Source organism: Cupressus sempervirens, chromosome 8 (genome assembly GCF_028749045.1).
Source record: "Cupressus sempervirens isolate cs-2001-9-10 chromosome 8, ASM2874904v1, whole genome shotgun sequence".
NCBI lineage: Eukaryota > Viridiplantae > Streptophyta > Pinopsida > Cupressales > Cupressaceae > Cupressus > Cupressus sempervirens.
The window spans coordinates 547,466,079-547,538,167 of NC_143125.1; the positions used below are offsets into that span (position 1 = coordinate 547,466,079).

The 72,089-nt window shown below is 33.3% G+C and overlaps 2 pseudogenes; both read left to right on the forward strand.

The window, feature by feature from the left end:
- Positions 1-3,347: 3,347 nt before the first annotated feature.
- On the forward strand, positions 3,348-38,739 carry LOC149543621 (E3 ubiquitin-protein ligase listerin-like; annotated as a pseudogene).
- Positions 38,740-56,661: 17,922 nt separating this feature from the next.
- Positions 56,662-58,227, forward strand: LOC149543622 (large ribosomal subunit protein uL30y-like; annotated as a pseudogene).
- The last annotated feature ends 13,862 nt before the right edge of the window (positions 58,228-72,089 follow it).

Sequence of the window (72,089 nt, forward strand, 5' to 3'; positions counted from 1 at the left end):
CAAAAATGGTAATTAGTGACTAGTAAATTTATGAGATAAAAATGCCTCAAACCAGTGAGTCACATGAACTTGTTGGTAGTGGAAACATTAATTAGCACACGCAATGCAGGAAGAGGCATTGATCCACAATCTTGTGCATTGAAAGAACAATAATCATTTATGCCCATGTCAACACTAATGTACTATTGGTTAATAACTAGCTCCACACTACAGAGTATCCAATAGCATAATCAAGGTCACAAACACCCATTTAAGGCAAGGTCATCATTTATTTGCATCTTTCTTCCTAATTTCTTCCCTTTTTCCCCCCCTCCTAGGTGGAATTGGGGCAAAACCTAATAGAACCTCTTTAAAAATCCTATTTTCATGGAGTTAAGCTTGATGTAGGATCTATCCTTCTAGGTCCCCCTTCCCTTCATATAACCACTCAAAATCTACTCTCTGCACTAAAATGACTCTATCTTAGACCTCGTGCCTAATTTCTAGGATTTGGGACCTATTTTAGGATCCCAGAGGGATCCTAGAGCTTCTGGGTCCTAATTGATTGGGACATGGTGTTCCCTTGACCAACCAGGGATGCAATGCACCCCTAATTGGGTCCTATTTTGGGTCCTTTGTTCGGGTCTTGTGTCTAGATGGCTTTGGTCAGGGTGGTAATTCCTAGGTAGGTCAACCTATGAGAGTTAGTAAATTCTAAGCCCTTTATAAATCCCTCCATTTGCTCCATTTCTCATCCACAATTCATCAAGCTCATGTTCAAGAAATCGCACTCAAGCTCTCAAGTTCTCAAGCATTCTTCAAGCATTCAAGGCACTCAAGTAATCTCTTCGTTGAAGATCAAGGATTCATGCATTCAAGCTATTGAAGGAGTTTATGCAAGATCTATAATATTCAACATTCAAGATATCCCTTTATATGTTCAAGATCCTTTGTTGCATCTTCTACACTCATCCTCTGAAGGTTTACATTCATCTATATTCACTCATAAGGTAGCTTTCAAATGCTTTTATTCATGAAGGTTTTTGTTTCACTTTGATTTCCTTTCTAGGGCTTTTGAAGTTGTGTCAAAGCTATTACATCAACATCCTTGAGTACATTCCAAATTCAAGAGCATATTTATATTTTACATTGTTTTATGTTAGATCTATCACTACTACTTTCTAGAATTCTATCATTATTTTATTTCAAGGTTAATTCCTAAACAAGGGTTTGACTAAGGAAACACACCTCCCCCCAATAGAAAAAATCCTTTATTTTGTAGGTTTTAGATATCGGATTGGAAAATAAGTTGTAGATTTGGATACACTATTTGAATTTCTTTGGAACTGCAAAATCAGAATCAACGTTGCATGTATTCTATTAGGGTTGATCGGGTCGACCCTGATGATCAAGTTTGACCCTAACAAATTGTCAAATAATTTCTTGGTTGTCTATCTTGCAATTTTCAATCTGATGGAGGGTGCTCCCCTTAATACCACAAACACATAATAGAAACAAAGAAACAACATGTGAGAACAAAATATGGACTTCTTATTATCACCACAATTGTGAAATTACAAAATTCACAAGTACAATATGCTAACCCACATGGGCACCTTCATTACAATAATCTACCACCCAGAGCTGTTCTAGACAATGTTTCAGCCTTTCTTAAATAGACAATTTTATGCCACCTAGGAAGGTTCTAGAAATTGAAACTTAATACCTAGGGCCGACAGACCCTAACAATATATATATATATATATATATATATATATATATATATATATATATATATATATATATATATATATATATATATATATATATATATATATATATATATATCGAAAGGCCATAACTCTCGAACCATTGCTCTGAATGGCTATTATAGCCACTTTTCAGAAATGTCAGCTCTTGATCTACATGTATGTGATTGTGCAAGCTCCCTTTCGTCAAGTTTTCAGATCTCATCCGGGCACTCTAAGGCCTCCAATGGTGAGCTTGATGATTTTTCTACAAATTTTTCCACCGAAAATCTGCAATAACTTCTTTGATACTTAAGGTGGAGCAATGAGATTTTAATGGTAGGCTTATAATTCTGAAATGAACCTTCATGTAGAAAATGAGAACATTTCAAGCTCTTATGAAAAACTTACTAAAAATAGAAAGTTCCCAAAAATAGTAACCACCCTATCTACTAGTCCTTATTAAAATAGAAAAGACCAAAAATAATTTTTTTTTGGGTGATGCAAGATTTCTCTTACATCCAGGATGCTCCTGCATCAGACACTCGGAGTAATTTGAGAATTGACTCCGTCATGTCTTAGGTGTTCAGAGGAAAACCAAGATGGTTAACCTTCTCCCTTGCTAGCCATGATGAATCCTCTATTGGCCTTGCTTTCCATTTGACCAGATATTCCTTAGAAGTTCTATTCCTTGTACTTTTTCCAACACAATTATCTAGTATCTTCTCAATCTCCTTTGTAGCTAAACTAGCTGCTGGAATAATCCACTGCATTTCTGCAACTTCATCTCCATCACCTCCTTCATAATACTTTGTCAAATTTGAAATATTAAATATTGGTGAAATATTCAATTGAGCAGGCAACTCCACTTCATAAGCATTTCCAAAATCATGCCTTTTCACTATCTTGCATAGTCCAAACTTTTTCATCTTTAGCTTACTATATGTACCCACTAAAAAATGCTCATTTCTCAAATGAACCATGACTTCATCTCCAATCTTTAATTCCTTATGCCTTCTTTTCACATATATTTTAGCCTTGTACTGTGTATTCATCTTTATGATGTGCTTCCTCACCTCCTCATGGATGTTCTTCAAATGGTCAACAAATTCTTCTACTTCAGCACTACTTATCTCTCATTTATCCAATTGCCTCAATGCATAAGCATTTTTGGTACTACTCCCATATACAATCTAAAATGGTGATTTACCAATACTCTAGTTGACAGAATTATTATATGCAAATTTTGCCTATGTTAAAAATCAGATCCCATCCTTTTAGTTTGTCTCCAACCAAACATCTCAGTACATTTCCCAAACTCCTATTCACCACTTATGTTTTTCCATCAGCCTGTGGATGATGTGATAAAATAAAATTAAATTCCATCTTCAATTTTACCAAACAAATTTGGTATCTCAATCTAAAACTATACTCTTTGGTAGACCATGTAGTCTCACCACTTCTCTGAAAAACAACTTTGCCACATGCACAACATCACTAGTCTTCTTGCAAGGAATTTAATGTTCCATCTTTGAAGACTGTCAAACATCACAAAAATAGAATCACGTCCATGTTGCATGCTTGGTAATCCAAGAACAAAATCCATGATGGCATCCTTCCATGGCTTCTCTGGTACAGGTAATGGCTGATACAACCCTGTATTCTGGTTCACTCCTTTCGCCATCTGACATACTCTACAACTCTGTACAAACTTCTTCACATCTTGCTACAACTGTGGCCAATGATAATTCTCAGCAACCAAAGCTATGGTTTTATCTCTACCAAAATATATAGCCAATCCTCCACTATGCTTCTCCTTGATGAGATTCTCTCTCATTGAACTTCTGGGAATGCACAACTGGCTTCCTTTGAACAACATACTATGTTGGATCATGAAATACAACCACTTTGTCTTGTCAAGTGTAATAGGTTATGTACAAGCCTTCCATGCTTCACCAAAATTAGGATCATTCGGATACAAAGTACTAAGTTCCTAGAACCCAACCACCTCTATCTACATTTCTATCAATAAAAATTATCTTCTACTAAGAGCATCTGTAACTCTATTAGACTTTCCACTCTTATGTTTCAAAAAAAATGTATAACTTTGCAAAAACTCAACCCACTTCAAATGTCTTTGGTTCCTTGACTATTCAAATATTGTAAATCTTGATAACCAGTATACAAAAAAAACTCCTTAGGAAGAAGATAATGTCTCCACTTCTTCAATGCTTGAACTATAGCATAAAATCCCTGATCATAAACGAAATATTTTATTTTTGCATCGTTCAACTTCTTCTAGTAAAATAAGCAACATGTCCACCTTCTTGGCTCAAAACATCTCCTATTGCAATACCACTAGCATCACAGTCTACTTGAAACACCTTGTTAAAATCAGGAAGTGCTAAAATAGGCTGCTCGGTAACTTTTTGTTTCAAAAGATTAAAACTCTTATCTGCTCGTATAGTCCACCTAAATTATTTCCTATCCCCTCTCATTTTTTTAGTCAGGGGTCCACAAATATTACTAAAACCTCTTATGAACTTTCTGTAAAAACCAGCTAATCCATGAAAAAATCTTACCTCTATCGCACTTCTTGGAGTAGGCCATTCAAGGATAGCCTACACTTTCTCTGGGCCTATTTTTAAACCTTCTATTGAGACTACAAATCCCAGGTACACCAACTCCTTTACAAAATTGTACTTCTTCAAGTTTATCAATAAAATTTCTTCCCTCAACTTATCAAACACCTTGCTAATATGGATCAAATGCTCTTCTAATGTATTACTAAAGATAAAAATATTATCTAGGTAAAAAATGACAAACTTACCTAGAAACTCCTTTAGTACCTCATTCATGAGCCACATGAAAGTGCTTGGTGCACTGGTTAGCCCATAAAACATGACTAACCACTCGTACAGTCCTTCTTTTTTCTTTAAAGAAGACTTCCACTCATCACCTTCTTTGATATGAATCTAATGGTACCTACTCTTCACATCTATCCTTGTGAAATACTCAACTCCACTCAAACAGTCCATAATATCATCCATCCTTGGCAACGAAAATTTGTACTTGATTGTGATCTTTTTGATAATGTGAGAATCTATGAACGTCCTCCATTCTCCATTCTTCTTTGGTGCTAATATGGCTGGTACAACACATGGACTTAGACTCTCTTGAATTAACCCCTTTTGCAACAAGTCATGAACTTGCCTATTCAACTCTTCACTTTCTGCTGGTGTCATTATGTGCACTGCCTTATTTGGCAATTTGGCTCCTAGAACCAAATCCATCTAGTGATTGATCTTTCTCATTGGGGGAAATCCATCAGGTAAATTATTTGATACAATATAAAAAAAATCTCCCAACATATCTACAACTTCTACAAGTACCTCCTCTACTTCTTCTTTATTGCCTTTTGGAATTATAGCAAAACACATATTCTCATGCTTCATACCTTTGAGAAATTCTTTTCCATCAACAAAACATATGTTGGTAGTAGTACATACCTTTTCTTCCTTATCCTTCAATGACTTCAACTTATGCTTCACTCCATCCTTGGTTAGAGTGTAGGTATTTGCTCGCCCATCGTGTACAACATGCCTGTCAAATTGCCATGACCTAGCCAACAACATATGATATATGTCCATAGGTATGATATCACATAGTATCTCATCCTAGTAGCTTCCAATCTTGAACTTCACTGAGCACCGCTCATTTTCCATGACCTTGTGGTCATCTTGCACCCAAGAAATATGGTATGGACATGGGTGTTTCTGTCTCTTCAGCTTCAACTTTGTGACCATTGTTTCTAACACCAGATTTTTAGTACTTCCACCATCAATGATCACATCACAATGCTTATCTTCACATATGCATCTAGTGTGAAACAAGCTCCTTCTTTGATCAGGGTCATTTTCACCACTCAACATGACTCTTTTGTTAACTAGGACTTCTCTTTCAACATCTTTAGAATGTGAGGATCTAGCATCTTCATCAACATGCGAAACTCTAGCCTAGTCTTATGTTCTTCGATCTATCCTTCCTTGACACTAAGAACATTCAAATTCTCTATACCCTTCTTCTTTGTAGTGAAAACATTTCCCATGGAAGCCTCCTCTTTCAGACCCTTGTCCTCTACCTCTTCCTCTCTAATCTCTATTGTTCTAATCATGGAAATGATTGGAATTGTTTCCCCTTTGGTTCTAACTACTACTTCTAGCCTCATCCTTGTTCTTTTGATCATCATTACAACCTCCATAAGATCGTCTACCAAATTTTCCACCATGACCTCTTCCACTATTCTTGTTGTCAAACTTCTTGCTCAATTTCTCCTCAACTCTTAGGGTGAACTGGTATGCCTCCTCAATACTATTCATTTGAACCAGAATCGAATCATCCTAAATACTTGGCCTTAACCCATTAAGATAACATACCACTTTCTCCTTATCAACTTTTGCATGGTCAGTTCTAATGAGAACTTGGTAGAACTCTTTAGTATACTCTTGAACAAATTTTCTTGCTTTCATCAACCCTTGCATTTTCTTTAACAGAACAAGCTAATAATCCACGAGAATGAATTTTCACTTCAATTTAGCTATCGTCTGATCCTATCTAGTGATTTTTTCTTTTCCCTTTCTATTTCACTCCAACTGGACCTCCTGCCACTAGATTTGTGCATGTCCCTTCTGTTTTGCCTTCACAAACTTGACCATATCAAGATCCTTAATATCTTCATGCTCAAAGTACTCCTCCAGTTCATTGATCCAATCAATCAGCTCCTTTAGGTTAAGATTTTCCAAAAATGTGGGAACCTCAAACTTAGGTCTTTTTCCAATCTTGGAGATGGCCTTAAAAAGCCTCTCTTCCTCTAAGTTTAGACTACCTCTGGTTCAACATTTTCTTCTTCTTTGTCCTCGTCCTTGCTTCCATCTCTTATGAAAAGATTTATTCCTTTGTGCATTTGTTCTTCCTCTAAAACCCTTAGGTGTAACACCTACAACTCTTCTACCACACTCTCTTTGTGGAGGCATTTTGAAATTTCACTTAAACCCTAGTGCAAATTGCCTCGCAATCGACGATATATCTACACACTCAAGTCAAACCATAGTCCTAGTATGAATTACCTCATAGTCGATCATTTGTCCACACACTCAAGAACTCTAGCTCTGATACCACTTGATGGAGGGTGCTCCCCTTAATACCATAAACCCATAACAAAAACAAAGTAACAACAACAAATGCAAGAACAAAATATGGACTTCTTATTATCACTGCAATTGTAGAAGTACAATATGTTAACCCACATGGGTGCCTTCATTACAGTAATCTACCACATAGAGCTTTTTTAGATAGTGTTCAGGCCTTTCTTAAATAGGCAATTTTATGTCACCCAGGAAGGTTCTAGACATTGAAACTTAATACCAAGGGCCGATAGACCCTAACAATATATATAGAGTCGACCAAATACATCTTTGACAATTATTTTAGAAATTTTAGGTATCCCAATTTTGGAAGGCCATAACTCTTCAACAGTTGCTCTGATTGGCTATTATAACCACTTTTAAAAAAAGCTAGCTCATGATCTATAGGCCCAAAATTGCATAAGTGCCCTTTCATTGAGTTTTCAAACCTCATCTGGGTACTCTAAGGCCTCCAATGGTGAGCCTAAAGATTTTTTAGCAAATTTTCCTCTGAAAATACACAATAACTTCTCTGATACTTAAGTTAGAGAAATGAGATTTTTATGGTAGGCTTATAATTCTGAACTAAACCTTTATGATTTTGGGTGATGCAAGATTTCTCTTACATCTAGGATGCTCCTACATCACAATCAAGGGAGCAAGAATCAACCCCTTTGAAGGTCATTTGACAACTCATTTTCAGGTTTATATTTTGTAAGGTTTTGTATTGATACTTCATTTTGTGTCAATCAAACCTAGTGTAACCTAATCCTTGATAACATGATGAACCTAATGAAAAGGTTGGAATACTTGTATAATGCATCTGGTGCAAAAATTGTCTTAGACTTATATTGCATTGTTGATATGGGAAGATAACCATCCATAGTGGATTAACTAAATTGGTCATTAGTGGGGTGGACAAAATGGAACGGTCAAATATCTAGGGATCTTGAAATCTCTCTCATTTCTTACCCCATATATATCAATGACTATTTACAAAGATCGAGAGGAATTTGAACAATTAGAACAAGAACTTATCTTTTTGTATTGGACTATAAGTTTGTCAAAGATTATTTCTTCATACACTATTTATTTTTCTAATTTTTTTTTTGCATCATATCAAAGTAATAAAGTGGTGAAGATGATTATACATTTCTTTTGTGATTGTAAAATGAAAAAAAATTAAGCATGCAATGAAGTGGGACTAGTGTTTTCTTACTAAAAAAGACTAGGTATTTTGTTTAAAAGATATAAAATTGTTGGTAGTAGTTATTTCTACTAACTACATTATCAAGGCTATTAGCAATAATGAAATTTAGGGTTGATTGGGACTTCTTTTCCCTTTCACAGTTGGTCTGTCTTTATTCTTTCTTCCTTGGCTATTGTTCGTCGATTGGTAGTGGTCTACTGGACATTTATTTGTTTACTTGGTGAAGAGATCCATGTTGGTGGGTTTCTAGATCCCTTTTAAAATCTATTTTTATGGGGTTTTAGGTCCCCTCAAAACTTGAGTTTACCCTAAATTGAAAACATTAATGAACCTTAGAAGATTTTAATCAGGGCCAATCTTCTGATGGTAGTACCAAATAAATCTAAACCTCAAAATAACTTGGACACTTTCATGAAATTTTATTTGTGAATTTAAGTATTTTCTATCAATATCTAAAATATTTTAAAGAATTTGGAGGGCCTTGGAGTTATGTAAAAGAAAATTCGAGGAGATCCTACACTAAAGGATGAAAACTGTGGTTGTTGGGTTCAAATTCCATTTCTGGAATTGATATAAGAATAAACCTTGGACTATATTGGAAGTGTGTCTATCCAAGAGTTGGAATTGTATTAAGAATTGGTAACAAATGAAAAATGGTCTTAATCTAGTTGATAAGAATAAAAGAACTTTTTCCACTATTTTGAAAGCATTCAATGTGACAAAGTAGCACTTCAAGTTGCAATTTGTATAAAATTGAACCCTAGTATTTGTGTCTTAAGCCATCTTAATTAAGTTTCTAGAATGTTAAATTTGATAACAAAGTGTGGTCCAAAGCTTTAATGAACTACTAGTCTGATAAAATTGAGCCAAAAAAATATGTTTTAGATGGTGGATAATGTTACAAAATCTTTTCATTAATGTTAACTAGTTCCTTGTCCTTTATGTGGTCTTCCTAAAGATATTGCTCACTTTTTTCTTATTGTAGCTTTGTTGTTTATATTTAAAACTTTATGTTATGTAAGACAACTAATTGGAATGTTGATTATAGTAGATTTTGGTTTGATTTCCTATTTAGTAATATCAAGAGTCTTAACAAGAATGAAAACTCATTTTGGTTTATTATTTCTATTGAGGTTTTATATTTTTTGTGGAGATGAGAAATGAAAATACTACCAAGGAAAAGAGAGAAACCTTAATCATTGTATAGACCGACTCAGACCTTAATTATTAAATATGTTGCACTCTAATAGTTAACATCCTAGTAGAAATATTTGGGAAATTATTAAATATGTTTCATCACCAATATTTAAAGAGGACATTAAAAATGTATATTACTAGCCATAGGATTTGAAGAGGGACCAATGGATTACTCCTAGTTTTGTTTTATTTCAATAGTGGACACTAATTTTATGGAATCTTTAAAAGATGAAGCTACCCTAATAAAGTTAATCAAGGATTTAACATAAATATAATTGATAATAAATAATAATTAGAGATAACTGATTTCCAAAATCCATTATAATTATAGATTTCTAGATTCAACTGTGTATGGATTTTTTAGCATCAACATTTTAGATCACATTTTTTAATCCATCATCAGAATGAAAGAGGGCAAGATATGTACAAAAAATGATGATGGATCACAAAGTTTGATTTGAAACATCGATGTTGAAAATACATCCATGATCAAATTCGTAAGTCTATAATGTAATAAATAATAATACAAAAATGAAATAATAATATAACGATATGTAATAAATAATAATAAAATTAATAAATTATATAATGATAATAATAACTAATAATATATAATAAAAATATATTATTCACCATATCATATTAGTAATATTTTTCTCCATAATAAGATTATTTTATTGAAAGTAAAGTAAAGATTAGGATTCAAAAATAAAATGCTAGTTAAGTACAGTTCAGGCTAGTGGCCATCCACCATTGTGGCAGCCCAAAACTACCATTTGAGGACCATTAATAGTCACAAATAATAGTTGAAGCAATGGTGTGCTTGAAAAAATCTAAATAGACAAAATTTGGCATTCTCCATGCCCTCCCAAAAGCACATACGAACATTCCCAACCCATCTACATGAGAAGACCACCATAGAAACAAAGGCAAATGTACCCAAAAAAAAACCCAAAACTAGAAGAAGAAAAATAAGACTAGTTAGGGTATCATTTGAAGAGCTTCCACCTACTTACAATGTTGACCCTATGCCATATCACTTGTAATTTACTCACGTAGCTAGACGTTAAGTTTTGTTCATGAGAAACCCTCACCACCATCATTTTCTCCCTTCATTTTTTGGAGTCGCTCTTGAACTTTTTCTTCATTCTCTTCAGTCCAACTAGATTCCCATTTCTTTCTTTAAATGTCTTCATCAAGAAAATGAATCATGACCACCATCTTTGATGCAACCCAGTCTTTCTGGGCTTTCCTAAACATTGTGTTCCTAAAGCTTTCATCAAGATGCCACACAAATGATGTGTATTTTTTTCCCTCAATCTTGTCATGATTGATATTCTTGTCCCCTAAATTTATTCATAATCCTAAGATTGATTTTGTCAAGATTTCATCAATTCCTCTCAATGCCTTCCTTGGGACATTTATTTCCATTATCAACCTTATGATAGTTTTATCTTCACCTAGCTACAATTAAAAACAAAATTGCTCTAATACTATATTGAAAAACAAAACAAGTTGAGGAGAAATCAATTGGGATGAGAAACCCAAAAATGGGCTCTGATGAATTCAAGCCCAATTTTTTATATTTATAGAGAAATACATATTAAATGCTTAGTATACTGTAGCAAAAAGTTAGTGGTAATATTTATGCTAAGTAGTTGAAATGGATGGTAGAAGGTAGTTGGTTGTTTTTTGTTGGGCAGTGCTTGGATGTACTTGATCTGTGCCAACATATGGATGGTAGTAATTAATTTACCTTTCCCACATCCCCCATAAATTACTTATCAAATTCTTGTAGATATGCCCTCATAATATAGAAAGTATAAGTCCTGGCCTAAAGCCTTGTTAGGTACCCATTTACAAATACTTACAAATACTCTCATTTATATTGTTCCCCTCATCACGATCACTTTGGGTTTTTTTTGTTTACCCCTAACCAATTCTAGCTCATGATGAACTCAACAAAAAATTACACAAGTGGTTTTGGCTCATCAAAAACCCCAATCAAACATGGTTTCAAGATCACCATAAACTTTGCACTATAGCATTTTGGATTACCACACACCAAGACACACTCTAGTTCCAATGACCACAAAACATCAATATGGGGAAACTACCATCACTATGGGCCTTTATTCTTATGTACTTGAATCAAAACTGATTATTGAGTCCATATAAAAATAAATCCATCTACCAAGATACATGGATACATACCTAGCCACTATACTCACTAGTTGTATAGGAATCATTTTCAGATACATGGTTCATCAATACATTAAATAAAAAAAAATTGGGGTGTCAGGCACAACTGATATTGCACCCCATACATTCACTTAGCCCATTAACAAATAGTCACTAATTCAATCTCATCACTTTGTTTGGGGGATATCAATCCAATAATATTCTATTACATGAACACTTTTGATACCAAAAAAAACTTCACAATTAGATAGACACACTCTCTTAGTGCCAACCCATACATTTTACATCCTAAATTAGAACACACATTTTAGACTCCATCTCACCTTCAAATCTATGCTAATTCCCACACTTTTTTTCTCATAAGAAATGTGTATGCACACTCTGGCACTCCCACTTGCATAGAGGTGCTCAACAAGCCACTAACAAGCAATGACAACCAACACTTCAAATCAACATTCCTCTAGACTCTTCTTGCTCTCTAGGTTTTTTAACACTTTTATGATCTTTATTCAAATCAGCAATGAAACACTTCTCTCCTTTGGCTACAAAAAATAATGTTGGGCATACTCTCCAACAAACACAAACTCCAAGAAAAAATATTGACTCCAAAATAGAAATCTTGGCTCATATAGATAGATCTTTAACATATATGACCATGCAACACTTTAATACACTAACCACAACAATCTTTTCATAGACAATTCTTGTCTTTAGAACCAACAATTTTTTAACACTTCATCAGTTTCCTAAACTTGCAAGCTTCCTCATATATGTCTTGCAACAATATTCTCCATGATAAACAATTATTGTATGCATCTACTACATATGCCTTTCAATGACTATGGAGGCTTAGATTACATAACTCCAAGCTTTGCTAATTCAAACAACCAAAAATATCCAACATGTTTAGAAGTTTATTCAAACACCAATAATATTGTCTCCTCTGACTTTATTCACCTTTAGCAGCTCCAACATATCCCACAACTTGGAATGCTCTCAAATAGTTCAATCTCCCTTATTAGCACTTATGTGCAAACAATAATGCCTCTGATACTAAGTTAAAAATACCAAAGCTTTGATACCAAGTTAAAAAAACAACTGATTTGATACCATGCTGAAAAAAAACTAGTAGAGGAGAAATCAATTGAGATGAGAAACCCAAAAATGGGCTTTGATGAATTCAAGCTTAGTTTATTGCATTTATAGGGAAATGTATATTAAATGCTAAGTATACTATAGCAAGAAGTTAGTTGTAATATTTATGCTGATTAGTTGAAATAGATAGTAAAAGTTAGTTGGTTGTTTTTTTTGGGCGGTGATTGGATGTACTTGGTCTATCCTAACATATGGATGGTAGTAATTTTAATTTATCTTTCTCATGGCTACAATGCCCAAGTCAGAATCATCGAGTAAATTTTTTTGTTGGTTCTATGTTTGTTCACCTAGTTGCAACACCCTAATCATGGAGTAACTAAATTTGTTGGTTCTATGTTTGTTCTCAAATTGGTATAACATCTCACCCAATAGAATAAAGACACTCTTTGTGAGCTTGTTATCTGCAAAATTTAACATTTTATCTATCATTTTCCTTTTTTATACTCATGAAATAGATTCTTATGCTTAGTGAAAGTGGAAGTGGAGGAGTTTTCAATCTCTTCAAGTTGTAGACAACTTCACGATTCATAAATAAATGACTAAATTAACTTACACCAAATTTGTATAGGTACAAAAAAAATCACTCCCTATCTTAATCCTTCTTATCACTGTTGATTACTTGGCATTCATAGTATTACTCATAGTATTCTCACATTACATCTTCGTCATCACTAGTATGTTGCATTAATTTTTGTTGTTATCTATGGCCAAAATAGAGATGAAATTATTATGAAGGATTTCTCACATTTATCTTTAAATCTTGGAAATATTCCTATACAATTTCGTGCAAGTTGAGAGTCAAGGCCCAATTTGATATATTTTTAGCCTCCTTATTATCTTTCCTTCTTACATGTGTTAATTTGAAATCTTCTAAAGAAGCTAATTTTGAAACAATTTGATTAATCTAGTTCTATAAGTACTAGGTATCTATGTCTCCATTAATAATTATTGCATTGGCAATGATTTGTGAATCACCTTCCACATATAGCTTCTTGACACCTAACTTCTTAGTTGTGTGTAGTGCCAATAAAGCTTCTTCTAGTTCAAGAAAATTGTCAGTTCTATCAAATAAACATTTACCCCCACATGCAATAAGGTCTCTCTTTGAGTCTCAAATAATAAATCATGCACCTGAAAGTCTCAAGTTACCCTTCAAAACACCATAAAAATTATAAATCCACCATCCTTCAATTAGTTTCTCCCAAACAACATCAACAAGCACACTAACATGTGTATTCACCCATCCCAACTCATTCACTAACAAGAGCTTTAGGAGAGCTTGAGTCCCTCCCTTGTGCAAGGGTTAGAAGATAGGTTAGATAAGTGGCATTGTTATTTAGTAATGAAAAGGCTATTTTTGGGTATAATAGGTTCCAATATAGATTCTGCTTCAATAGACAAAAAAATTGTTTGGAAAAATGTCAATTGTATTTAAAAAATTACACCAATAAAGATATTTAGTCCATAAATTTTTAAATCTATGATTTTAAAATTATTTTGTCTAAGAATTATTTTTTAATTATACTAAGCTAACTTTGGCATTCTAATTTTATAGTAGAACAATTTAATTTTATAGTTAAATTATTTTATAAGATTATTAGATTATGCAAAGAAATGTTGAATTTATATGTATGTTATTAAACACAATCAAAACAAAGAAACTAAAATATCTCAATCTCTAATTAATTAACACACGCACATGAAGTAGAAATAAGGGATTGAAATATATCCAATGTAAAGTTAACTTCAATAATAAATATTTAATTTAGTTTAACTTAAAACCTTAAAAACAAAACCTTGTAAATAATAAATATTATGAACTATATTAATGCTTACAAACTAATGTTTTAATTATTATCAAAATATATTTATAAATTTAACTAAGAAAGAAGAAAAAATTGAATCTATTTTAATTAAAATAATTAAAATTTAAACTACAAAACTTCACAAAATTTTAGAACTAATAGTACTTGTTTAAATAATAATTTTATTTTCTTAAATAAATTATAAATTTTAAGATAACTTTATGATAAATAATAATGTTCACATTTTCCATCATAAGTATAATAAACATATTAATTACACCATTTATATTGTCAAAGTAAAACTTGTGTATCAAATTGCTTCCAAACCCTTTTGCCTCTCTGCCACAATACATCATCAAAAGAATATTACAATTCATAGTTACAGTCCTTGGATTATCTAACTTAAATCATTTAAGAAACAAATTATAAAGCTGAAAAGACAAATAAAGGTTGCAAATATTACCACAGTAAAAGCATGTGAAGCTTCTATTGCTTTAGATTTTTACATGATTAAATAGATGTTGTGTATTCGAATTGCGTCTATAAATTTTTCAATCTAATTTTTTGGGTGGTTGTTTTTTCAAGGGAAGAATACTTCCAACTAAAATGTCAAAATAACATAGTCAATTGAATGACTAATATTTTTGTTGACAGGAAGGCATAACATTTCTTCCAAATAAATTACCGTATGCTTGACTTAAACTTTTCCAACTATCATCAATCCATCTCAACTCAATGAAGGGGAAAATTTCTTAACCCAAAATTTTGGCATTCATTGATATTTTTTTGGCAATATGAACACCAATCTAATATAATCTTCTTTTGAAACCCATTTTATTGTTGGGGAAAGACCCATGTGACTCCATTAGAGACAACATAAAAGATGATCCCTATATTGATTTGTGAACATTACTAGAAGTTGTCTCAATCTTAGGTCTCATTACAACTAGATTTCATTCATATGATCCAAAGCACCTGAAATAATTATCATTTAACAAAGGAGAAATTTTGTAGGATTTGTAATGTCCTCAATTTTTTAATTGGGTTAATTATTTAAATGCTCCTAAAAAATAAATTATATCACAAGGACTTATTTAATTAATTGATTTAATTAATAAAGGGGCCCAATTTTTATTGATTATCCATAGGTGTTTTCTATGTTGGTATCCTTTGTAAACCTTTGGGAGTTATCTTCAAAGGGGTATTTATGTGTGGCATGTAGGAAGTTAATAATGTGTGATTTTGGATTATTTTATTGTACTATGAATTCATGTTGGAGTTTAGTATTGTTTTCCATTTTGGAAGTGGAAGATCTTCCCTACTTGGCTAGTTTAGTTTTGGTGGGATTCAACCCTCACCCTATTTTGATTCTCTATATTACTTTTCTTTAGATCTGGCACATATAGAGCATCATCTTTTTCTGCTAATATAAATTCCATGTTTGGTGACAATTTGCATACACTTATTTTCCTTAGTGAATATCTTTTTTGGTGAATATATTGTTTATATTGGACATCCAATTAATAGTGCCCATATGTTTTGAGCATCTCAATCTACATTTCTTGGACCTACACCTATGCTCATTTCTAGATCACCTTCAGATGGAGATCCCCTTCGGATCAAGATTGCCTTTAGATAGAGATAGCCTTTGCCTTCGGTCTGAGATCCCCTTCAGACTTGTTGGTAAATAGATTTGTCACTATGATGGTTACTTTTGAAATTGACCCTATTTACCCTATGAACAGTGACAACTATGCCAATAATTGGAGAGATTGAAACTAATTATTACTAAATTACAATCTTTCTCTGTGTTTGAGAGGGGTAGCTCCCTCATAAGATAATTTTTTTAGTTTTCAAATAAAGACAATTACAACTTAGAATATAGAAAGGAAACTATTGATGATGAATGCACCACATGACTTCAATGTTTTCATAAAATTGATGTAGATAGCTAATGAAAACAAACAAGAACTATGCTTGAGAGCTATCATCAACACAATGCTAATTCAGTAAATCGTGAATATTTACACCATACCATGAAAATATTCAAACTAATGAATCAACACTTCAACAATTTAGATTCAATAGAAAAGAGAATGTGAAATCTACTTTCTTTTATTTCTTGGCACAAGAACATAAGAAGTGACTGATTACAAGAACAACAATTGTACACACTTTCCAAAAATTGCCTTGTTATCAAAACATTAGTGTTCCCTATCTCCATGTCCAAAAAGTCCCCTATTACATTGAGATTCATGAATTTATAGCTATTCTAGAATAACCAACCTTTTGGGTTTGTAACTACCTAAAAAGTTAGGATTTGGACATTGGGAATGCATTTCACAACCAATTCAAAAACTTTGGTTACAATAAGTGACACATGTCACTTTCCACCACAATGAAAGACTAAAATGCTGACCTCCTTGAGTTAGCTTTCCATCTTCATCTTCTTTTTTTTATCATCACTTCACCACCATAGCACATGCTTTCTTTTTTAATAACAATTTTGGATTCTTTTGACAATTATATGTGATCTTACCAATTCTATTGACCTATGCCTTTATCACTTCCATATATCATGAGGCTTCATCCATATACTTTGTGTCTTTGATCAAAGGTTTTGAAAACTACACATGTTTTACACATAGCAGAGGCATTTTCCCAAACATGTCATTGTCATTATTTGTGCATCAAGGTTTGAATATGGGAATTGCATCAAATAGCTCACTACATTGCCTTTCTCAATGCTTATCCTCTTATCACTATAGTTACTTTAATATATTAGCGACATCCCCATTTATGGCATGAAAATATGATCAATAACTCAATATTTACTTTTGAGTCTCTCATATTTGAGTTCAATACTATGTTCCATATTGAGTTGTATAGATTTTGAGGAATGGTATGCAAGTTTGATGCCTTTCACATACTCATGCTTTAGCTATGTCCCACTCCTTTCTTGAAATGATATTTTATTCATCCCTACAACCACTCTCTTCTACACATTGTAACTAAGGTATTTGGTCAATATCTTGATGTGCATCTCCACTGATTATTGGAAAATGATTTGGCATAGGTTCTACATTGTACACGCATGTCCATTTGAATGAAACTATAGTCTCACCTTGGGAATTTAGTCAAATAGTTAATGTGCATGGTTCATGGTCAAGCTGAGAATAGAAAACTTAGATCAAATAGCTCTTGTGAAGGCTACAGATGGGTGAGGAGTAGTAGGCACTCAGTCAAGTAGATCACATGCCTGTAGATATACATATTTTTATCGTGCACTATTACCTACAACTGCTTCTTCATGATTTGTATGGTCTATTCATAACAACCTATGATGCATATCAACTAGTTGATGATCTCATATTGGTGGCCTAAGTTGTCACTTGACAACCATCTATGGTTTCAAGTGATCATTCACTTTGAATATGGCTTGTACGCTCTTGAATATTCCTTACACGCATACAACCATTATGAAACACAAGTATCATTGAATTATCTCTTTGTTGCTTGGAATCTTATCTCCCATGACATGGCACACCATGGGTTAGAGATTAAAAATTCTATCAAATAGTTAATGTGTCTTATCATTTTTTCTATATGAATACCATGGGCTGCAGATAGGGCTAGAGTCATTGCTTGTGCCACCCGAGATTTCAAACTCATTCACTGAAGGCTTTGAAACTTTCATCTATGCATGACGAGGCTAGAGGGAAGATGTTAGCATTCTATCAAATACTAAATGCTTTGTTTCTTGTTGAAAAATCTACAGACTTCAATGCTGATAGAAAAGACTTCCATCAAAGTAAAGGAGATGACTATTGTAATGTTGAATGGTCAAGGTCTAAGTTAAAAGTTGTGATTCCCTTTCTTTCATCAAAAATCAAAATCCTCTTTATGAAGTATCATGCACATGTGAATTTCTATCAAAAAAAATTATGTACCTTTGTAATTGACATGTCCATACCTTTTTATTTGGCACTGATTATAGTTTGGGCCAGGGCTTCATTAGACCCCCTCATATGCCTTCCTTACTTCTAAATTCTCTATATATGGCTGGAATGTCTAACAATCTTCTCCCTCCTTTTATTACTTTGATGGATATCTATGCTCTGATTGAACCTTCTCATTTTGATGCAGGTGGGGAGAGTATTTGGGATGTAATTTCCAAGTAATGGTATTGTCTGATGCATCGAGTAATCTTCATGCTTTATATCAGTACCAAACCCAAGTCTATAGGAGAATTCCATCAAACAATTAATGTGCTTCTTCTATGCTCCCATGCCATACATGCAGGTATATTTATGGGTATCTCCATGTTAGGAAAAGATGTGGAGTTAATTTTATGGGAGCTATATGCATTTGTCACTCTTTTCAAACTTTGAAGGCTCTCTATCAAATAATTATTAATCCCTTGCACATTGAATGTCATTTCATTTTCTTGGAAATAAGAGTTTGGGTATCTCCAAGTTAAGATTAGGGCAAAAAGTTTGAGTATGTAGAGAGAGAGTATGTTTAGTACCAAGAGAGAGAAGATTTTAGTATGGGGAGAGAGAAAGGTTTTAGTACATAGAGAGAGGTAGTACATATTGAGAGATGATTTTGAATATTTGGGAATTAACCCCCCCCCCCCCCCCCCTCTCTCTCTCTCTCCAAAATTAATTTTAGCTAACTCTCGAAGTAAAATATCTAGGTAATAGGACTGAGATTGCCTTTGGACTGACACCCCCTTCAAATGGAGATTGCATTCATATCGAGATACCCTTTGGCCAAGATAACTTTCAGATGAAGATCCCCTTCATATTGAGTTTTCCTTCAGACCAAAATAGCCTTCACCTTCAGACTGAGATCCCCTTCAAATTGAGATTTTCTTTGGACTGACATCCCCTTTGGATTGAGATTCCCTTCAACCCGAGATACCCTTTGACAAAGATACCCTTCAAACAAAGATTCCCTTTGGATTGAGATTGCCTATGGACTGAGATAGCCTTTGGACCAAAATCCCCTAAAGACAAAGATAGCCTTTGGTCAAGATTGTCTTTGATCAAAATTTCCTTCAAGTCGAGATCACCTTCAAATAGAGATTGTCTTTAGGACATTACAGTCCTTTAGACAAAGTTTTCCCTTAGGCCGAGATCATCTTCAAAACATTATAGTGGTATCAAAGCTAGTGATTATGCCAGCCTATTAGGACAATTGAGAGTTTGGACTCACTAGTACAAAAACAATAATATATTACTAAATAAACTACTAAAAATCATAGATATATGACCAATTTTGATCACATGGCCATTGCTAGTTTATTGCTAGTCATTAATATCTCAACTAAATTTATGACTAAACTATTTTAATCATAAATTTGGTCATTGATTATTATTAAATAGTACCTTATTTGGTTTTTTATTCGGTGGTTTATTTGGTAATTTATTTGGTAATTGAGTGTTATTAAGTAGTAGTTTATTTGGTAGTATATTTGATAGTATATTTGGTAGCTGATTTGGTAGTATATTTGGTAGTTTATTTGGTAATTTATTTGGTAGTTGATTTGGTAGTTAATTTGGTAGGTTATATAGTAGTTTATTTGGTGGTTTATTTAGTCATATTAGGACATGGTGGGATTGAACCACCATCCTCCTACTCATAAAGTAGGTGCTCTTCCATTGAGCTAGTACCCTTCAAAGAATAATGAATTTTTTTTATCAATGTTGCATAGATATGGTTGTTTCTAACCCCTTTATTTATGTTTCCACACAAAAATTAAGTGTCTTCATTGTAAATTAGCTAGTTAATCCTTTTGAAAATATTTTTCTAAACATATATTATGTTGACAAATAATGGCTTTTAAAATGATTACAATAATAGTATAATGTATAATGTCCAACATACCATCTATGCAATAATAATGTAATATCCCTTTTTAGTTTAAGCCCCCAAAAATATTTTTCACTGTGCTCTTGATTACAAACCTTTCAATTACATAGGGAACACAATTATATATAGATATCTATACAACGTAATAAATTTAATTAGTTTATTATTTATGAACTTAAATACAAACCATTTCCAAAGTCCAAATTTTTTTTGAAGTGAATTGAGATGTCCTAATGTTGTCCCATAAAGTGATCAATGACTATACATTATAGCTGATTGAACAATTTTCCTATGCAATAGTTGGTTAGATGGTTTTTAACAAGGGCTACAATATATGATATTTGAATGTTATTTTTCAGCTTAGATTCTATTGCTACAAGAAATATTTGCTAGTTTAGATCTTCGGTATTGATAAAATTGATATTTTATGAAAACCAAATGCATTCCTAAATTCAAAATGATTTTGAACTCTTTTAAATTAAATAAAGGATAACTAAAGGAAATAATTACACATAAGTGTGCACTATACTACATAGTTGAATGCGCTCCTTCTTGTCAAATAAAACTAATATGCAATAGTCAATTCTCTTATACACATATACGTTACCCATAATAGTCACTACAATATTTGAATTCAAACTCTTGACCCGTCTATAGTAAATAGAAATCAAAATGAAATCAGATTTACAAGTGCATCAAAAGAGAACATTTGATAGTAGAAATTTATGAAGAACTTGACATAACTACTATTACTTTATGTACTATTCTTAAGACTTTCCATGGGTTTTTCATTTGCAAATAGACATGGCCACTATTTGATTTACCCTTATTTGTGTGTGTTAGGGTTTTGTCTAAAAATCCTTATAACAACTATGCAAGAAAGTTGTGATCATGCATTAAAATAGAGGACAACTATTAATATTTTATGTTGAGGCCATGACTAAATTTTGCAGTAAAGATGAAACTCACTAAAGAAAGTTTGACTGTAGGATAGAAAATTACAAAAATTTCCAAACAATATAAGTTTATACTTAGAGAATCCAAAATGCAAGTATAGCCAACTATAAAATGTTAGCCAAGTAGATCTAAACCTGGGCTAGATAAATTATTTCAAAAATTTAATCTAAATCTCACCTGGATAAAAAAAAATTTATGCTTTCATTTTAATCATTTTGGATGCTTCCACATATAGGTGTGAAATTAGAATGCACTCTTATAGAACCATCTTCCTCAGTCATACATCCTCAGTAATATAAAAGAAACAATTACCTATGTTTGGCTACGACATAGCCAAATGATGATTGAAATGAAGTACTTTTTATTCTTCTAAAAGTTTATTTCTCAGATAACCAAATGGTTTCCTCTATTGACAATATGGACTGACTAGCTAAGCCCCATTATTTCTTATGTTTAACATAATATTGAAACATTCCTTAAATTGTGATTTTGAGAAAAGGTGAACATAGCATATCAATTCGAATTGACAAAAAATATGTAATATGTTGGCACTCCATGCTAGCACACAACGCCCAACATGCTGCCTTCAACAACTTGTACCATTGACACACAACTTTTTGTATTTTTGTTTGTTGAAGGTTCAACTTTCACCTAGCCTTCTTGATTAAGAACCTTCTTTATTTTAGACACTTACAATTTCTATGATTCAATACAATACACACTCTTAAACTTCCTCTTATCATGGAAATGAAAGAAAGAGTAAGATGAGTTGGACTTTACAAATTTTTTAGAAAATATTTTGAGCATAGACTAAAGACTGATGGTGTTTATTGACTTCAAGATAAAATGTTATTGCCTACATAAAGAAGAAGTATTAGTGTCATCTAGCAGATAGGATCATGTGACAAGTATTTTTTTTCTCCTCCTTGCATTAGACACCCATGATAGAAGAATCTTTAAATAGTATTCATAAATAACATTTAGTAAAGTCAAAATTAGGATGACGTGTTGGAATAGTTATAGGACATGACTATAAATCATGAGGGATTTTCTTGCGCAGGTTCAAATCTTGCCATCTAGTTTGAATTTTATTTTTTTTGGATCAAAAATTTCAAATTAAATTATCCTAGTAAGAAATTCAATGAATGCAACCTAAAGGTTGTAATAGAATTTTAGATCATTTTCTTGAGTGCACATTGATTAGCACTAAGGTCCATTTTGGAAATATTGATTTAAAAATCATGTGTAGAAAGATCTCATGCAAATTAGTCATTTGAGACAAATTTCTAGTTTATCTGCATAGTTTTGCACTTTCCTAAAATGACAATGGAGAGCTGAATTGATTGAAATTCAACATAAGCTAATATAGTGTCTTTACTTGATTCTTGGAATGACAACTATATGTATGAGCTTGAGGTATTTTCACAAAGTCCTATTATCATAAAAAGTTGGTTTTATTATAAACTCACTTGAACATGTTACTAGTTCCATTCTACATAGGTACTGAAAAGTAAACTTTATATATGGTTAAGAATTCAAAGATACCACACAACTTGATACATGTAGAAAAATAATATATGTTTAGAATTTGAGCGAAAAGGAATAGATATTTTTCCAAATATCTAAAATCCATGGCAAAGATGAAAAAATAGCCTCACAGTCTTTTAGATAAATGATAGAAGCTACATGTACCTAAAAGTCAGGCATGCTGTGTGAATAAAATTAATATATAAAAGCGATTCATGAATAAATTTCTTACTGAAGGTACTTGTTGTTTTCTATGAACTAATTAATGTTGGCTACCCATTCTCACAAAATGACTTTAATGATCTACCAAACTATACTATTCTCTTGATCTAGTTTCCCATGAGGATTTTATTGATATTTCTAGAGAGTAGAAGTTGTCCCAACTTCAAACCTTACTAGTTACAATTGTAGATGCAGTTATGCTTTGCTACAATTATAAAAATGATCTACTAATTGAATCAAAGATAGATATCTTAAATGGATCTATCCAAGCAATGTTGAGAGACACTAATCTCAAGTTATATTATTTACTTAAGAGTGATTTAGTTTAAATTTATTTACTACATACATGCATAGATACGTTAGTTTTAATTTTTGTTTAAGATTTATTCTATTTGATTTAATATTGTTTACTTATTTTAATTTTGGTCGTAATGATATTTTAATTTCAGTTTTGAAAAATCCATTTTCATGACATCATATGCTTTTCCCATGTTTCCATTATAGATTACAACTCTTCACATAGTAATTGTTGTTGTTTTTTTGTTTTGCTAAATCTGAAGTCTAAACTAGATGGTTTTCAATTAGGCTTGAATAGGGAGATATTTTACTAATAACACAAGTAGGTTTGTCTCTCTATTATTGATCAAATTTTTATTTCCTTCCTTATCTATCATCTACTTTTTTCAAGACCCTCTAAGGAATTACAATCTACAACTTTTTTTAGGGAATACTTGATTAGTTTGTGTACCATTAGATGAGCAAGAAAGGATGCTTCTAGCGGTATACATTTTTTTGTGGGAAAAGAATACATGCTTCCATTTCATTCCAAAAATATGTGTTTTTCTTGTAACCATTAATTGATGATAAGCTCTAATGATAATATTCTACTTGGTGCACATATGCGATTGGTTTTTCATCATTGGAATAATCTTTTTTTCCATAGGGGTCCATGAAAGATGTTATAGCTTTAGTAGCTCTATGGTTAACTTGCATGGAAATAGTATTACTTTCTTTAATGATCAACTTAGGTGGTTTAGTTGAAATTTATTTAGCATAAGTTTATTAGTGTCTTGTAAAACATTTTCTATCTATTGAGGAGTTATCTACTAAATAAAGCACAATTTTAGATTTGCAAATTGTAGAACTAGATGATTGTTGCTACTTCTCAGTTTTAGTTTAGATCATCTAATAATAGATTTTGTGAACATTATTGTAGAAAGCTTTGCATACAAGGTTTATAATTTTCGTAGAGAGAATTGCTTCCATTGTTAGTAAAGATAAATTGTTTATTGGTTTGTTGACAAAATCCTCTTAGGTCATAGTGGCGCACATGAGAAATCAGATTTGTAACAAAAAACCTTCTTGTAGAACTTGGTTAGCATTAGAGGTCGTGTACACTTGGAGGTGGCCTGGAGGTAGTGCCACATAATTTCTTTTTTCATTCTTATGTGAATGTGCTAAAAGGAGTCTTGAATATCTTGTATGGATGATGGTGAATTCTATGACTAATGTTTTGTTTTTAGGTGCATTGAAATACAATATTTCAAGTATATTCTACCCACCAAATGTTTGGGTTTCTTGTGAAGATCAAGCAGATAAAATTAAGGAGCCATTCTTGTGTGCTTTAATAATGTTGTTAATAGTGTTTTTCAAGGATTGTAGCATCTAGAATAGTGGATATGCTTCAATAATACTACAACATCATATCTTGAAGGAGGAGTTCTTGATCATATATACAAATACTTATTTAAAATTTTACCTCATATTTTAAATATCCTTGCTCCAATAGTGTGGAAGAGAACTATGGAGTTGGAGGATTGCAAAAAAGTCTTTCCCATGCTGGAAAAGATGAAAGAAACATCGAAAAAGGTTGTATGCAAATGGTTAGAGAGAGCTATTTCTAGACCACCTCTCATTTTATGCCAGAAGGGTTAGTTGGGTAAATAGAAACATCTCCATATAAATAAACTATGATTTTTTGTGGTTCCATTTATGAAATCAGGGCATGTCAATGATTTTTGATAGCTATACCTATAACTAGTTTGTATAATGGTACCAATCTTCTATTTTCTATCAACTTAACTACCAATATGTTTGTCTTGTAGATGTGGAAGATTGGGTAAATATGGTAGTGTCTTGTTTTCCACTCCATTATGTGGGAGGAGTGTGTGTACTAACCACAACATCTTTAGCTAACATAAGTAATGAGAAAATAAAATTGAATTTTTGGTTTGTTCTAGAAGTAAGCTTAGAAAGCTATATCTAAATATCATGCATGTGCAGTTGAGTATTGAGCTTCATTATAAAAATCACTAGATGCATTTACTTACTGGGAACCAACCACTTAATTGTGCCTGAATAAATTAATGGAAATTGCTATTGTATATTATTGGTAAGAATTTAGAGATGATGATTGGGCATTTGTGCTTGCTCAACTGTAAAAGTGGCTAGATGTAGTTATTAGCTTGATGGAAGATTTAGCAAAGGGTGTTAACAATGTCATGAAGATAAAAAATCCTCATACAAGTTTAGAAATTGATGGTACACTAAAAAGTATAGAAAATGTGATTCAAAGTTCAAAGATTAGTTTTGTGGAACTTACTGAAATATTTATCTTCATTTTCTCTCTGCTTCGTGGACTTCACAATTTAGATGAAGAAGGATTAAACTCCTCAAAGCTTGTGAATTGGAGAAAAGAAGAAGCACAAGAATTTGAAAATATACTTCAGCTTTTCTTTGCAATAGACATAGATGAGTCAATTTCATCAAGTTCTTATGCAGGAAAGAAAGTTGGAGCCATTGTAGCACTATTACATCACTGTAATACTTATTTTTTGGAATGTGTAGCTAATCTTGTGGTTGATGCTCCATCTGGAGTGAAGGAAGTAGTAGTGCATGCAATTGATTTGTGGGGGCTAAGTAAAGGAGAAAAAAGTGCTTTATATGAGATTCTTTTTTTAGTTGATCCTATTCTAGTTTTGCAATTGGAAGCATATCATTTTATTTGAAGTGATTCAATTCAATTGCTTACAGTGACAAAAGGAGTTCGTAGTGCCTAGTTAGGGAAAAGCATCATTGAAAATGAAGAGGCTGGTCAAACTACACACATGAATTCATCATTAGATGAATCACTTGCCATTAGGGAGGAAATTTCTTGTGTCCTCCAGACATCTTTGATTGATCTTCTTGGTAGTAATTTTACTAGGCTTATTCGGGTAATATGGCACACTATTTTTGCACCAAATTCTTAAACTTCAACTACAAGGATGGTTTTATCAAAATTAAGACTCCTACTTTGATTTTTTAATGGAATTAGAGTTGTAGTCCATGTATCTTATGTTGGATACAACTATCCAATTGTGTGTTGTCTTTGATGTTACACAAATTTCATACAAGTCATCTGTTAGCACTTACCAAGCTCAATTGGTTTGCAAGTAGTTTTATAGTGTTTACCAAGCATTCTCAAACTTTACCTTGTGTAGATAGTTGTTACCAAGATTTTAAGGTTAGCAAAGGAAATTTAGCATCTATCGAGCTCACTCAGTCATCAAAAGAAAATGTGGCAGAAAATAGTTCTTACCGAGCTCTCATGGTCAACAAAGGAAATTCAGTTCTTACCAAGCTCACATGGTCAGTAAAGGAAATTTAGTTCTTACCAAGCTCACATGGTCAGCAAAGGAAATTTAGTTCTTATCGAGCTCACATGGTCAGTGAAGGAAATTCAGTTCTTACCAAGCTCACATGGTCAACTTAGGAAATTATTTTTGAAGTAGTGTTTACCGAGCAGAGTCAGCCAGGAAAGGAATTTGTTAATTTATGATTTAATGCTTAATTGTTTTAAGTATTATTTCTAGCTGACTATGGTAATGATTATAGGTGATTGTAACTTATAATTGAGTTGAATTGATAATCTAAATGGTATATATGAGAGGTCAAGTTGTGAATTTTAAGTGTGATGAATTTGATGTGATATGAATGTGGAGGTGGACTGATTATTGCAAGAGTGAATTTTGAAGGATGATCAGAGATCATTAAGGAGCAATAGAACTATATCTGATCAAGGAGGATCTAATGGTGTAGAATAGAGATCTGTAATCAAAAAATTCAGTTGCATCTTATTTAGATCATTTCATTGTTACTTTCTAACCATTGTAACAATAATTCCTAAATCTCTTAAAATATTTGGTCTAATAACCATTTGGTAAATCCTCTAACAAGGTGGATAGTTCCATTGAATTGTTCTAAAGAGCTCTAACAAGGCCACTCCTAGTAGGGTGAATAAATCCTCTAACAGGGTCACACCTAATAGTGTGTTTTGTAACCTTTAATAGGGTTGGCTCCTAATAGGGCTCACTTTAGAAGAGTGAAAATTGGTAGCTAGTTACTTGGTGGTTTTTCCCATATTGGGTTTCCACATTAAATCTAGTGTCTCTTATGTTCATGTTATTTACTTTTGCATGCATGTTAATAATTATGAATGCTTAAAGATTAGTAACAAGTTAATCTACCGAGTTATAGCATTTTTGTGAATATTTACCAAGTGACAGCAGTAAGTAACTTGTTTGACATCTAAGGGATTTGTGGATTTGTTTTTTTTTGGTAACTGATTCACCCTCGCCCCCCTCTCAGTTACTCCATCTAGATTTCCAACAATTAGTATTAGAGCTTTTGGTGCTTACAGGAAAAGATTTCAAAGACCTAAGCTAAATATTAGGATGTCTTACAAGAGAGAAATTCTAAGACTTAATAGGGAAAACTTCTCAGCATGGTAGGGATTGATGAGACTTCATCTAGCTTCTATTGGTGATACAAGGTTGAAGTACCTTGATGCAAAATATGTACAACCTATTGGCACATTATCTATCAATGATATTGCTGAAAAGAAGACTCACAACAACATGATGATAGATATTGCATTTTCCTTAAGTTATGAAGAATTTGATGATATCAAGGATTTCAAAACTACTTTTGAAATGTGAAACAAGTTGAAAGAAATGTATGGAGGTGATGATAATGTGAGAAGAGCCAAAGAAAAATATTTGAGAGGTCAATTTGATCAAATGAGGATGAGAGAGGATGAAAATATTTCAAAATATGTTGAAAGAGTCAAAGCAAGTGTTAGTGCAATCAAAGCTTCTGGAGGAGATATCAAAGAGGAAATAGTTATAAGTAAAGTTCTTAGAACACTACTTCCCATTCATGCAATCAAAGTTTCTGCAATTCAAGAAAGAAGATGTGAAGCAAATCATAAGATAAATTTAGAAGCCATAGTTGGAAGATTGACTGCATTCGAGCTAGATAACTATGATAATTATGTTCCAACTACCAAGAACATTGAATTAGCATTTGAAGCCAAGCTTTCACTCAAGGAGAAAGGCAAGAAGATAAAGGATTCTCAGTTAGATAGTGAAGAAGAATTAGAACAAAGTTTAGACAATGATTTTGAGGTGGTTGAAGCTTTGCTAGCAAGGAAATATTCAAGAGGCAAAGGGAAATACAAAGGTAAGGTTCCTCTAATCTATTTTTCTTGTGAAGAAATTGGACATATTGCTACTAGGTGCCCAAATAAGCAGAACAAGGATGAGAAGAAAGGTCACAAGTGCAATGGCAAGAAAGACTTCAAATCATTCAAGGAAAAAGGTAGGAAAACATGTTTCATGGCTAAGGACTCTAATGATTTTGATGATAAAGAAGAAGATCAAATTGTTTACATTGCTATAAAAGATGAGTCTAATAATGATGAGTAAATGTCACTTATTTCTGATGTGAGCAAAAATGATTCATGGATCATAGATAGTGGTTGTTCTCATCACATGACTGGTGATAAAACTAAGTTTGAACATTTTGAAGACTATGATGGTGGCAGTGTGAGATTTGGTAATAATGAACATTGTTGCATAAAAGGAAAAGGAAGAATCTCACTAACAAAGAACTTGTATGTGATAATGCATATTGGGTAGAAGGACTAAAACACAATCTATTGAGTGTGGTACAACTACTCAATAATGAATTCAAAGTGGAATTCATGCATGGAAAAGAAAGAATGCTAGATGGCAAAGGAAAGCTGATTGGATCAAGCACTTAAACAAAAGGTAACTTGTTTTATCTTGAACTTGGTGAATGTTCATGCTTTATTGCTCAAGTTAAAGAAAGTTGGTTATGAGATAGGAGGTTGAGTCATGTAAACTTTGATGACTTGGTGAAAATAAGTAAATTCAAGAAAGTAAGAGGCATTCCTAACATAAAGAAAATTGAGGTTGGTCTATGCAAGAATTGTCAAATTGGCAAGATGGGAAAGACTAGTTTTAAAAGTATGAACTATCAGTCTGAAGAAGTTTTAATAATTGTGCATACTAATTTGTGTGGACCTATTGGAATTGAAAGCTATACTGGTGAAAAATTATTCATTCTTTTTGTTGATGATTACTCAAGAATGATGACTGTCATGTATGTAAGAGAGAAATTAGAAGCATTTGAGAAGTTTAAATGGTATTTGGCTAGAGTAGAGAAGGAAATAGGCAAATGACTAAAATGCTTGAGGTCAGATAGAAGTGGTGAATTCATTTCACATTAATTCAATAAATTTTGTATTGAAAAGGAATCAAAAGATAGGTTTCAGCACCTAGAAGTCTTGAGCAAAATGGAATAGTTGAAAGAAGGAACAAATCTATCATGGACTATGCAAGAATCTTAATGACTAAAAAGAGAATTGCTATCAAATACTAGAAGGAATCTATCAGCACCACCATTCATACCTTGAACCGAGTATAACTAAAGAAGGACTCATTCAAAACCTCCTATGATTTATTGTAGTGCCTAACCTTGTTCACATCTTTTCTAGACATTGTTTCTATCATTATCAGACTATGTTAGACTAGCTTACGCTGATGGATTAGTGGTATTGTTTTGAGACTATCAGACATTATGTTATGGATTCAGTTGGTACATGATGAGATCATTTAGACTTTACATTTCATGTATGCATGATGATCATTATATTGCTTTTAGTTATTGTTGATGATTAGTTAGATGGCTTAGCATTATATATATTGTATGTACATGCATGGTTTTTCCACAGGTTGCAGGTACCAGGTATTGACTTCCTTGAATTGCCAGGATGAGCGTACCCTATTATACTATCTCAATGATAAGAGAAGGGAGATAAATTCTCAAGTCCAAATCCAAAACCCTTAAACCATTTTTTCTAATGAGGTAGGACAAGTATCTGGATATTTTACCCATCGAATGTGTCGGATGACATATTTCGTGATTTTTAACCCTTTAGACTGATTTTGTGTGAATTTCTCTATGATGAGTTTTCATATTTTATCTTGGAGGTCTATGGTGAATTTTATATTAATTAAGTCTTAATAAATATATTTAATTAATTATTTGAGAAAATTAATATAAAATATCATGATCTTTGATATTTTGATTATATTTAATTAAATGAGGATTAATTGAGAATTAAATAAAAGAAAATTAGAAATTAAAATTAATAATAATTATAAATAATAATAAAAGTAATAAATAAATAATAATAAAAGTTATAAAAATTAAAATGAAAGTTATAAAAATTTAAATAGAAATTATATAAAAAGTAAATTGGAGTTATAAGCTTGCCTAGGAGTTAACGCACCTTTCAATTTCTCATATGACAACAACATGAGGGTTAGTGCATCAATTAAGCACATGGTGTCTACAACCTTATGACTCATCTAGAAGGTTGGAAAAGACACATGCTTAGTTGGTGACACCTTCTAGCTATTTCTAGAGACATTCCAGGTGTTTCTTGAGAGCTCTTTATATTTAGGCATTCCTAGAAGCTTAGACATAGCATTTGGAGAGCATTTTGGAGCATTGGAGGACTTGGGAACTCTGAAGAAGGGAGGAGCTTGCTCTGCGGGTTTTCTGAGGAAGAGCAAATTAGCATCAGAATCTGGGTAGATTCTTGTGATTTTATGCTATTTCCACATCTTGCATTCCCTATCTTCTTCATGTCTTCCATATGTCTTTTGAAGATTTTTCCTACTTTGGTTGTATATATTCTCAACACGGGGCTAGGGTTTAATTATAGCCAAATCCATTGGATGATTTATTGAATAAATTTTGAGATCAAAAGTTTATAGGAAAATTCTGAAAATTGGAATCTTTAAATAGATTGTGTATATGCTCATTGTAAAATGTACATGCTTATATTTTCGTATTTGCATGCATGCATACATACATACATACATACATACATACATACATACATACATACATATATATATATATATATATATATATATATATATATATATATATATGCTGTGATACTTAATTAAATTCTACAAATATATATATATAAATACACACACACACACACACACACACACACACACACACACACACACACACACACATATATGCATATATATATATTGAATAATCGTATTTTATAAACCGCAGTGATGAAACTTTATTTCAATTTCAAATTGCAAATCACATCAATGGGGAAATGTTTTATTAAAACGTTATTTAAAAATTTATATACACTACGAATTGGGTACGCAGTACCATACCCCATGGGTCGCAGAAGCCTGCTGTCATAGGACTACGATGATAGGGGTACACTGTACCCGCTATCAGCATAGTACCTGTAGCCGCAGGTACTGCATACCACGGCGGGGGAGATTATTGTTATATATGTTTGTGTAATATGGGATGGCAATCGATATTGTTAATTCAATTTCTTTTATATTTCATTTTTATAAAATGTTATTATTATATAATATAATATATGTATATTTGTATATATATATATATATATGTATATATATATATATGTAAATATGTATATATATATATGTATATATATATATGTAAATATGTATATATATATATATATGTATATATATATATATGTATATATATATATATATATATATATATATATATATATATATATATATATATATATATATATATATATATATATATATATATATATATATATATATATATACATATATATATATATATATATATATATATAAGTATATGTATATTAGTTATTAATAATTATTGTATTTAAAAAGATTTGTATAGATGGATCATTCTGTAAAAGATAAATGATTCAAAATATGAATAATAATTTATCAATTAAAATGTAGAGATATTAATAATTAACTTAATTAAATTTAGTTTAATTAAGGTTAATTATTAGGATGTGTTATAAGTTAAAGTTTTGAAATATGCAAATGGTTCATTCATTGGGAATGTCATTTTCAATAAAGTTTATATAAACAAAATATTAGATCATTGAGTCTAATGGTTTTGGGAGAGAAACTTTTATCTATCAAACAAATACATGGGTTAGGTAAAACGTGAAATTTCTCCACTTGATATCTAAAATTGGAAAACGTAAACTGAAAACTTTCACATTTAATTCAAGTATGTAAATTTAGCAAAACCAAAACATGTGTTTGCATTGTGTATTCTTTATGCTATTGTTTTGGGTTTTGGGTTGACTAGTATTGACCAGTTATAGGACGTCTACCAAAGGCTTGGGGGTTATGTGATTATGATGTCATGATGTTTTAATCTTGATCTTTATAAACCAAACCATGGTTATGTGATGAAATTCTCTATGTATTGGTTGTAATTACTGATTGTTATAGTTGAGATTCTTATGTATGAGACACTTGACTTAACCATTTTTGGTCATCGATCAGTTATCCTTGGTTATTTTCTAGTCACCATGATGCGACTGAAATGTGGATTTATTCTTGATGATGTCATGTTGTGACATGTTTTTGACTCAACCATTTTGGAGTCTTCGATCAGTATGATTGAGATATATTTTGGTTATTGAGAACCAATGGATATTTTTGATTATTAGTGATACTTCAGTTGCCAATAGAGAGCTGTTGTGATCATGATTTTCTATGGATGCTTGCTCATGGAGATTTGATGCTTTTATGCATATTTGATGATTTTATTATGGATTATCTTTTGTGATTTTGAGATTTATGATTCCATGAGCTTAGGGTAGGATATCTGCATGTAGTGTCAAGAAGTGGCTTGCAATGGGGGCTGGGGCCCTAAGAGGCTACCAGGGTAACTCATTGTAAGTTGGATTAATAAGTGAAAATATTCACACCTAATACTAACTGAATGAACCTAAAAAGATAAGTGTTTTTTTCTCGCCCATGCCTTGAGTGCTTGTATAGACTAGGATGGGAGTAGAGAGAATGCATGGTTGCGACCTTGCATTCCATATTATGCCTTGTTAGTATGAGAGGATACTAGTGGCCGCATGAGATCAGTATGGACCCGTGGAGTTTAGCTAACTTCTAGGGTAACTTGTACATGATAAATGCGATGACACTTTCCCGCTTGCATAGTAGGTTTCTACATGTCATTGTGTACCTCTGGGATTAGATGTCGATTTTTGTGTTTGGAACCTTTGAGTTAGTATACTTTTAGGATTCCTGGACTTATAGAGATTTGTGCTATGTGTTTTGGATAGCCTATTTGGGACTTGAGATTATCTCCTTAGCATGGTGGGAGTGGACCACTTAGGTACCATGCAGTCGGATGGTAGTGTTTTTCCACTCTTACATTTGAGATTTATTGAGACATCGTGGCTGATGCATCCTTCATGATGGTGGATATGTATCCTTTCATTGATGATTAGCATATGTTAGATGATGTTATCTTATGCTTTTATTTTCATGTTAGATTACTTTCTGCATATGATATAGTATATGTTAGGAGTGACATTCCTACTATGTTAATATCGATGATCTCTTCGGTGATTTGGAATGTTATGCATGGAGGGATGGCTAGGATCCACGATGGTCTAATGATGCTATTAATAGTTGGAAGGAACTGTGTACTTAGTTTATTATGTTTGATCTTTATGCTGGATGTATATGACTTCTATGATGATGTATCATGTGTATCATGTGATTATCTTTACTTTGATGTATCATGGATTAGAATAGGATGATGTACCTTATTCTACATATGTATATTCTTTTGAACTTATCATACCCTATGGCATGTACAGTGGATGATTGAGCAATTGAAATGTAATGTATAAACATTGGACTTATCATTATTATTTCATGTGGTTGTTGTACTAGATGGATTCATGTATGTTAGTTGATTTAGATGTAATTTAACATTAAGGGATCCTTAAAGAATGTAACCAGTTGTGTATGTCATGTTTACTTTTAGATGGACATTGATATTGCTTCTGTTATGGTGCATAAGTTATATGTGGTATTTACTTTCATGTTTTAAAAAAAAATGTTACCAAACTTAGGGAAATTCTAGGTTAATTCTTTGGATCCCTTGGTAGGGCATTACATTTATGGTATAGCTACAAGAAAATGTTACATTTTGAAAGAATCTAGAAAAGGTAAGTTTGATGCGAAGGGTGATGAAGGAATATTTTTGGGATATTCTTGCAAGAGTAAAGCATATAGATGTTTGAATTTGTCTACTCACAAAGTCATAGAAAGTGCAATGTGAAAGTTGATGAGTTTGCAGAAAGAACTGAAGAAGAAAGTAAGAAAGAGCTTGAAGATTATAGAAGATTTATTTTTATTGACACATTACCAAATACATTTGTCAACAAAAGGATAGTACCTACCGAGCCCAACATAACTATCGAGTTGTAGGAAGCTTAAATCAAACTATAGGAACCTGAGTCACATTTTGATGCTACCGAGCCAATGTCTACTAATTTTGAAGGACTCAAGCAGTAGATAGAATAGTCAAAACTTGAAGCTGAAGTGCAAGAGGATGAAAATGAAAAGTGTTTAATAAGAAAAGAACCTATATTAGCTAAGTATGTCAAGAGGCATCATGCACCAGATCAGATCATTGGAGATAAATTTAAAGGAACTATGACAAGAAGTAAGTTGAAAGGTACTTTTTTACTTGCTGATTTTGAACCTAGAAGTGTAAAAGATCCATTAGAAAATGAAAGTTTGATTGAGGCTATGGATGAAGAGATAGAGCAGATAGAGAAAAACAAAACATGGACTTTTGTAACTAGGCCTAAAGACAAAAATGTGATTGGAACTAAGTGGGCATTCAAAAACAAGTTAATTGAAGATGGTAAGGTGTCAAGAAACAAAGCTACACTGGCATGCAAAGGATACTCTCAAGAAGAAGGAATAGACTATGGAGAAATTGTTGCTCCCGTTGCAATATTGGAAGGTGTTAGGACCCTACTTGCATATGCAACATAAAAAGGATTCAAATTTTATTAGATGGATGTCAAGTCAGCATTTCTCAATGGTATACTAGATGAAGAGGTGTACATTGAACAGCCTGAAGGTTTTTTTGATCCAGACAAGAAGGACATGGTCTACAAATTACATAAAGCATTGTATGGTCTGAAACAAGCCCCTAGAGCATGGTATGAGAGATTGCATAACTATCTTATTCAGATTGGTTTTCAAAGAACTAATGATAATAGTAGCTTGTATATCAAGGAAGGACTAAATAATAAGATTGTTTTGGTAGAAATATTTGTAGATGATACTTTATTTACAAGAAATGATGATCAATGTAAAGAATTCTTAGAGAAAATGAACAAGAAATTTGAAATGTCAATGTTTGGTGAGATAAAATTCTTTGTTGGTCTTCCAATTCAATAGAATAAGAATGGTATCTACATCACTCAATCAAAATACATCAAGGAGATACTAAAAAAGTATGGTATGGAAGACTGCAAACTAGTTGGGACTCCTAAATGTACTAGATTGAAACTTACCAAGGATGATGAATCAAAGGAAGTAGATTAGACATTGTATAGATCTATGATTGGAATGTTGTAGTATGTAGTGCATACAAGACCTGATATTGCCCTTGCCATTGGTATTGTAGCAAGATTTTCAGAAAAACCAAGAGAAAATCACATGATGGCAATCAAAAGGATCATTAGATATTTGAAAGGCACTAAAGTTTATGGATTATGGTATAAACTTGGAGGAAATATGGATTTAAAAGTGTTTACTGATGCAAATTGGGCAGGAAACATTGATGACAGAAAGAGTACAAGTGGAGGAACTTTCTTTCTTGGAAAGAGGTTGGTTTCTTGGACAAGTAAAAAGAAAAATTGTACATCCCAGTCCACAACAGAGGCAAAATATGTTGTAGTAGTAGTAAATTGTTCTAATATTGTTTGGTTCAAATAATTATTGGAAGGCATGAAGGTAGAGATTAAAGAACTAGTTGTCATGTTTTGTGATAATACAAGTGCAATAAACATTTCAAAGAATCTAGTGATGCATTCCAAAACCAAGCATATTGCTATAAATTATCACTTTGTTAGAGAATTGGTGTAGGATAAGGAGATCAGATTGGAATATGTCCATAAAAAGGAACAAATTGCTAACATATTCATGAAGCCACTACCTAAGGATGCATTCTTGTATCTAAGAGGTAAGTTAGGGGTCATTCCCCTATTTGAAGCTCACTAAAATATAGTTTTAGTGATGCATCAATAGGAAAAGAGTTGAAGATCTATCAATTGATGCAACAAAGTAATGAAGACATTGCATATGAATCAGTACTTAAGGTACATTGAAATTCATTTGAGATGTTTTTTCTTTGGCATGTGTTGTCAAAGAGGGAGAGTTTACCATCATACCTTTCTAAAATTTGGAAGAAAGTGAGTTTATGCAAGAGGGAGAGATTACTATGAAAGAGGGAGAGTTTTTTTGCATATAACTAAAGTTTGAGGTGTAAAATTCTAGAGGGAGAAAACCTTCTACTAGAGAAAGTCTTGTTCTCAAATTTCATTATGCTATGACATGTTGTGTTGCCATCAATGCCAAAAAGGGAGATTGTTGGATACAATTATCCAATTGTGTGTTGTCTTTGATGTTACACAGATGTCATACAAGTCATCTATTAGCACTTATCGAGCTTAATTGGTTTGCAAGAAGATTTATAGTGTCTACCAAGCATTCTCAAACTTTACCTTATGCAGATAGTTGTTATCAAGCTTTCAAGATTAGCAAAAGAAATTAGTGTCTACTATGCTCACTCGGTCATCAAAAGAAAATGTGGTAGAACATAGTTCTTATCGAGCTCTCATGGTCAGCGAAGGAAATTTATTTCTTATTGAGCTCACATGGTTAGCAAAGGAAATTGAGTTCTTACTGAGCTCACATGGTCAGCAAAGGAAAGTTAGTTCTTACCGAGCTCACTCAGAAGCCAAAGGATTTCGCAAAATTTGCAATGTTAACTGAGTTGAGATGGTTAACTTAGGAAATTGTTTTTGAAGTAGTGTTTACCTAGTAGAGTTAGCCAGGAAACAATTTTTTTAATTTATGATTTAATGCTTAATTATTTTAAGTATTATTTCCAATTGACTATGGTAATGATTATAGGTGATTGTAACTTGTAGTTGAGTTGACTTGATAATCTGAATGATATATATGAGAGGTCAAGTTGCAAATTTTAAGTGTGATGAATCTGATGTGATATGAATATGGAGGTGGACTGATTATTGCGAGAGTGAATTTTGACGGATGATCAGAGATCATTGAGGAGCAGCAAAACTATATCTAATTAAGGAGGATCTAATGGTGTAGAATAGAGATCTGTAATTAGCAAAATTAGTTGCATCTTATTTAGGTCATTTCATTATTACTTTCTAACCATTGTAATAGTAATTCCTAAATCTCTTAATAGAGTTGGTCTAACAACCATTTGGTAAATCCTCTAACAAGGTGGATAGTTCCATTAAATTGTTCTAAAGAGCTCTCACAAGGCCACTCCTAGTAGGGTGAATAAATCCTCTAATAGGGTCACACCTAACAGTGTGTTTTGTAACCTTTAACAGGGTTGGCTCCTAATAGGGCTCACTTCAAAAGAGTGAAAATTGGTAGCTAGTTACTTGGTGGTTTTTCCCATATTGGGTTTCCATGTTAAATTTGGTGTCTCTTGTGTTCATGTTATTTACTTTTGCATGCATGTTAATAATTGTGAATGCTTAAAGATCAGTAACAAGTTAATCTACCGAGTTACAACATTTTTTTGAATGCTTACCAAGTGATAGTAGTAACTTGTTTGACATCTAAGGGATTTGTGGATTTGTTCTTTTGTGGTAATTGATTTACCCTCCCTCTTAGTTACTCCATCTACATTTCCAACATCTTATGTGTATTATATTTATTTAGGTACAATACCTATTGGCATAGTCATTATTCCCGACTCATCTTCAAGTTGTCCCTTTGTTATCAATAGCAAGAGAATGTATGGTACAATATGCACAAGATTTAGGAAGTACTTCAACATTATTAGATTGCCTATTTTAGCACATACCAATTAAGAAAAGCTCACCATCTAGCTCAAATAAATATAATACAACAAAAATTGAGGAAAATGGCCTTGCATCTATAGAAACACATTTTATTGCTACAAGTTCTTTATATTTTTCTATGGAGGCATTATGGCTAATTGATATAGATAAGATGTCTACTCTTTTTGATGTAGTTTATGGATTGATGCTTTGTGTTCTATCTACATATGCTCATGATTAGATTAATTTACAAGATTGCCTCATAGCAAGTTTTATATAAGGTTTCACTATAAAATGGTGTAGTCATAAACTACTTGATGATGAGTTTTTTAAAGTGTGCATATTTACTTGGATAGTTAAATAATCTAGATGGAATATGTAGAGGCATCTAAATTCCAAATTTGAGTATTTTTGTCTAGACAAGTAATGATCTGGGAGCCTTAAATTTTGATCTTGGATTGAGTTAATATGGATTTGAAGAGCTTAGTTAGGTCATATTACAAGTTTCAAATATTGAGAAGCTCCAAGCTTTTGTACTCATGCATATGAAATCAAAAAAATTGAAAATGATTGTAACATAGGGTGAAGTTAGAATCTTTGTAACATGGACTTGGTTTAATGTCACTAAAGTTGTTCTAGAAACTTTGGAAAAGAACTTGTTCATAAATTTCCTATGAATGTTTATGATTAGGCTCTTAGTGGTTGTGTAAATGCTTGAGAATATAGACTAATATATTTTAACTACTTTGGGTTTGTTAGCAAATACTAACTAATCTATTATTAACTAGCTATTGCAAATAAATAGTCATAACCAATTCCAATTGGTTCTTCAAATGATATTTATAAATGCTATCAAGAATGAAGTATGGTTATAGAAATTGATAAATATTCCATGCTACCGTATTGTAGACTAATACTATTTGACATTGAAGATTGAAGTTGTTACATATTGCAGATTAAATATAATATATATTCTAGATCAAATATCTTAATAGAGAACTATCCTACATTAACATGGTATTAGAGAAAAATCTGGGAGGGATAAAAGTTATAGTAGAATATTGACTCATATGTAGTGGTAGAAAAGGGGACTTCCTAGACAATTCAAACTATGATGGAGAACAATAATAAATATTACATATTCTGTTACACTATGGAAAGAGAATGGAAAAAGGCATGGAAAGAATGGAAGAGCCGGTCATATAATCTAGTGATAAGATGATGAAATACAAGTATTACATAGTGGAAAACACATTTAATTCCATTAGATTTGAGTAAAAAAGTGGAAGCATATCCACGAATATTATTGCTTTTCACCCATCAAGCCATGAGGTTCTCCTAGAGGATGTTTCTATTTGCATATATATATATATATATATATATATATATATATATATATATATATATATATATATATATATAAATAAAGATGTCAAATAGTCAAGCTAGATAGGTACATGTAGCTTATGTAGCTTGACTGTGTTACCTGTGAATTGAAACATAAGTTGGAGATGTGTTGACTGTGATCTAATGTCGCATGGAGGATTAGATTATTAGAGTGATTGGAGATGAATCATTGATACTCAAAAAGAGTTCCAATAATATGCACATAACCTGAACCGTGGTAAAAAGATGCAATTTTGATGGAGGATTTAAGCCTCATATATGTCATTGTCATATTGATAGTGGATTTATGATAAATACACACTTTGGGGGAAGACTCATTATAGATTCCACATGATATTTCAAGAAGACTATACAAGTAGTATTATTGCAGCTGGTGACCAAAACATGATTCTTCTACCCACATTTACTTACTAACCTTGATAGAAACAAAACAAAACAAACTTAAATTTCAAGTCTCTTTTAGAATCAAACTTATAATCAACTTTTAACACATATCTCCATCTTGAATAATATGTATATCAGAAATCTACCAAAATAATAAGAAAATATTTTTATATATGTAGTGATGAGAGAAAGCAAAACACAAGACAATATAAGGAAAGTAGTGATGAGAGAAAGAAAAACCTTTTCAATAAATCCAATCATATATTTTTTGTGTTTTCTCAAGCAATTCAAGTTAATTGTATATATTTCAATATTTTGTATGCATGTCTACCATGAAAGATGCAACTCTAACTTTTGATAATAATACTCTATCTATTATGCTCTGATGGATGTCGATACCCTACCCCAAAGCTCCCAATTTTGTATAGGCTAGGTGTCATTGGCAATAAATTCAAATTTAATACCTTAAGTCTCTAGTCTTACGAACACTTATTATACTCTACAAAAGAGACAATGCAATATGCAACCCTATTTTCTAAAAAAAAATTATGCTTCCCTTTTACCTATTAATGATTATATTTCCAAGCAGATTGTCATATAGTTTCTAGACTTTCTCAAGTTCTAAATTAATCAATATTTTTTTGAATTAAATCATGTTTATATTGCAATGGACCAGCTTCAACATTTATAAATAACAAAAAAATAAATTAGCACAAATTTTGAATTCACTTAAGTTATACATTTAAATTTACAAAGTAGACATAGAAAAGAAAAGAGTTTGCAATTTAATCTCTAACCTATTTGAGCATCAACCTAACAATTGTTAGCTCCCATTTTGGGAGCAACAAGAAAGGATTATATCAAAGGCTATGGATTCTGGCTTTACACCAACTAGTTGCAATTGCCTTAAATTCTTCAAGTCCTACTTAACAAGGTCATTTTGTACATATCCTATAGCCATTATAGTTTGTATTTCTAACAAAGGCCCTTGACTGCATCATGCACATTGACCTAATAGAATTCCAAGTAGAGGATATCAATGCAATGATTATGTGAGGATGCACACACACATAGCAAGGTTTTAATCCAATGTTCTATTGTGTAAATTAACCTGATAATGATAATGACTAGTGATGCCATGGCTGAATGTGGATCTATGTCAAGCAAGGTCTAATCCTAAGTATTTATGTCATTGGGTTGGCTTTTACCATAGGTAATAAAGTACACAAGATCAAGAGTCTACAACATCTTCTTTTAATAATCATATTCATTGATATAAGTCTAGTTTTTACTTCTTTAATCTAGATTCTATTGTAGATCTGCCAGATCTGATCCAGATCCAATCTAGAGAAATTTTTGGGATGGATTGAATGTACCTAATCTAGTCTAGGCCTGCAATATATTTAGAAATAATAAAACAATATTTATGCTAACATTAAAAAGGTTAGTAATAAGAAATTTGAAGGGGAAAACATACATCAAAATGACAACACATGTTATTCCATAGACTTTGTGATTAGGGGACATATGGTAGATTCATTAGGTAATACCCAAAATATTACTACTTTGATTATTGATGAAGTAAATTTACATATTCAATGCTAACTAATTATTAATGTTTGAATTTTTGGAGTGGCATTCAGGTTGAGGAAGATTGTATTGTATTAATGGAAACAAAATTGAATTCCTCACAGAGGTCTAGATGGTGGATTGGTGACATTTGGTAGGTGAAACTATTATGAATTGGGTTTCTTCCTTTTCATCTCAACCAACCTCCACTGTAAGTCTGATAAACATGGGCTATCTACCATCTATAAAAGAGAGATTTCTATTTTTCTAATCTGAACCCACTCTTCATCATTCATTCTTGTTTTATGTTTTCCAAGCATCATAAACACAAATTATAGTCTACTTCATGCTATTCACAAATTTCTATCTCAGTGATGGTCACATTACCATCTCATTGATGAGGACTTGGATTAAAATTTAATTCCCAATGTACATAATAAAACATTACCAAGAAAAGAAGAATTATCGAAAGGAAGGTATGATGGTCTAAATTGTCTATAAAAAAGTGTTTAATTACATTCTACATAAAAGACTGCATTCCATCACACATAGCATATATTATTAGGTAAAGGCACATTTTGGCTTAAAAATATTACCTCAAAAAACATATTAAAATACACTAGAACATTTCAAAAATATCCTAATCTAGTTCACTCAAAACTTTAATCCTCGTTGTCCTAGTCGTACTAATAATGGACTTACAGGTGGACTCTAGTGGCATAGTATGATAATTTCTAAGCCTACTTGATCTTTTCAATTTTGAAATATGTTTATCGTTGAGCATGGCTATTGTCTCGTGCCCATGCTTAAAAATTCCATCCTAAACTCCATCTACCTTTTTAAGGTACCATGTAACCAAGGGGGATTTGACAGTGAAATCAAAAGTGTTACCCTTAGAAGAAGTGAGAAGAACAATCATGGGAGTATGTACACTTTGCACATTGTCGTTATCAATAGCACCAACATAATTTATAGGGAAAGTTTTGTGTGGGTGAGAAACATTTTCAATATGACATACATCACACTTGTGTTTCAAATACCTTCCTATAGTAGTCTAGGTTAGAGATACAATTTCAAACATTAATTTATTTTTTGTTGCTAGTATTTGTACTATACAAAAGTGCAATAGTTATATCTATACTAAATATATATTTTTTAATATGTTAAAAGGATAGAAGAATAGAAATAAATGAAATATACTCCTAGTAGAAGTGATTTCTTACTATAAAACTTTGAGTGAAAATGAGTGAAAAGAGAGAAAACATGTGAATACAAATGCAACCTATTGAAAAGGTAAGTTAGAAAGATTTTTAAAAAATTAAGTTCGAGAATATGTAGAGATATCTAGTCTTTATTGTGTTTAATAAAATATTTGTGATCATTTTCATGGTTTCTATGTTTCAACAAGGGTTATTATTTCTAACTTTATAGGTTGTTTAAAGTAGGTGTGCAAATAGCTAGATTAAAGCTAGATTGCATTTTTTGTTTTCATTATGTCATAAAATAATTTCTTCTAACATTCAAATATTTCAACACCTATTTTGAAATGACAAAATAACATTTTTAAAGAAGTTAGTTGTTTTTTATGTGCATATACCATGGTTTTCTATGACTTTTTGTCATGAATGTAAAATATGATATGAGGGTTGGGTCATTCATTTTTGGCTTGTAAAAAGACTTGTTAGCATATTACTACATGTCTCAAATGTTAGCATATCAATATTTCTCTCACATGTGATTCCTACTTGTTTATTGTTATTTTTTCTATTTCCAAGTTCTATGTATCGTAAATTAGCTTGAATTTTATTGCTAGATATTTAAAATAGAATTGCATTATGAATATGTAATATATAATATTATTAATAAATTAAAACATTAAATATAGAAATAATTATTATTAAATTATACAATATAGTCATAGGATTAAAGTAGATAATATACCTAATATCTATTAATATAATTATTTATATAATATAATATAAATATTAATTATCTAAATCAATTTATACTAATATTATAAATGATTAATTTAATAAATTATATTTAATAGATTTGTATTAATAATACAAATTCTATTTTTGAATGGTATAAATAACAAAATCCAAATCTTATTATTTAATTGCTTAGTGAATGTGATGCATGTTTATTGTTTTTCCTATATGTCCACAAATTTCTAAGATGACAAAGAAGTTCATGAAATAAGTGTTAGTTTGTGGTGACTGATCAAGGAAGTACTGTACATACTTCATAAATTCTTTATAAAAAAAATTGGGCCATGGCCGACATTGTGGCTAACATATGGCCGACATGTTGTAACCCCAAAGCGGTAAAAAAACTTGTATAAAAGGGTTTAGAGTTAGGGATTTTTTCATAGTGGTGATGTGAAAATTGGTTCTTGCGGCAGTATTGAGCTGTAAGGGATTATAGATTGTAATCAAGTTGTAATCACTGGATCATAATAATATCAAACTTGTTGTTTGGTGGACATAGCCCAGGGATTGGGTGAACCACATTAAATCTTGGTGTCTTGTGTTCTTTTCTATGTGATCTATTATTTTATGTTATTGGTTATATTTGCATGTAATTTTATTTTTATCCATGGTTTAATCCTAACAAGTGGTATCAGAGCAAGGTTGGTTTTTAGTTATCCTCTGCAAGAAAGTCTCATAGTTGAGTGGGAGCAATGGTAGATGAGGGTAAGTTGAGGGTTGATAGGTTTAATGGATAGAACTTTTAGTTATGGAAGATGCAAATGGAAGACTATCTTTATCAAAAGGATTTATGGAAGCCGTTGGAAGGCAAAACAAAGAATCAAGGATCTATGTTAAATGACAATTGGGATCTTTTGGAAAAAAAGTACTTGGAAGCATTCAATTATGCCTAACACCATTGGTGGCATTTAATATTACAAAAGTGAAGATGATGGAAGAGTTGATGCAAATCCTAGTGAAATTGTATGAAAAGCCCTCCACTTCAAACAAGGTATTTCTCATGAAGTGCTTATTTAATATGAAAATGGAAAAAGGTGGATCTATTACAGATCATTTAAATGAGTTTAATACTATTACTAGTCAGTTATTTTCCATGGGTATCAATTTTGATGAAGAAATTATGGCTTTCTTGATTTTGTGTTCTTTGCTTGAAAGTTGGAATGGCTTGGTAATGGCTGTGAGTAATTTTGTTCCTAGATCTAGTACCCTAAAATATGATGATGTGATCGATGTTATTTTCAATGAGGAAACTCATAGGAAATTCTTAAGCAGTTCTATATCTGGAAGTGCTTTGAATGCACAAAGTCAAGGTAAAAAACTAAGAGAGGAAGTAATTCTAGAAATCATGGGAAATCAAGAGGAAATTCAAAGGGGAGGAGGTCTCAATTGAGAGGACCAAACAATTGCTTGTACTGTGGGAAACCAGGGCATAAAAAGAAAGATTGTTGGACTTGAAAGAAAAATGATGGAGATAAACCTCATGGAGACAAGGAGGAAAATATTGTAAGTAATAAATCCGAAGAGGATGCTTTGCTTCTATCTTTAGAAAGTGTTGATGATTCATGGGTTTTAGATTCTGGTGCTTCATTTCATGCTACACCTCACAGAGGTTATTTCATTGATTATGTCCAAGGGGATTTTGGACTTGTTTATTTGGGGGATAATGAACCTTGTCAAATTGTTGGAAAGGGAAAAGTTAAAATTAAGTTGTAGAATGGGAATCACTAGCTACTACATGACGTAAGACATGTTCCAAGGCTAAGTAGGAATTTAATTTCAGTAGGGCAACTCGGTGATGAGGGTTGTGTAGTTACTTTTAATGATAAAAATTAGAAGGTTTAAAAAGGTTCCCTTGTAGTAGCAAAAAGTGTGAAAGTAGACACTTTATATATTTGTACAGGTCATATTGTTCCTTCTACTTTAATTGTTTCAGAGTCAAATGAATGTTCAGGAACAGTTGATGCAATTGAGCAGGGAGAACAAATAGCTATTGTAAATTCTAATACAGTATTGTGGCACAACATACTTGGGAACATGAGTGAGGAAGGTATGAAAATATTTCATTCAAATAATGTTTTACCAAATTTGAAATGTGTTAATATGGATTTCTATGAAAGTTTTGTGTATGGAAAACAAAAGAGAGTGAGTTTTGTGAAGACAGGGAAGGAAAACAAAAAGGATAAATTAGAGCTTGTGCATACTGATGTATGAGGACCAGCTCAGGTATCTTCCCTTGGAGGCTCTCATTATTATTTTACATTTATTAATGATGTAACTAGAAAGGTATGGATTTATTTCCTTAGACAAAAATTTGATGTATTTCAAACTTTTAAGAAATGGAAATGCTTGGTTGAAAATGAGACTGGTAAGAAATTGAAATGTCTTAGATCTGATAATGGTGGTGAGTATTGTAGTCATGAATTTGAATATTATTGCTCTACTAATGGTATTCATAGACAAAAAACTATTCCAAGGACTCCACAGGAAAATGGAGTGGCTGAACACATGAACAAGACTATAATGGAGCTTGCAAGGAGCATGAGGTTGCATGTTGGGTTTCCCTTACACATGTGCACATAGGTTGTCAATACTATTGTATATTTTATTAATAGAGTTCCCTCTACTCCTTTGGGTTGTGTTATTCTAGAGGAAGCATGGACTAATAAGAAGTGAGTTATTCTTTTCTCAAACCCTTCGGTGGTGAAGCATTTGCTCACTCAGATTCTGAAAATAGAACCAAGTTGGAAGCTAAGTCAAAGAAATGTGTATTTGTTAGGTATGACATTAATGAATTTGGTTATAGGCTTTGGGATTTTGAAAATCATAAAATTTTAGAAAGTAGGGATGTCATATTCAATGAGAAAGTGTTATACAAAGATCTATTGCAGCAACATGAGAAGAAAGATGATTATGTAGTGATGGATGATACTCCAAAAGATGATGTTCCAGCCATTCCTCATGATGTGCAACAACCACAACAACAAATACTACACAAACCAGTGAATGTTAGATGGCCAACAAGGAAAATTAGACCTCCAAAAAGATTTTTTCCCTCTTTGTATTCAATTTTTCTTACTAATGCTGGTGAACCTAATTGTTATGATGAAGCTTTGTAGGTGGATAATAAGATTCAGTAGGAATCTGCAATGAAAGACAAAATGGACTCTTTGCTAAAGAATAAGACATGGGATTTATGCAAGTTGTTTATAGGTAAAAGATCTTTACAAAATAAGTGGATTTACAGGTTAAAAGAAGAGGACGGAGGTAAGAAAAGATTTAAAGCCTAATAAGTTGTAAAAGGATTTGCACACAAAAAGGGCATTGATTTTGATGAGATATTTTATCCTATTTTTAAAATGACTTTTATCCGTACTATGTTAAGTATTATGGCTACTGAAGATTTGCATTTAGAGTAGCTTGATGTTAAAATAGCCTTCCTTCATGGTGACTTGGATGAAAAGATATATATGGCACAACCACAGGGATTTGAGGTCAAAGGTAAGGAGAACTTAGTGTGCAAATTGAAGAAAAAATTACATGGGTTGAAGCAAGCACCTCAGCAATGGTATTTGAAATTTGATAGTTTTATGCATGAGCATGGATACAATAGGTGTCATCAAATCCTTGGTGTGAAGATTTGCAGAGATAGGAAGAATAAAAAAAATTGATGCTATCTCAGGCCGATTATGTTGAGAATGTGTTGAAACATTTCTTTATGGAAAATGTTAAAGCTGTTAGCACACCTTTACTTGGTCATTTGAAGTTGACTAAGGAGATGTGTCCCAAGACACAAGAAGAGGGGGATAAGATGTCCAAGGTACCCTATGCTTTAGCTATATGAAGCTTGATGTATGATATGGTATGTATAAGGCCAGACATTACACATGCAGTGGGAGTCATTAGTAGGTATATGAGTCATCTAGGAATTGAGCATTAGAATGCAGTCAAATGGATTCTTAGATATTTGAGAGGAACATCCAATAGGTGTTTACACTTTGGGGGCTCTACTACTGATTTACAGGGCTATGATGACTTAGATTTGGTAGGGGATATTGATACCAGGTGGAGTACTACAGGTTATGTCTTTACTATTGGTGGGGCAAATGTGAGTTGGGTTTCTAGGTTATAAAAGGTTAATGCTTTATCCACTACAAAGGCATAGTATGTTGCTACTATAAAGGCAACCAAGGAGATGATATGGCTTTAGTTCTTCTTGGAATAATTGGGACACACTTAGAAGGATAATTATTTATCTACAAATAGTTAGAGTTCCATTCATCTTGCAAAGAATTTGACTCTACATTCAAAGACCAAACATATATAGTTGTGGCACCATTTCATTCGATCAGTTTTGGAGGATGGACAATTAAAGCTAGAAAAGATACACACGGATGAAAATCCAATTAATATGTTTACAAAGGTAGTAACAAGGGAGAATTTGAACACCTCTTCAACTTCGGTTGGTCTTCTAGACTAAATAGGACTAAATGAACAATAGTTTCTAGGGTGGTTTGATCTAGTGGGAGCCCCATGTGATAGTGGTCTTGCTACATGATCAATCTCCAAGTGGGAGATTGTTGTCTAGTGTGGAGTCCGATTAGTCCCCAAGTGGGAGATTATTAGTTTTTGCTGATTGATTAGAAAAGTACTATACATACTTCATAAAATTTTGGGTTGTGGTCGATGTTGTGGCCGACATGTTGTAACCCTAAAGCGATAAAAATACTTGTATAAAAGGGCTTAGGGTTAGGGATTGTTTCATAGCGGTGATGTGAAAATTGGTTCTTGTGGTGGTATTGAGTTGTAAGGGTTTATAGATTATAACCAGGTTGTAATCATTAAATTGTAATAATATCAGACTTGATGTTTGGTGGACTAGCCTAGGGATTGGGTGAACCACGTTAAATCTTGGTGTCTTGTGTTCTTTTCTATGTGATCTATTATCTTTATTTATTGGCTATATTTGCATGTAATTTTTATTTTTGTCTGTGGTTTAATCCTAACAATAAGAAACTAAACAATGTTAAATAGAAGAATCTATTTGCTAATTAAAAAATAATATTAAAAAGGTTGAATCATCATACACATTGATATTTAAAGATATCAATATATGCTATTTCATTTTAAATCCATAGTTTGGAGTTTTTTGTTGATTGGTCTCTGAAGTAGTAGGTTTTAGATTTATCTATCTTTGTCCACTAAAGGAGCTTAGATTTTTTACTTCCTTGGAGTTCATGTATAGTCTAAACTCACTCCAAGCTATTGTTTCTAGATGTGTATGTTTCTAGTTAAGAGGATATTCGAGGAAGTTAGGTGATAATGATGTATTGATAGGACAAAAACTCTATTAGTGAGTAATAAAATTTATTAAAAAATAAAAAAATAATTTAATTTAATAAATATTCATCAATTATACATTTAGTAATTTTTTTGGGTGGCCAATTATTTAGTCATTTATTTGATCATTTATTTATTCACTTATCTTTGTCTAACCTTGTGATTTTTCCTAATGACCAAATTAGTCATTTATTTAGTCACTTATATATTGTAAAACATTACTAAAATCTAATCACTTTTAGTCACATAGTCATTTATTAGCCCAAATTCTACTAGTGATTTAGATTACTATGTGGCGCCCAATAATGTCATATGGAGTCTATCCCAGTTTCCAATTGATTGAAATGTACATCTGTTGGTTAAATACTCCAAGAATACTTTTATATATAAATTGATGGATGATGACATTCAAGATGACCAATGTAAGGTACTTGATGACATCATCTACTACAAAGAAAAAATCTATTTGGCACCCAAGTCCTAGATGAAGAAAAGGATCCTAAAATAAGACACTTGCACAAATATTGTTGAACCAACACACAATGATCAACCTAATGGAAATGCGAGCTCTACTAGTGACCCTCTAAATAAGAAGGCTCTACCAGTAGTTGTTCAACTTCCTAGTCACGCAAACTTGATCAAGGATTGTTTGTAGGAGAAATATTCATAGTTGGTTGAATATGGAGTTTACCCTTTTGCAGGGCTTGATGCATACATGATTTCCACCTCTTCATATGTGGGGCATCCTCATGGAAACTAAAATTTGTAATTGAGATATGAAATCGTTGAAGAAATTTATGAGCATGATGGCATGAACAAACTACAAGTTGTACCAAATAGATTTTGTCTTTGTAAGATGATGTCATTGACTACCTTGTAGTAGTCATCTTGAATGTCACCATTCATCACTCTACATGCAAAAGTGTTCTTGGAGTATTCAACCAACAAATGATCTATTTGTTGGAATATGTTTCTTGACTTTTGAAATTGTAATTCTTAGAAAATACTTTTTTCACCATGATTATGCTCAAAAACATACTAGGAACACTAAGTCAATAGTTAACATCTACGACAACACAATAATTGATCATCATGCAATCAAATCTATAACATGACTCTGCTAACATTGTCAGTCATCACACCATTAGTTATTCCAACACCTAGATCCAATGTGTGAAGAACCTCCTTATAGCAATATCGTGCGAATGCTCGAAATAACAGAATACAAAGTGATAGCAGAACTCAGAATGAATCTACTGATCGCAGGCCACTTCGAGGGGGTAACCTCCTTTGAGCAAGCTCAATACAATAAATTCGTCCGTGCCCATCAAGGGCCTCAACCTATTCTTATATACCGGGTACGATCTAGAAAAGTAATACTACCTATGCATGTGGGATAATAAAATATACTCACGGGACGACTTACAAAGCATATGCGTCCAACAACACTACTCTAACAAAATAAACAGAAGGAACACACAGGTTCCTAACATCCCCTCTCCCTTAGAAAAAAGCTTTGTCCTCAAAGCTTAAGGTGTGGAAATTGTTGTTGAATCTGAAGAAGGGGTTCCCAGGTAGCATCCTCTGGTTGCATGCCATGCCACTGAATCAAGACCTCAGAGATGGAGCGAGAGCGAAGCTGGTGAGTGCGCTGGTCAATGATTGCCACCGGCTCCAGGATAATGGATCCTTCCGTATCCATTTCAGGGAGAGTAGTTTGTGCTCTGACAGTGGTACCCAGAACTTTCTTTAGACAAGAAACATGAAAGACTGGATGAATGCGGGAAGAAGGAGGAAGTTCTAGTTTATAAGCAACTAAACCAATCTTCTGCAGAACCTTATAAGGCCCATAAAATTTTGGGGCCAGCTTATGACGCCCTTTCAGCTTTAGGGAGGATTGTTTGTATGGCTGTAGACGAAGAAAAACCATATCCCCAACTTGAAATGAGCGCTCAGAACGGTGTTGATCTGCTTGCTGTTTCATCCGATTACGGGCCATGTGAAGATTATCCTGTAAGGTACGAAGAATCTGATCCCTGCTGCGGAGAACTATGTCAACTGCCTGGACTGGTGAGCTGTTGGGAGTGTAGGGAAGGAGCACTGGAGGTGCCTGACCATAGACTGCTTCATATGGAGTCATTTTAGAGGCAGTGTGGTAAGAGGTATTGTACCACCATTCAGCTAAAGGGAGCCACTTGGCCCACTGATGTTGTTGTTCGGAAGTGAAGCAACGAAGATAAGTTTCCAAGCATTTATTGACAATTTCAGTTTGACCATCAGTTTGTGGGTGATAGCCCGAACTCATCTTCAGTTTGGTGCCAGTTTTCTGAAACAGTTCAGTCCAAAAATGACTGGTAAAAGTTGCATCACGATCAGAGACAATGGAAGAAGGGAGTCCATGAAGACGAAATATCTGGTCCATGAAGATTTGTGCAACAGAGGAGGCAGTATAGGGGTGGCTGAGGGCACAAAAATGACTATATTTCGAGAGATGATCAACCACAACCAAGATCACTATCTTGCCACCGGATTTAGGAAGCCCTTCAATGAAATCCATAGAAATATCAGTCCAAATCCATGTAGGGATGGGCAATGGTTCGAGCAAGCCAGGAAGGAGGGTCGTTTCACCCTTGTGGCGTTGGCAAGTATCACATTCAGCCACCATCTGTTGAATCGTCTGTTTCATCCCTTTCCAAAAGAAGTTTCTCCTTGCTTGCTCATAAGTTTTGAGGAAGCCTGAGTGCCCTGCTGAAGGAGAAGCATGGAGTTCATAAAAAATAGCCTGATGTAGAGCTGGGTTCTGAGGAAGCACTAGCCGACCCTTGTATCGAAGAGAAGCACCATCCCAAGAGTAATGTGGTATAGCAGAAGGATTATTGGCTAGCTGGTGAATGATTTGAGATAAAGAAGAGTCACTGTCATAGCCCTGCTGAACAGACGCTAACCAATTGGGAATGGGCATAGAAATAGCGGAAAGGGAAGCTTGATTATCAAATGTGCGAGAAAGAGCATCTGCCACAATATTCTCCTTACCCTTCTTGTAGGTGATCTCATAATCATACCCCATGAGTTTCCTGACCCATTTTTGTTGTGTAGGAGAGGATACCCATTGTTCCAGGAAGTATTTCAGACTTTGGTGATCGGTTCTGATGCAAAAATGACTCCCTAAGAGGTATGGCCGCCACTTCTGTACAGCATGCAAAATAGCCATCATTTCTTTTTCATAAGTAGAGAGGGCTAGATTCTTACCAGAGAGGGCTTTGCTAGTGAACGCAATAGGATGGTCATCTTGCAGGAGAACAGCACCCAATCCATTACCGCAAGCATCACTCTCAATAGTGAAGGGTTTGGAAAAATCTGGCATCGCGAGAACAGGTGTACTGCACATAGCCTGTTTCAGTTGTTCAAATGCAGTCTCAGCAATAGGGGTCCAGGAGAAGGCATCCTTTTTTAACAGAGCTGTCAATGGTGCTGCAATTTTCCCGTAATCTTTGACAAACTTGCGGTAGTAGCCAGTCAACCCCAAAAAACCCCGAAGGCTCTTGAGAGTTTTAGGATGCGGCCAAGTTTTCATGGCATCTATTTTTGTAGGATCCACCCGCACTCCATGGTGTGCAACAATATGCCCGAGATACTCCACTTCCTCCTGGCCAAACACACATTTAGATAGTTTTGCACAGAGTTGATGATCAGAGAGAAGTTGCAAGACAAGCTCCAGATGATGGAGATGCTCAGCCCAAGTTTTGCTATATATGAATTTCTGGAGGTATGGTCGAAATATGTTATTCATCACTGCCTGAAATGTTGAAGGAGCATTCGTGAGGCCAAAGGGCATGACTAAAAATTCATAGTGACCATCATGTGTGCGGAAGGCAGTTTTAGGTATATCCTCCTCATTAACTCGAATTTGATGATACCCAGAACGAAGATCTAACTTGGAGAAAAAATGAGCCCCATGAAGTTCATCAAGAAGTTCATCAACAACTGGAATGGGAAACTTGTCCTTTATAGTGAGATGATTAAGTGCTCGGAAATCAATGCAGAGTCGCCATGACCCATCTTTTTTGCGAACAAGTAGAATTGGAGAAGAAAAGGAACTGGTACTAGGGCGAATAATACCTTGCTTCAGTAAGTCATGGACAAGTATCTCGATTTTGGTCTTCTGATGAAATGGGTAGCGGTAGGGCCTGATGTTGGGCGGAACACTGCCAGGAAGGAGCTGAATACGGTGGTCCTCTGGACGAGAAGGAGGTAATCCCACAAGTTCAGCAAATATACCAGAATACTTGTCCAAAATGTGTTGGAGATCGGCAGGAGTGCTAGAGATTGCTGATGGCTGCATCTGAATGGAATGGAGCTGAGCGATGACACCATGTGAATTCTTCTTAAGAAGTTTTTCCATACGGTGTGAACTGATGATGCTGAGAGACCTTGGTTGTAAGCCTTTCAAAGTGTGTTGGTGCCCCTCGACTGAAAACTGCATCCAAAGTTCAGCAAAATCCCAGAGAATGGGGCCAAGAGTGCGTAACCATTGGGCACCCAAAACCACATCACAGCCACCTAAGGGTAAGGCAAACATGTCAGAGCGCATGTTATAATCTCCAATAGAGAGACGCACATTGTGACATTTCCCTTTACAAGGTAAAGTGCCCCCATTGGCAATCATGACTTCAAAGCTAGAGCAGGGATGGATAAAGCAATCAGCCTGTTTGGCTATTCGTGGATCAATGAAGTTATGAGTGCTACTAGAATCAATGAGTATAGTAAGAGGGATCTTCTTGAAGAAACCCTGGACCCGCATGGTTTGTGGAGTAGTGACTCCTGCCAAAGCATGGACAGATATCTCTGGTGGAGCTTCTGGTGAAGGAGGTTCAGGCTGGTGAGGCTCAACCTCATCATCCACTGTTTCCTGAGCATCTACATATTCTTCCAGTTCCGGTGGAGAATCCACATCCAAGAGATAGAGCTTTTGCTGAACCATTTCTCATCACAATTATAACAAAGCCCTTTGTCTCGCCTGACTCGCATCTCTGTTTCAGACAAGTGCTTGATCGGAGTAGTTCTGGGAGCTGGTATGATTGGAGGGTTGTGAGAACCTGTATTTCTGAATGGAACAAAATTAGATCTGGAGCATTGTAGAGCACTAATCTTGTCTTCCGCTAACTTAGCCAACCCAAGGGCTTCCATCATTGTAGTAGGTCGAAACATTTTGACTTCTGAGCGAAGTGCATCCTTCAGACCACTGACAAAACAACTACGGAAGAATTCATCAGACAAGCCCTTTGTGTAATTAGCTAATTTTTCAAACTCTATCTGGTATTCTCTTACAGTGCCTGTTTGACGCAGTTTAGTGAGTGCTCCTGTGAAATCATCAAAGGAACTAGGGCCAAAGCGCTCCAAAATGAGGGTGCACAATTCTCTCCATGTTGGGTCTACATTAGCCTTGATGTACCAACGGAACCATTGAAGAGCTTCATGTTCCAAATGAAAAGATGCAAGGGAGACTTTGTGGTTATCCAAAGTATTATGCAAGCTGAAATACTGCTTTGCCCTATAGATCCATCCAGTCGGATCAGAACCATCAAAGCGTGGAAAATCAAGCTTTGGTCCACGGAAATTGCCAGAAGAGGACCTAGTATCTCCTGAATGGTTTCGGCTCATGGCTGACTGCTGAAAGTTAAGACCCAGAATTTTGTCATCCAGATCTTGAAGTTTGGTTTTGAGGGATGCAATTTCCTCTTCCATGATTTTTGCTCCTGTACGCGTAACAACCATAAAACAAGGGTTTCTTTTTTTTTTTTTTTTTTTTTTTTTTTTTTTTTTTTTGGAATGGGTAGAAGATGAGAAACAAAAACTTTTTTAGTTACGGCAAACTTGGATTTGGGTAAAACTCATATAGGAAATGGGTGTTCGACGGGTGGTAGGAGACTATCTGGGGACAAGGGAAAAAGAAAAATGAGGGTTTTAAGGGTAGGGAGGCGAAATGAGGCGAACAGTCCAAGAGGGATAAGGGAGCAAAATGAGGAATTGAATCTTGTGGCTCAGTTTGGTGGCGATTGGATGAGAGGTGAAAAAAATAGGGCAAACCCTAAAATTAGATAAATGAGGGATTTAGGGCTTTGATATGTAAAATTTGGGGTTGGGTCGCCAAGGAAGGAAGTATGCGAAATGATATTGCAGACGTTCTGCGGAAGTATGAGCAGAAACAGAAAGCAAACAAGGAAGCTACGACTAAAAAATAGAAAAATTCACTCAGACAGAACAACTGAAAAGAGTTATTGCAATAACAAGAGATATTAGAAGTGAGAGGAACCTGAAGGCCACGACAGAAAAAAAAAAAAATTTGATGTAATTTCCACCCAGCGAGCCCAAGAGAGTGCTCTGATACCAGATGTGAAGAACCTCCTTATAGCAATATCGTGCGAATGCTCGAAATAACAGAATACAAAGTGATAGCAGAACTCAGAATGAATCTACTGATCGCAGGCCACTTCGAGGGGGTAACCTCCTTTGAGCAAGCTCAATACAATAAATTCGTCCGTGCCCATCAAGGGCCTCAACCTATTCTTATATACCGGGTACGATCTAGAAAAGTAATACTACCTATGCATGTGGGATAATAAAATATACTCACGGGACGACTTACAAAGCATATGCGTCCAACAACACTACTCTAACAAAATAAACAGAAGGAACACACAGGTTCCTAACACAATGAGTGTTAAGTATTCCATTTATTTTCATGAGGGAAAGGTTCATGTGAACCACTACTCATGAAACATGGGTCAATGAGTTTGACACAAGAAATCCATAGTTAAATCCTAATACAAATATCACAATTTGACTTCCAATGGAAAACATTTCCTACTTATCAAAGAAGGGGGTGTTATAATTTTTATGTATTCAAAGAATTTTAATCTAAAGTCTCTTAAGGAAAATTACCCTTTACCTAGCATGGATTATTCATAAAAAGTGAAATTATTAAAAGTGATGTCTCATTAGGATGGATTCTCTAGGCATAATTAGGGAGTGAATGGAAAGTTTGGATGATGAGAGATGATACTGAAAATAGTATGATAATTTGTATTTATGTTGTAATCTTAAATTTTGGTTGAATTATGCATATGTCACTTTCTAAAGTATAAACATTACTATATTTGGGACTCAATTGGGATGGTGGGACATCACAATTCTGATGACCACCCATTATCCAAGCAACAAAACCATGAGTTGGCTCCCGTCAGATGGGCATTAGACTTTTGTCATCACAAATTTTGACCACAAGGGCATCTATTACAATTGTGATGGATAAAATTTTCATAACTTGGAAGAAGGAAGGGGCAAGAGTTTATGTCGACATTATCACAATTGTGATAGTAGGCTATCATAATTATGACATTTTAAGATTCTAGTCCATCATTGCAATTACAAAATTCATGTGACAACTTTGTTGTGGAAGTGATGTTGGTCTATCAAAACTAGCCATCATAATTGCAATAGCTATGTTGTGCAAGTGATGGCTATTTGTCGGAACATGCCATTGTGATTGTGATAACTAGTCAATTTTTTTTAAATTAATATTTTCCATCATTTCATATATGATATTAGAGGAGGCAAAACTTGTGCCTGAGTCAGTTCTGAAGAAGAGGAAAATAAATTAAGAATGGAAGAATGAAAAGAAGTAGCAATTGGAAGTTGTAAAAGTAAAAAATGCTACAAATTGCAAACTGGTATTTAAGAAGGCTAAGGAATATCCAAAGGAGTATACAAAGTAGGTAATAAATTGCTTGATTTGTGAGTGATGTGTCACCATTCCATCTAGTGTTATGTGTGTACCTTAGTTTCTTTTTGGAAAGTTTTATATCAATTTATGAGTCACCAAGGAGTATGTGGATCCTATAATAAATTGTTGGGTATTTTATTGATGTGTCATCATGCCAACTAGGGTTAGGAATGTACCTTAGTAAGTTTCTTGTGTACTTTGTGACAAAAATTAGGAACGGGAGGTTATTAGATTGAAGAGAGAAGCAAAAATGAAAGGAAGCTTTTATGTTGAGCCAGAAGCTAAGCTATTGTTCATTATTTATAGTTGTTGGTAAGTAGCTAGTTTGTAGTATTTATATACCTTGCACTTTCTTGGTCTTTATATAGTGATAGATTTTGTAGATTGTTAGTTCTCTAGTCTATTTTTAATAAAAGAAGAGAAAATGTTTTTTTTTTTCCAAATTTTATTATAATATATTGACATCTCTTCTATTTTAAATAAAGAGGGATACAAAATTATTAGTCTTCCCCAAATTCTAATAAAAATTTTTAAGTAGTTTTTTTTTGTTTATTGAGTTTCTTATTTTTCTTATTCAATGTCAATGGTATGCATCAAAAGACAAGAACAAATTTGTGACTTTTTCATTTGAGGAAGGTTGTTCCTTTTTCAACTTGACTTGTCGCTTTTGCACTTTTTGTTTCTAAAATAGTGGTTAGTGATCACTTTTGGATGTATATACAATATTCTAGTGATATTGACTTGCTATGGCACTTCATTTTGGATCTTCAGTGGTGTGTTTCTAAAAGTGAACAAAGTAATAATGAACAAGTTGCATCGAGTTGAGCCATATGTGACCTTTGGGTATGTTCTTGGTCAGTTATAATCATTATGTGGATCATTTTTTTCTTATTTCATAGATTCATGTGTCTACTATTATTTAATTCTCTTACTTAATTCTTTCTAGATCCAAATTTAAAAAGCATAAGAGAGTTGATTTACAAGAGATATTATGGAAAGGTTGATAAGTAGTGGATTCCTTTGATTGACAACTCTATCATTGAAAAGGTATTTTTGTTCATGATGCCTTTTTGTGTTAGTCAGTATGCTTTCTTGATGCTTATTATTTCTACCTTGTTTTTTATAAATATGTTTTAGGTAAATATGGCATAATATGTACTAAATATCTTATCCACAAGATTGCTACTATTGGCCCCAACTTCACAAAAGCAAACAAATTTTTGTGGCCATTTAAACTCAATGCTCCATCTAATGAACTAAAGAAGAAACACAACCACTAATTGAAGGTGGTGATGCTGGCAATCATGAAAAGTCATTCATTAAGATTAGACTAGTCAGGCATCCCAACATTGCACAACCTATTCTCAAATATATTACATAGCCAAGTTTTGATTTTCAATTCCTACTTGCTAGTAGGAAGTCAAAAAACCTAGTTTTGAGACAAAATTAGAAGTTTGGTATTCTAATTCCATTTTTCCACTTTTGGAACAAATGCAAAAAAAATTCAAATCTAGATTTTGAAAAAGCTAGTTCTTGTAATCTTCCACAAACCAAACTAACCCTTATGGATCTCTCTGGGAAAACAAATTGTGAGAAAATTTGTAGCTTCTTAACTTCAATTATTGTAACTACATTTTTGATGTTGCTCTAGGATATATGGAAGGTTTTACAATACTATTTTACAAACTTATCCTCCCTCAATTTTAAAAGAAGCAATGCAATAACTCCAGCTGGCTTGCTTGCCCTAGTGGGCCTTATGAAACTAAAAAGCCCAAATCTAGAGTAATGCACACAAATTTATGGGGGACTAGTGCATCTAAAAGGACTACCTAAATTGGAGTTATTCAATATTGGATGGTTATTACATAAGAGAAGATGCTCAAATGTCTAGAGTTTTCCCCTTAAATCCTTGGTGAATAGCATAGCACCCAGCTAAGCAAGATATAAACCCTGTTAAGGATGTGTTTTATTCTACTTCTTTCCATAGAATCTTGCACTTGCATAATTTCCAATGAGAAAATCCTTATGGATTCTAAGAATTCCATCATATTGGATCCTCTCCATTCCATACAAAAATGGGTCCCTAATGTTCACTTATGCAATTGGACTGGTGTTACCTATATCTAACAAGAAATAGGGTACAATTGCTTGAGCTAAAAGATACACAATTAGAGGATTCCATTTCCCTTTCAATTGGTAATCTCTCATTCCTCACACAACATGATCTTTGGACAACAAAAAAATTTCTAGGTTCAATTGTGTGGGAAATGGGGAGACTTGAAAGCTTCAAGGTTTTTTTAATCTTTACACCAATCTATTACATGGCTCCATTTTAATGAATTTGACTTCTTGCAACAACAAGAATTGTTACTAGTTGACAATTGATTGACTGGAATAACTCCTTCAGAGTTGGGTCTTTTTACAAATCTCCATTTCTTTTCTTTCAACTCTAATACCATTTCTAGTAACAACCCTCCATGTATTGGAAATCTCTCCTACATAGAAATATTGTGTATTAGAGATACTTCCCTTGAAAGATTATGATATGTAATCTGCTTGTGGATTTGAACCTGATAAGCTTCATGTCTATTTTACTACTTTGTAGTTCACATTTTGTAATCTATAATTGAGTTCTAGGTTCAAACCTAGAACACATCGAAAAAGAATGAGTATATATTACACATTGTAATCTATAACATATAATCAATTAGAAAAATCTATATTCCATGTGAGAGCTAACCCCCATCAAGATTTAGGTGCAAATGTACTCTTCAAAGGGTCCTAAGGAAATCCCTCTGAATAAGTTACTAGTTAGGAAACATTTCATGATTCCTTCCAATCACCCAACAACTCATTGTAATCAAAATTGTGTAAGATAGATGGCAAGAATAATCACAAAAAAGGAGGTTTGGTTTTCTTCAACAAATGAGTTCTCTTGACAAAATTTCTGAGTTGGAATGTGTCTTAGTAGAGACATCCTAAGTAACCAGCATGGTGTGTTACTTGTTTTTTCATGGAAAAACATATGTGCCTAATTATGAGCACCCACTAAGAGTTTGAACTATATAACTCATATGCTGATCACACTAGTGGAAAAGAAAAAATCCAAACTCCTACATGAAACCTTAGTAGACATTTAAAAGCCTCATTTCTTATATCTTTTGTCAACCAACATATATTCCAACCATAAAAGAGTCACAATGTTGAAATAGTAAAGACCAAAAAAATAAGTAGCATATAACATTCTCAACCTCTCACCATATCTAGTTTGCTTGAAATTAACAAGATCTTCTCTAGACAATTGTTCATAATTATGTGGACACATTACTCAAAAGCTAACCTACAGGGATAAATTTTATTTCATTTCAAAGAAGCTCTTAATTAGAAAATTCTATGAAAATACAGATAATACATGTATCCTTTTTAAGGCCTTGCAACATCCAAATTACATAAAAATAAAAAGTATAGTGTATACTATATACTATTAACTTAAAAAAATCTCTCTCATAGACAAGAAAGCACATTAAAATTATGGTTCACTTGCCAATGATACTAATAACTTAATTTTTGGATGAAAACTTGTCAACCTCCTCTCCTTTTTAGCTTCAACTACAACTTCATTTCCAAATGATGTATAATATTCCCTATGCATGTTATTGAGTCGGTCAAAATTTAAGTTGAACTGAAGATGCAGTTTATAACATACAATGATATTCTCAATAAATTCAATATGACAAAGAAAAAGAATAACTTAATATCTTATCAAATTATAATAATGCTCACTAGCACATAACATCAAGAAGGCTTTCAATTGTATTTGCTAAAAAGTCTCTTACACTGCAATCACTTGAGTTAAGATGTCTTCCTTAAGTTACCTTTGTGTTATAACTGTTTGAAGGTTGTACCAAAAATTGAATGTCATGGAAGCAATGTCATATTCTAGATGAGATGTATCAGTCATAATTACAATAAAACATCCAATTAGATTTTTCTTTCCAATATCAAGCACATCCTAAAAGAGAACCAATCAAAAAATTTTAGTTTGAAATCCATTTGACTCATTTGCCAATTATGGAAACCAATAATACAAACCATTCTTGTTGCTTGCTGAATTATAAGAAAGACTTGATACCATATCAATTGGAAAAGATAAAAAATAAATGTGAGAATTATAATTATATGAAAGCCTTCAATTAGGTTTATCCTTCCATGCCTACATAGTCTTAATATCAAGCATGGTCTATGTTTGAAGAAATGTGGTAGGTTCCTTTAGATTATGGTCATAAAAAATAACACAAAACTAAATACATAAAAATTATTTTTGCAACTATGAAGAAAGGTCTATGGTCTAGGTTCCTTGATCTTATGATGATCAAGAATCACACAAACTAAATAGCTAGATAATGTGTGCTAATATGAACCAAGGTCTAATTTTCTTATATATTTAAAATCTACAAGTAAAGCCAAAAAAAGCATACCCTATTGAAATATAAAACTTATTTAGAATTTTACGGTCATAGAAACTTGATACCATCTCAATTAGAGAAGTGGGAAAAAATGTAACCAAGTTTAGTATACCAAAATATTCAATGAGATTTTTCTTTGTTATGTCCCTACATGGTCCTAATATTGAGCACAATTTTCTTTTGAGTGACACGGTAGGATCCATGATCTTATAATTATGAAGAATCACACAGCTAAACATCTAAACAAAACATTAAAAATATGAACCAAGGTCTAATTTTCTTTTAAATGCAGTTTTTACAAATACAACCAAAGTGACTATACCTTTTTCAAACATTGAATTTATTTAGAATCTATAGCCTTGATCAAGGGTCCCCACATTTCAAACATTAGAGGTCCTTGGTCTTTTGATCATGAAGAACCAGTCAAAACAAAATTACCTTAAGAATCAAATGAAGAAATTCAAACTTGGTCTATTTATTTCAGTTATGCAACTCAATTGGACTATTCCATAAAAATATGATGTAGTAACGCACCCGTACCTAAAAATTACCATTTGTTGTGGCTTCTATCCAAAGGTGGAAATTTTCATATTCCACAAAAAATCTAATAATAACTCACTATAAATGCAATACAATGACATGAATAATATCAACGATAATATTTCAATCACATTGCAAAGATGAATGCCAAAGTAGAAAAAATTAAATTGCTACAAGGATAAAACAATGACAATGATTAATATCCCATAGGTAGTACCTGATCATGCTGACATCAATCATTTCACCATCTTGTTTTGAAGGTTTTGGTTTGTATAGAGCTTCAATCAACTCAACCTTTCAAGATTGGGTGCTTACTAAGGCTTTGTATCTTGAAATCAGTGTTCATTCTCTAGAAGAAACAACTTGTCAACAAAATTGATTTTGAAAAGATCATACCACCTAAAGCATTCAAAAATTGTGTGCAAAGATAGACAATAGCCCAAAAGTCATGCATGTCTTTCAAAAAATATAATCTTTAAAATGAAGACTAATCTTCCATGTATTCAATCTCTTAGGATGTTTTAACTTGAAAATTGATAGAAATGTAGAAAAAATATGAATCATATATATTTATGCTACCTTCTTCACCATTTGTGTAAATTATACTTTTTGAACACAGGTACATTATGGCTCAACCAAAACACAATAAAAAACATGAACTAACAATTTAACAAGATTAAAAAATTTGCTTCAATTAAGAATCCATATCATTCGATTTTAGCAAATAAATTAAATTTTAATTGGAAGCCTTAACAGTTCTACAATTAATTTTTCATATTACTTTATCTAACCAAATACATCATATTTGAATTGGAATCCTTAATAGTGTATTCCTAAATACTTATAGATGCAATTGAAGGTGTATCACCGTGTCTTGTAGAACCATGTAAAACATCCATACCAATAATCATTGTAGGTTGCAACGGTATGCCTAGTATAGAAGAATTACATTCTAAAGAGAGAGAAAAATTGAGCCCACTAAACTAAATGAATAAAGGAATCATTTAATAATTAGTATAACAATATCAAGTGCAAGTAAAACTATTGTATGATTGAAAAGATCATTTATTACACTAGCGCATGTTACCTACTAACTCCTTCCATATTTTTTAGGTACTAGAGAATACCTTAGCATTTTTTTTTAGGTTGAAATTTGTATAATATTGGTTGTTCATTTTCTTTGATGGGACTATGCACTAATTCACAATACCCATCTCTGAAAGGAACTTTTTCTTCCAAGGACCTTTTTTGATAAGGGAAATAATGTTCCAAAGTTTAATCAATATATACAAAGTAAAATGACATAGCTAAAACAACAAAATTTCTAGACCAATTATCTAATCACCACAAAGATCACTTGTCTTCCATCCCAGTAGAAGACACAATAGAAAATTGGATTTAGTTGCAATCTTAGATTTTATTTGATCTAACATCTTGTCCACCCTATCTACAGGGTTAGAACATGATGCAAGAGAATCTTGGGTGTAAGAGAAAACTTGCATCACCCAAAAAAAAATTCATTTTCAGTCTTTTCTATTTTAATAAGGACTAGTAGACAAGGGGGTTGTTATTTTTGGGAGCTTACTATTTTTAGTACGTTTTTCATACAAGCCTTAGAGTTCTTGAATGAGGTCTAAAAATTCAACAAAAGGGTGCTTGCATAGTTTTGAGCCTATATATCAGAAGTTGGTGTTTCTAAAAAGTGGTTATAATAGCCAATTGGAGAAATGGTTTGAGAGTTATGGCCTTCTGAAGTTGGGCTACCCAAATTTTCTAAAATAATTTTCAAAGATGTATTTGGCCTACTCTACATGTTTTGTTAGGATCTATTGGCCCTAGGTATTAAATTTAATGTCTGGAACCTTCCTGGGTAGGATAAAATTGCCTATTTGAGAAAGGCCCAAACATTGTTTAGAACAACTCTGGATGATAGTTCATAGCTTGTCTTGTAGATTAATGTAATGAAGGTACCCATGTGAGTTAGCATATTATAATTGTGAATTCTATAAATTCACATTTGTGGCACAAATAAGAAGTCCATATTTTGTTCACACATTTGCTATTATCTCTTTGTTTCAATTATGGTTTATAGTATTAAGGGGAGCACCCTTCATCAAGTGGTATCAAAGGTACAGTTCTTGAGTGTGTGGAAAAATCACCAACTGTGAGGTAGTTTGCACTAGGATTGTGGTTTTGGCTAAGTGCATAGATAGATCACCGATTGCAAAGAATTTGCACTATAGTTTCAGCGAAAGCATGAAAATGCCTCCACAAAGAGAGCATGGTGGAAGAGCTGTAGGTGTTACACATGGGGGTTTTAGAGCCCTCCAAAGAAAAATGTAGGCATTGGAATAATAAATGCATAGAGGAATAAATCTTCGTGTAAGAGATGAAAATGAGGATGAGGATGAAGTAGAAGAAAATGTCAAAGTAGTAGTAGTTCTAAACCCAGAGGAAGAGAGGCTTTTTAGAGCCATCTCCAAGATTGGAAAATGACCCAAGTTTGAAGTTCCCACATTTTTAGGAAATCTTAACCTAGAGGAGCTAATTGGTTGAATCAATGAATTGGAGGACTACTATGAGTATGAATATATTGAGGATATTGATAGGGTCAAGTTTATGAAGCCAAAACTGAAGGGAAATGAAAAGATATGGTGGCAAGAGGTTCAGTTTAAGAAAAATAGAAACCAAAATGACAAAATCACTAGATGGGATTAGATGATAGCTAAATTGAAGTGATAATTCATTCCTATGGATTATGAGCTTTATCTATTGAAGAAAATGCAAAGATTGATTCAAGCGGGAAAATCTATTCAAGAGTATACTAAAGATTTCTACAAAGTTCTCATTAGAACCGACCATGCAGAAGCTAATAAGGAGAAAGTGGTTTGTTATCTTAATGGCTTAAGGCCAAGTATTCATTATGAGCTAAGTTTGATTTGAATGAATAGTATTGAGGAGGCATACGATTTTCCCTAAGAGTTGAGAGGAAACTAAGTAAGAAGTTTGACAACAAAAATAGTGGAAGAGGTTGCAGTGGAAGATCTAGTGGATGATCTTATGGAGCCCATAATGATGATCAGAAGAATAATGATGAGGCTAGAAGTAGTAGTTAGAACTAGAGGGGAAAAAATTCCAATTGTTTCCATGATTAGAACAACAGAGATCAAAGGGGAAGATGTAGAGGACAAGGCTTTGGAAGAGGAACCTTTCATGGGAAATGTTTTCACTACAAAGAAGAAGGGCATAGAGAATTTAAATGTTCCCAATGCCAAGGATAGGAAGATTGAAGAATAGAAGGCAAGGCCAGAGTTGCACATGTTGATGAAGATGCCAGATCCTCACTTTCTGAAGATGCTAAAAGAGAAGTCCTAGTTAATAGAAGAGTCATGTTGAGTGGTGAGAATGAACCTAATCAAAGAAGGAGTTTTTTTTTCACAAGGTGCAAATGTGAAGATAAGTTTTGTGATGTAATAATTGATGGTGGAAGTACTAGCAATCTCATGTTAGAAACAATGGTCACAAATTTGAATATAAAGAAATAGAAACACTCATGTTCATACTGTATTGCTTGGTTACAAGATGAAAACAAGGTCATGGTTAATGAGATGTGCTCAATAAAGTTCAAGATTGGAAGCTACTAGGATAAGGTACTAAGTGATATTATACATATGGACATATCTCATATGTTGTTGGATAGGTCATGGTAGTTTGATAGGAATGTTGTACACAATGGGCAAGCAAATACCTACACTTTGACCAAGGATGGAGTGAAACATAAGTTGAAGCCACTAAAGGATAAAGAAGAAAAGGTATGTAGTACTGCCAAAATATGTTTTATTGATAGAAAAGATTTTCTCAATGGTATGAAGCGTGAGCATATATATGTATTTTGTTATAATTCTAAAAGATAGTAAAGAAGAAGTAGAGGAGGTACCTACAGAAGTTGCAAATATGTTGGGAGAGTTTTTTTATGTTGTATCAAATAATGTACCTAATGGATTGCCCCCAATAAGGAAGATCATTCACCAGATGGATTTGGTTCTAGAAGCTAGTTTTCCAAACAAGGCAACACATAGAATGACACTAACAAAAAGTGAAGAGTTGAACAGAAAAGTTCATGAGTTGTTATAGAAAGGGTTGATTCGAGAGATCTTGAGTCCATGTGTTGTACCAACCATATTAGCACTAAAGAAGAATGTAAAATGGAGGATGTGCATAAATTCTTGTGCTATCAACAAGATTACAATCAAGTACAGATTTCCATTGCCAAGGATGGATTATATTATGGACTGTTTGAGTGGAGCTAAGTATTTCACAAATATAGATTAGAAGATTGGATACCATCATATTCATATCAAAGAAGGTGATGAGTGGAAGACTACTTTCAAGACAAGGGAAGGATTGTATGAGTGGTTAGTCATGCCTCTTGGGCTAACCAATGCACCGAGCACTTTCATGAGGCTCATGAATGAGGTACTAAAGGAGTTTTTGGGTAAGTTTTTCATTTTTTACCTAGATAATATTTTGATCTTTAGTAAGACATTGGAGGAGCATTTGATCCATATTCAAAATTTTTTTGATAAGTTGAGGGAAGAAAAGTTGGTGATAAACCTTAAGAAGTGCAATTTTGTAAAGAAGGAGTTGGTGTACCTGGGATTTGCAATCTCAATAGAAGGGCTAAAAATGGTGGTAGAGAAAGTGAAGGCTATTGTTGAATGTCCTACTCCAAGAAGTACAACAGAGATAAGATCTTTTCATGGACTTGATAGTTTTTACTGATAGTTCATAAGAGGTTTTAGTAGTATTTGTGAACCCTTGACTGAAACAATGAGAGGGGATAGGGAATAATTTAAGTGGAATGTAGGAAAGGATAAGCATTTTAATCTATTGAAACAGAAAGTTACTGAGCAGCCTGTTTTAGCACTTTTAGATTTTAACAAGGTGTTTCAAGTAGATTGTGATGCTAGTGGTTTTGGCATTATGTTGTATTTGTCATTAGTGACAACACTTATTTGATTCTAAATGCTTATCAAGCTCGTCACTAAGTCTATAGTTTATATCGAGCATTCAATGGTTACCTTGTAAGTTTAGTAGTTAAGTAGTTCACACCGAGTATTTCTGAAGCTACTAAGTGAATGGGTAGTTTAGTTACAGTGTTCATCAAATAGATAGTGGTTATCGAGCTTCACAGTGTCTATCAAGTTATCAGTTTGTGTGATATGAAGTTATTTTCTACCGAGTGATGGATGTGTAGTGTTTACTGAGTGACAATAAGGTAAACAAAGGTTTTAGTATTTACCAAGTGACACTATATCTACCGAGTCTCCAATGGTTACCAAGTTTCAAGCTATGTTGTGTGATTAGTATGGACCGAGCTTCTACTTCTACCAAGTGCATGATGATGCCAAGTAATGTAGTGGATGTTGAGTATCATAAGGTCACCAAGTCAGCTTGAAGAGCCTGAGTTTTCTACTATTTGGCCAACTTAGTAATGTTTTGTTACTTGTGTTTTAGCCGACCTTGCAATTGTAATTATTGAAATGGTATATATGTAATGTATTATATCATTTGCAATGAGATGATAATAAGTAAGTCAAGAAAAGGAGATGTAATGTTTGAGAAGAGTGAATGCAAATCAGCAGTAGAGCAAAGTATTTAGCAAGGTCATTAAGGAGCAGCAAAGACATATCAGTCACAAGAGGTGATATATACTTCAAGATCTATTTAGCAATCAAGTTGTAAGTCAGATCTACTATTTCATCTTGAAAGGTGAATCAATTTTCCAAATCCTTTAATAGGGTAGACTTAATAGTCTTTTTATAAATCTCCTAACAGAGTGCATACTTCAAGTGCATACTTCATTGTATGTTTATAAAACCTCTAACAAGGTGGACCTAGAAATCCAAATTGCTCTTAATAGAGAAGATCATCAAAAGTGATCAATGTAAGCCCTAATAGGCCAACTTTATATTGCAATAGTGAAATTTTGTGGGTATCATCCCCACCCTAGTCTTACTTTCTATTTTGAAGGTTTCTAGGTCATCAAAATACTATGTTTATGTGTTATGAATGTTTACATTTTCTCATCCATGTAGTAGATTAGAAGAATGAATGGTGAATGATTTATATGGTAAGTGTTGAATTAATTTAAAAGTTTTTGAGGTTACTGATTCACCCCTCCCCTCTCAATAACCTAGCTAGTCTTGATTATTTCCAAAAATTGGTATTAGACCTTTGTGGTTCTTAGGATAAAGTTTGATAGCTTGAGAAAAGATCAAGGACAATGGAGATATTTAGACTTGACAAAGCTATTAAGAATCAGAAGCTAGATTTGGAAATGGCCATCAAGGAAGCAAAAGAGCATCTTTCCCAATCCTCGAAAAGAATGAAGGAACTTGCAAGACAAGTGAATGATCATTAGTATGTTGAAGAAAAGATTAAAGACTTTTTCTCATCAAGTAGTTTAGATGAAGCTAATGAGGCAATCAAGGAACTCTTAGCAAAGAATGGCTCTTTGCAAGAAGAGGTAAGAAAATTGAAAAGAGAACAAGAAGTTTAGTCAATAAGAATGTGTGAAATCTTGGAACAAAGGAATAAGGAAAGTGAATACTTGGAGGCAAGGAACAATGCAAATCAAAACCAGCCCCTTCAGCAAGAAAGTCTTATCAATCAACTCTCCAATGCAAGTGAGGAAATCATGAATCTGAGATCTTAAAATGAAAACTTAAGGAATGGTCTAATCACTAAAAGACAGATCAATGAAAGACTGAAAACTGATCTAATTTTTGAAAAGAAACTCAATGAAAGGATGATGAAGTCACAAGCAAACATGGATCAATTAAATCAACAAAGTGAGCAGAATCTTCATAGGCAAAAAGGTAAAGCAGGACTTGGTTACAAAGAAGAAGGAGAATCTTCCAAACTAGGTGCCCAAAGGAATCAAAGAACTACTTTCAATCATTGTGGTAAGTTAGGTCATACAACAAACAAATGTTGGAGCAATGGAAAAACAAAATTCAATGGAAAATGCTATAATTATAATAAACATGGTCATAAAGCTAATGAGTGCAAGGAGAAACCAAAATTTGAAGGTAAATGTCACAAATGCAAGCAATAAGGCCACAAGGCATCTGAATGTAGATCCAAGCCATTCAATCTAGTTGAACAAATTATCAAAGAAATATTTGGTTGGGATTACAATACTTGGTGCAGATGTCACTATTGTGGAGAATATGGACACATTGGCATAGACTGCACAAGGCATCACTTATGAAAGAGAGATTCAATAGTAAGATGTTATACATGCACTAAAATTAGTCACATAGCTAAAAACTACATGAACATAGGTAGATTTGAAGAGGAAAAGAAAGCTAAAGCTGATAATATCAGGAAGTAGATGAGATAGCAGTGGATTCCTAAATCTACCAAGCAGAATAGTCCAAATGATGGAAATGTCACTCAAGAAGTGGGTGACTCCACCATTTCCAATTAGATTTTTCAAGGAGGGACTGGAACTGTATCTTCAAGCTAAATCTCGATCAGTTCTAAATCAAAGAAAGTAGAAGATCCAAATCAGTATATCAAGTACAAAAGGATCACATGAGTTCAGTTCATACCAAGCAAGGTTAGCCATAGACTCAACTAAGCTAGGTTAGGAGAAGTAAAGTTTTGTTTGATTGCCGAGTCACAAGTTTTTACCAAGCTAATGAGTGGATGACAGTCTATCATGCACTTCATTAGTATGGTACCTAGCATTAATGGTGAATTTTCATCAAAAAGGGAAGAATTTGACTCCATTTTTCATAGTGTCTTCAGTATTCACAGAGCAAAGAGATTTCCAGGTGCATTCAAGCGATTCCAAATGATTTCAAGTGAATTTATAGCTAAAGAATTTGTTCAAAAATTTATTTCACTTACTAAGCAGCAATGGCATCTAGAAGCACCAGTAGCAACAAACCAAAGAGGGGTTCAGAGATTTTGGTTAAGGGTGTGGAGTGGAAAGTGCCAAATTTCAAGCTAGTTCTAGTAGTGGCAAAGGTACTTGACCCTAATGGTGTGCAATCCCAAATACCACCAAAGGTAATATTAATTAACAATATCTACACTCATTTTAAGTGTTTTGTTTAGGAGATAGGAACTCTAGAAATGGATAGTTCTTTAGAGGAAATGCATGTTGATGGCTCACTAAAACTTGAGCACAAGCATCTTGAAACAAAAGGGTTGACACATATCTCACACCTGCCAAGGAGTTTTCAGATAAAATGGATTAGGTATATTCTTAGTCATGTACACAATGGCCAATTATTGTTAGAACATCATGTGTTGATTACCAAAAAGATGATTCACAAGATTACTAGCTTTCCCATGGTGAGCAAAGCAAAATCTACCAAAACCCTAGGTTGGGATGCACTCCAGAAGAAAACCCTAGCCGAGTGGGATGGTAGAGGTTTGAAAATTAGCACCATTTTTGATGTAGAGTTGAGGTTTGGTATTCATGTAATTGCCCACAAGATTTACAGCTCTAGTCACTTGAACAACATGCCATGTGAGGTAGTGGACTTAGCATTCAAAGTTGTGAAGAAAAACATGGAATTTGACCTGTCAGAGTTATTGCTCAAACAATTAAACAAGAATATGGACAACATCCAAACATTAAAGAACAACCTTTGTAAATTTGATTCTTTTTGGTTGTGTTTATTCTTCTATGTGTAAAAATTCTCTCCATCTCAAGGTTCTATTGTGGAGAAAAGATGTTCCCATTTTGTACTAGATAAATGAGTTTATTATAGAAATGGGTTTAAATTTTGATAGTATAATGGATAATTATTTTGAAGATTTTAAGGAAAGAATGAACAACGGGTTCAAGATTCCTCCTAAACTTATTGAGGATTATAAAGATGATGTGTGTTTAATGGTAGACTATGAAAATGTATACATTCGTGTAGTCAGACCCCAAGTTGCATGGGTAAAACCTCTTCCTTATGAGGTCAATATTGATGAAACTAGGGACATCATTGAAGCACTGGTAAATGAACCTATAGACCCTAAGCAACCCGTGTTTGATACATATGATGAGGCAAAAGCCAGAATTGAACTAGAGATAAAGCTACCTCAAGTAATCAGCAAGGGCAAGAGAAAAATTGCAAAGATGAAAACTGCCACTAGCCCTCTAATGCTTACTAAGGGAAAAGGAGAGGATGAAGAAGAAGAAGAAGAAGGAGAAGAGCATGAATCAAAGAAGGAGGCAAATCCAACCAAGAAGAAAGGGAGGGTTATCATTACAAAACCTCCAAAGGCCTCCACAGCTATTTTCACTAGGAGAGGCAAAGGTGAAGTAATGTTTAGTAAGCCCTAACTTACCTTCCAAGAAAGGCTAAAATAGATGGAAGGAGTTGGCATTACAAACTTTCAGGCTCTAAAGTTTGAAACAAGAACTAATGTCAAGAAGATGTAGAATGGGGAACTGGTACTCACCAAAATGGGAAAATGGAAGTATTCCCCAGACCAGATTGCTCCCCAAATCTCAAAAGAATTATTACTAAGATTGCAGCCAAGATGGGAGTCAGGTGCACAAATAGCCAAGGATATTTATGAACAATCCTTGAAGAAATTATTGCCTAACCTTACTGATGTAGAAGTGAAGGCAGCCATGAAGAACAATGAAGGTAAAATGATTATCAGATTCTACACATGTTTGATTTTAATCAAAGATATTGAGTATGTTGTAAGAGATGCAACAAACATGTGGAGAAACATCTATCATATGCATAATCCTAGTGATGATCTAGTTGAGATCAAGGATGATGATGGTGATAGTGATGATGAAGAAGGTGATAACACTCCATGTGCTACTATTGATGTTGAATACTATCAGGCACTAAGGACTGATGATGAAGAGAAAGAGGAAGAAGCTGATGAAGAAGATAAGGAAAAAAATGAAGAAGATGACTCAATGAAAATTGTAGCAGAAGTCATTGCTTCCCTTCCTCACTCTCCACCTAAGCCAGCAACATCATCAGGGTTGGAGTTAGCTTTAGCAAGTTTGATTGCAACTACATCAAAAATATCATCTACACCTACTACCTCATAGCTCCAGGTATCTTCAATGGAAGTGTCAGTCACTTCATCTACCAAGTTACAACCCTCTTAATCAGCACCTAAGAAATCTACCTCAGTAGTGTGCACAAATGCCAGTTCTCAAATTGTGTCAACATCTATTGTAGCATGCTCAGTA